This window comes from Rhinolophus sinicus, linkage group LG04 (assembly GCF_036562045.2).
Source record: "Rhinolophus sinicus isolate RSC01 linkage group LG04, ASM3656204v1, whole genome shotgun sequence".
Taxonomy (NCBI): domain Eukaryota; kingdom Metazoa; phylum Chordata; class Mammalia; order Chiroptera; family Rhinolophidae; genus Rhinolophus; species Rhinolophus sinicus.
In genome coordinates this window covers 112856708-112928796 of record NC_133754.1, presented here as the reverse complement: position 1 = coordinate 112928796, position 72089 = coordinate 112856708, and the positions used below count along the sequence as shown (strand labels likewise).

Below are 72089 nucleotides of genomic sequence, written 5' to 3'. Positions count from 1 at the left end.
GTGAGACCTTCTAAGGAGGGTTCAGCTGCCACTCTGAGGGAAGAACTTCTGGTGACACGACAGCCCCACCACATTTTTGCTTGACTTTCTCCTCTACCAACTCAAGTCTCCAGGATCCATGCTGTCTTCCCCTATACTTCTTATGGGGTGGTTTGCAATAATACAAACCAATACCTATGCAGGTGGTGGCCTGGGATACTTTGAGAAAGGAAGAGGCTTTCTAATTTTGCCAAGTGCTTTACGATCCCAAGAGCATCCATGTGAGGATGAAATGGATCCCTTGGAGCAAAGGCTTTCGCTGCTAGGGGTTTGGAGGAGGGAATTCATGCATTCGAAAGGGAGTCAGGCTACAAAGGAATTCCTCCAAATCCGTGATTCGATGGCATTATTTTCTATTTCTTTTAAGTATGCAGATCATAGGCAGTGTTACCATTTCTTACTCTATGCAAAGAAGTCGAAGATTAAGATTATTTGGTGACAGTATTTCAGGGAAAGGCAGTTTACTCTTATACCTTCCCCACAGGGAGGCATGGATGGTTCTGAGCGAGGTGAATCTCTGCGGGACTGTTCTTAGTGGAGAACTGATTACTCCAAGCTTCTAGCGGCTTCCAGTCAACTCATTTGTTTACGTATTGCCCTTGTCTGATACAGCGAGCGCTGTACTGGCTGGCAGGGTTAATGGTTGTGATAGAGGACAGTTAGAGGCCTGAGTCCTTCCTTTATGTCACTGGCTTTGAAAGAAGCTGGTTCCTTTTACAAGGTTGTGCACTGGCAAAATTTGGAGTTGTGAAAACAACTCAAATTTTCAATACTGTGTTTAGTCCGTGTTTAGCTCTACTGTGCTATCCTGTGAATACAAACCAAACTAAATCAAATAACTTGACCCAACCCAACTAACCAACCAACCAGATGAAAACCATTTTATTAAACACATGGAGTGGGGAATGAGGGAAATGGACGGGAAACATGCAGAGAAATGGTTTTAGTGACTCTTCCTTTTACGTGAGTAGTTTTTAAACTTCAGGGCATTTTCATTTCTGTTTAAATTCAAGAAGAGAGTACTTAAGCTGAAAATTTTGTTTGGGGTTGTTTTGAGGGCCAAAGAAACCAACCAACTGTTAATAAAGCAGATAATTATCAGTTAGTAATCACTGATTAGGAGTCATCTCCATAAGGGGTTCCATTCCTTAATATTAGGTAAACTGATGTCACAAAACCCTATGGGCTGTGTTTTCGATTAAAAAGAGAAGGTCAGCGTGCATGTAATGTTCTAAAGTACACATATTGTTTCGTTAAATTTTTTGTAGTTCTGTGTGCGTGTGAGTGTGTATTGATACTGGTTTGTGTTATGTATTTTTTACTGTGAGTCATGGTGAAAAAAAGTGGGAAGCATCTGCCCTACCCTGTAATGACTCTGGAGAGATGTTCTAATTTCCCATATTTCTGAGAATTTCTTTGATGTGTGAGTGATGTGGACCACACTGCTCACTGGGGGATGTGCTGCAACTGGCAAGAGCTTATGAAATTGATTTCCTCACCAGACTCGCAGTCCTGCAGCCCAGTCTTAATTTGTTTAAATAAAGATGGAGTAGGCAGGTGAAAGACATTGATGCCTATAATAAGATTAAATTAGTGGGAGCTGGCAAGAAGGCATGCTCTTTTTGAAAGTGATAATGGAGAAATGAGAGAATATCAAATTAGTAAATTTGGAGGAGGGCCCTGATTGGAAAGAAGGATCCAGATGCAGGAAATTTGGGATATGTGGGAAGGCTGCCGTGGTAATATAATAAGGATATTACTGATTAGTGGAGGAAGGCCCCTCTGGGAAGATGTCCTATTTCATTAGGAAAGCACCTTGTTAATGCATCTTGCTAAGGGTTGAATTGGAAAAAAGAACCACAGAACAAAACCAAAACACGTTTTATTTTCTCTCTTGTCCTAGAGCTCTACAGGTGAGCCTTCTGAGAAGGACGCACTGCAGCCAGGCCGGAACCTGGTGGCTGCTGGCTATGCACTCTATGGCAGTGCCACCATGTTGGTCCTGGCCATGGAGAACGGTGTCAACTGCTTCATGCTGGATCCGGTGAGAAACCCTGTGGGAGGTTAGGTGCTTATCTGATGGCTGTGAGTGAGTGGGGTGGGTGCGTGTGTGTGTGTGTGTGTGTGTGTGCAGGGGTATGTAGAGTGGGAAATGAGGCCTGTGGAAGGACAGAGATGATGGGGTGGGGAAGGGGGTGAGCGTGAAATGGAGGACAGTGTGTACGTTGAGAATATTATTGAGGTGAGAAATAATATCTGTCCAGAGAATAAGAGGAGGTCTTTGTTCCAAGATGAAATCTTTAGAACAGACGTTACTCAACTGACTCAAGTGCTCGTCGAGGCCAGGCAAGCCATATAAATCAGTGAAGTGTTCTGGGGAAGGCAGGTCCGGGGCGATGGTGGGAGCTGTGGTGAACTGGAGAGATCCAGCAGTTGGTACTATTCAGGAACGGGGGCCCAGTCTTGCCAAGGCTTCCAATATTTAAGAAGCACTGGCTTTTTAAAAAACGTAATGTTTCTATATTTGTAAAACACCTTGCTAGCCACCTAAAACACATTTACGGACCGGATGGGGCCTGTAGATGGTCTGTTTACCACCCATTACTAGCTTATTTTCCTGAGGTGAATGGGAGTCCCAATTGAAGAACTGCATTGTTTCTTCAACAATAGCTACCAAATTTGTTTGATGTGCACATGCTTGCAGCTTTGACAAGGCTTTGATGAACTCAAACACGTGAAAATAAAGAAGGACATGAAGAGAGTTCCTTAGTCCTCTTTAGAGAGAAAAGCTACCTTAGGGACAGGAGCCCAAGGTGCCGTGAAAAATATTCATTAGCAGTTTTAATTTGTGGATAATTTCTTCTACGTGTCTATTAATTGGAATGATGTATTTATTCAGTGAGATGACAGTTTCAACAGAGCAGACAAATTAGGGCAAAGAGTCTCTTTAAATATTCGGTGCAACTAAACCCACCATTGAATACAGACTCCATACAATAATCTTCAATAGGTTGCCATGTTCATTATGTGTTTGGTCCATAGTAAACCATAACGAAAAGAACTGGGTTTATGAATACCTTTTAGTTTTAGAAACGTCCTTGTATGACATTAAGGAAACACGTTATTTATTTGATGCTTTTTGCTGACAAGGTGAACACAAGGACTAGCGGCCACTGGAACCCTGTGAGGCCCTGGGCATGTGCGTGGCAGGTCCTACCAGTCGAAATGCAGGTTACTTTTGTGCCCCACACTCTTGCGCAACTGGACTTTGCCTCCTTGGAAGTACCCGCACTTAATAAATAAACAACTGTGAGGAACAGCACTTGTTTAAGCCTCCAAAAGAGGTGACCTCAGGGAAAGCAGTGGCAGAATCAGAGCACAGTTCTCTCAGAGCCCAGGGGACAGTTTCTGAAATCACTGGTGAATGCTGATTTATCATCTCGCCAGACACTTCCTGCTTCCCGAGACATTCTTCTGGTGATTTCTCTGTTACCTTTGCACTGATGGGCGTGTAGAAAAAAATTGAATCTCTTCTTGTTTCCAGGTTGCAGACTGGTGTCTCTGGGAGTAAGTTTCTGTGTATGTGACAGTCTTTTGCCCTCCTCCCACCTAATGGCCACTCAGTATTTGGAAGAACAATGAAGTCTCGCTGTAATATTCCCCTGCTGGCCGCCCTCCTGAATCTGACTAACCCTCTGCTGGCTGATGTCTGCAGGAGTGAGTCTTGGACCAGCTTAGCATTTTTTTTCCTTTCATTTTTGTCTTGCTTCAAGGACAGGCTGACAGTTTCTGCTAAAACACCCCAACAGCTATATTTGCATTTCTGGCAGGCTTTACCTTTCAAAAAGTTTCTCAGTCTCCTGTCTCCATGTATAGGAGACTTCCCTCCTCCACACCCTGGATGCTCTGGCCAGGTACCTGGGTGGGGTGTCTGCAAAGCATGGCTTCATGAGGTCTGCAGCATGTGCTGTGTGATGGCTTCATTTTCCAGACTTTTTTCGTAAAGATATTTATTTATTTGTTTGTTTATTTATTTATTTTTCTGACTACAAAAGAATCTTTCTACATATTCATGGTCAAAATGTTTGGGAAAAGCAAAAAAGCACAAAAGAAAAAAAAAGGAGAATCACTCACAAGGACACCTTTCAGTAAACTGTTAATTCCAGTCTCTTTTTCTCTCCCTTCCTTAATCCCTCCCCCCTCCTTCTCTCCCTCTCTAGATCCAATAGGCTCCACATGGGCAGCAACTAATCTTTGCTATGGGAATAAATGGCTGGGGGGAGATGTATTGAAGGGGCTCCCTTCTTCTTAACTCTTGCCTCCATGGAGCAACTCGCCTCCCCAGATGGGCAGAGCCTCAGTCACCCTCGTATCAGAGACACTCAGGAATCCTACACTTTTCCTCCAAATTTCAGTCTCATTTGAAGAAGCTAAGCCCTCAAGGCATCAGCTTAGCGTTGGGACTTAGTGGAAGGACGAGTTCTAAGAAACATTTTGCTCAGTGAGCAAGGCACCTGACATTATACATGCTGTGAATCAAAACTCAGGGTTTTATATACAAAAGGGAAATGTCATCGAGGTAGAAATGGAACTCTGAGAACAGCCCTGAGCACGCTGGGGGAACTCAGGTGTGCACCTGTCCTAATAGCCCACCTCTTGTCTGCACCAACTTTTTCTTTCTTTCTTTTTGTAATGGCGTACACATCTTGTGTTGCTTTGGACACAATTCTTATTCTCCCTCAGGGTTTGCTACTGTTTTACATATTTCTGCCTTCTGATTCTTAATGCTTTCTTTCTTCGTTTACTGAAACTATGTGAAAGCAAAGTGAAAGGTCTCCTCTATCCCCTGACAATGTCCGCCCCCTGGTTCCTTTTCATGAGTCTCAGCACTGACTCTTCCCTCGCCCTGGCCTGTTCACAGTTCTTGGAGAGGTGGGCTGGACGTACTGGTGTCCTAGGGCCAGGAGAAGCTCCGGCGCTGGTGACCATTTCACAATGTATACAAAAATCGAATCATCATGTTGTACACCTGAAACTAATATAGTCACGTGTGAATTATACCTCAGTAACAAAAACCATACAACACACAACCAAGCACGGGCATACCCACAGTACCCCAGCCGGTCGCACTCTCAAACCAGCCCAGAGGAGACGGCTCATGACCTCTCCCCCTTTCCTTCCTGTTTCACAGGCCATTGGCGAGTTCATTTTGGTAGACAAGGATGTGAAGATCAAAAAGAGAGGGAACATATACAGTCTCAATGAAGGTTATGCCAAAGAGTTCGACCCTGCTGTGACTGAGTACATCCAGAGGAAGAAGTTCCCCCCAGTAAGTGAGGGCTCTGGGGGAGGGCCCCTGAACTATGCACAAATGTGTTGGTTCATGATTTACCCTGGAGGGAAAAGCTGGAAGGGATGAAAGCGGTCCCTGTCAGTCTTTGCCAGTTTCTCTTGGCAGAATTAAATCAGGATAATAAGGCCAGCCGCTGAATGAGTTCATGGCGATAAAACATTTTTTACTTCTGGGGTCCCTGATCCCAGATGGTACAAAATGTGGTTCTGTCACCCAGGCATCTGCTCCATGGTGTCTGATGGATTTCTAGCAGTCGTCTCAAGACTGAGAGTATCCATCTTGGTATCTGTCTAAAGAGGTTACAATTACTGAATACAAAGAGAAGAAATGGCTGTCTGCAGAGCTGGTTCTATGTGGGAATATCCAGTTTTGTCATACTCTTGTCAAACGCCATTGAAGGCTGCTGTGTCCTGGGGAAGAAGCCTACATGTTGTTAGCACGACATTCAGGGCCCTCAGAGCTGGCCCAGGCTCTCTGTGCCACTTTCTCACCTCTCCTCCACCTTACTTTAGATCCCCGTCCTGTCCCCCTGTACTCCGGCTGCACCAGGCTTCTCCCCAGGCCCCAGACAGAGAGCATTTACGTCTCTACGTTGCCACACCTGCCTTTGCTTATGCACTCCCTCTCCCTCAAGATGAAACCCCACCCTTGCCCAGCTCCTTAGCTTGGTAAAATCCTTCTCAACCGGCAAGGTCCTGCTAAGCGGTACCATTTATGTGACGCCTGCCCCAACCCCATAACCAGAATCAACTGCACCCTTCTCAGAGTTTCTGTGGGAAATTTGACTTATGTAAGATGTGTGAGAGGCTGTCTCCATTATTCCGTTTTCTGCTCCTTGGGAAAAGAGCTTTCATCACATTTCCTAGCACAGCCCCAACCACACCCCTTCTATAAGTGCTCACTCAACAATTGCTGTATCGAATTAGTGTAGAGGACACACAGAGAACTCCCTTTCTTTCCCGCAACTCTAATTATTGCTGGTCTTAACCTTGCAGGATAACTCAGCCCCGTACGGATCCAGGTACGTGGGATCCATGGTTGCCGATGTGCACCGCACCCTTGTCTATGGAGGGATCTTTCTGTACCCAGCGAACAAGAAGAGCCCCAAAGGAAAGGTAAACAAGTCCTCTAAAGAGTGGTTGAGAAGCAGTACATTTCATTTGCAGCCCAGGGATTTGACTTAGGAAGAAAGAAAGGTTATGAGCGCTGTTAGACTCTGCAGTAGGGTGCTGCGGCATACTCCTATCTAGAGTAAAGGCTGTCCTGGTTATCAGCTCAAAATGGTCTTTCGAGAGCCCTTCCATTGCTAATGATAAGTAATGGTTTAATGGTCAGGAGGGGACTAAAAGAGCTCAGTGCGTCCAGTGGGTACATGGTTTGGCTTGGGCAAAATGAATTCCATTCATAAAGAGAAATGAAACAGTCCAGTCCCATTACCAAGGCAGCAAATCAAATATGTATTGTAAACAGAGATTATCTTTGATTACTTTCAAAAGGCATAAAATAGAAATAACTAAAGAGTCGACATTTGCTACTTGGAAAATCATATCCTTCTAGGGGAAAAAAAGACTCTCTGGGGAAACCTAGAGCTTTCAGGTGAGCTATTCCCACTGACCACCCACAGCATTCGTGCAAGCCGTGGGGTGGCTATGCTGGCTGATGCTGGCTAAGGGGCATTCCACTTTTCTTCTACACAAAGGGACAGTGTGTTTCCTTCCCAGGTATTGTCCTTTTGTTTTTCCCAATAGACAGACTGTCTTTCTTTTTCAGTGTGACAGGAAGAATAGGAACAATAATTCCCTGAAGTTAGTTAGAAATATGTATATTCAGATATGTTCAGATCTCTGTTTACGGCATATGGCGTCCATTTTACTGAAGGCATTCCTATTTACTTAAAAGATCACTCTTGCCATAGCCACCTCAGACATCCCAACCTATGTGATTGGCCTGCTTTATAGCACTTTTCTCTAATGACTCCCCCCAAAAAAAAAAATTGTTCCTTAACACAAATACTGAGTTTCCTTCTTTTTTTAAGTTTTGCAGATCTGGCCATGACACCTGTATAGAAATAGAGTCAGGAAACACCTGCAAAAAGCTGTCTGCTCAGTAGGCAGACTGCATGAAAATATATACAATAAAAAAGTTAATATTTAAAAGTAAATGCCAAGGCGTATAATATACTAAATCCCAACCCTCAAGCCTTAGGAGAATTATAAAAGGAATGTGTATAGAGTTGCAAACAATATTATACTGTTTGGAGGAGCCAGTCTGCTTTCCAGATGTCTGCAGCCAGACACAACCATGGATTTTTAAAATGCTTTTAGAATAGGCAAAGCTCCATCCAAAACACATACAGAATCAATCATTAGGTCCAGTTTCCGTGCTATAAAGAGAAGGGAACCATCACTTCTGCCAAAATGTCATTCAGTCCTGAGTCCAGGTGGTCTGTCTCACATTTTCATCAAGCAATCTATCCCTGCCTCTGGCTTGATAAATGGCTTAATTTAACCAAATGACTAAATTAACCATTTGGCCTTATATGCAACCTTGGTGTGTGTGTGTGTTGGGTGGGGGTTTACAACGTTATAGAAGGAAAGGGAGAGTATCAGTTACCTTGAAAACTTCCACCAGCTCTGCACTGTTTTGCTATGGAGTTAATCCTTTTTCTCTGTAATACCTTCTGCTGGGAGGACATTGTTCTCTACTCTTGTTTTCTAGCTGAGACTACTCTACGAATGTAACCCAATGGCTTACATCATGGAGAAGGCTGGAGGATTGGCTACCACTGGGAAGGAAGCTATATTGGATATCATTCCCACTGACATCCATCAGAGAGCGCCAGTCATCTTAGGGTCCCCTGAAGATGTGACTGAGTTCTTGGAGATATGCAAGAAGCATGGTGGCAAGTGAAGAGCCGACCTTGCCCACACCAAAAAGAATTGCCTTTTATTTGGACCTTTTATCTCACATGGCGCTACCCCATTCTGACTGTGCATTATACATTCCTAGACTGCAGAAATAAAAAGCATGGATATTTTTCACCATCAAATGCTGTGTAATGCCTGGTGCTGCCTAACCAAAATGCTATTTATATAATGCCACTGATGCTCAAGATATATTTTGAGTGGATAGAGGCAAAATAAACATATTCTTCCTTTTTCTAAAAAAACAACACAAAAACAAAACACACAAAAATAATAATCTTCGATGCTTTGTGTCAAATACTACTGTGTTTCCCCAAAAATAAGACCTAGCCAGACAATCAGCTCTAATGTGTCTTTTGGAGCAAAAATTAATATAAGACCAGTATTATATTATATTATACCCATTATTATATTATATTATATAGGACTGGGTCTTATATTATAATAAAATAAGACCAGGTCTTTTATTAATTTTCGCTCCGAAAGACACATTAGAGCTAATTGTTTGGCTAGGTCTTATTTTTGGGGAAACACGGTAGTAATAGTACTAATAACAGTTAATGCATATAACATTAGATAACTCACTTCATCTTCATAGCAACCTTATGAATTAGGTGCAATGAACAACCCATTTCACAGATGATGAAATCGATGACAGAGAGATGATGTAATCCCCCTAAGGTCTCCAGCTAATGAGTTACAGAGCTCAGATAAGAACCCAGGCAACCTGGTCACTAAACTGAGTTAGCATATTATCATTTCTCCTATGTGTTGTCTGTTGAGGTCTGGGCAGAACTAACCTGAGCAAGGCTGTTTATACCTCCAGCAAGGCTGGAGATAAGTTCATGGTGGAGCCGTCTATGACCTCTTGGCCTCCTGTACACGGGTATAATCATCTGAGTCACAAATGAAGGTTTACATTATTAATGGTGACTTTTTAAATAAAAACATAACACTTTACTGAACTAACAAAGCCTAGTAATTTCTATGGTCTAATTACCATAAGGAAAAATATTCATCATAAAAACAAAATTTGAGAAAATAGATTATTATTGCAAGTGAGTGTATTTCTTACTAGGCTCTCTGTATAAACAGTTTCTCCCTAGGTTAACCCTGGCTCTTTCTGGACTAGAATATCCAAGATCATGGCAAATTAGTTATATCAGGTGTTAAGAAACATCTGTGGCCTTTCTTGAGCTCTAGATATAAAAAAATATATATTTATTCTTACTTCTGAACTTGAAACAGGGTTTTGTGTAGATCCTGCTCCTTTTCCTCCAAACGTTGCTTGGTAATTCCATGGTTTTCCAACGAGGAAACTTAGTTTGATCTTAAACATTATATCTGCTTTTGTCCACTGATTGGACTCAAAGCCAGTATTTCTCCCACTCCAATTGTGGCTGGACCTCTCAGTAAAGTCCCCAGACTTGCAAAGCACCATTTGATTTTTAATCATCTTGTAAGTTAGTTCTTATAACTTCTGGTTCTCAAAGCATTGAGGGAGATGTGACAGTCTGGAAGCTGGATGGGAAATGATACTCCCCCTCCTTGCAGCCATGATGAAACCAAGCAAAACCACAAACAGATCCCTTTCCTCTGCTTTTGTTTGTGTATTCTGTGTGGTGTTTTTTGATTGAACCATGAGTTTCTTTAACTGAAAGTTTTCAATTGATACTTGTTTCTGTTCTAGTGTGGATGCAGCCAATCTTTCTCTGAGAAAGAAAGATAGGGACAAACCCAGAAAAACAGCAGCACAGCAATTCTTTGATGGTTCTTGGAACCTCAAAGCTGGATTTGACCATGGAGATCCTTTGATGCTCTTCACCAATGAAAGTGAAAGGATGGCGTTCACTGAGCATTGTGTTCAGAATTGGCAGGAACTCAGGTCTGTTGGTTGCCAAGTGCCACATCACACTGTCCCTAATATGGGAGGCCCCCTCTTACTTCTAAGTAAGCATATAAAGGAAAATAACTACCTCTAACCACTCAAATATTTGGTTGGTAAGGATTTTCTATCAAGCTACAGCATCAGCAGGATTTCTAAAGCAGCCCTCATACCTCCCTATTCCCACCTACAGGTATTGCTCTTAAAGGTTCCATAGCCATACCCTTCACCCTCCACATTAAAACAATATTTGGCCATTAACCTAAATTCTAATATTTTAAAGCAAAATTCTACATAATGGAGTACTTGCTGCTTTGTGTCTTTTGCCAAAAGCTAAGAAAGCATCCTTCAAGTTTGACTCCAGGGCACCCATCTTCCCTGGCTTTGCCACCACGGCTATGCCACTGGCATTTGCTGGAACACTCTATTACCAGTATGGAGGTAGAAGCTCTACATGAGTATCACTGGTTCCCCAAATACCCAGAGTGACTTTGGCCTGATCTCCAACTTTAAGCCTCAGAATAAAAAATTACAAGGCATACCAATGGGCAAAAAATATATTTTGAAAAGACAGAGCAAGCATCAGAACCAGACATAGCAGAGATATTGGAATTATCAAACCAGGAATTTAAACAATTCTCCAAGAATATTTAAATATCTTTAGCATGTATGCACCTAACGAAAGAGTCAAACTACATGAGTCAAAACTGATAGAATTGCAAGGAGAAATAGATGAATCTGCTATGATAGTTGGAGACATCAACAATCCTGTCTGAGAAATGGACAGATACAACAGACAGAAAATCAGTAAGGACATAGTTGAACTTAACAATACCATCAATCAATAAGATATAATTGGCATCTTTAGACTACTTCATCCAACAACAGCAGAATACACATTTTTCTAAGGCTCACGTGGAACATTCACCAAGGTAGACATCATCTGGGCACATAAAACACACCCTAACAAATTTAAAACAATAGAAATCATACAATGTCTGCTCTCAGATAACTGGAAATAAGCTAGAAATCAATAACAGAAAGCTAACTGAAAAGTAACAAAACACATGGAGATTCAACAACACACTTCCAAATAACATATGGATGAAAGAAGATATTTCAAGAGAAATTTAAAAATACTTTAAGTTAATTGAAAATAAAAACACAACTTATGAAAATTTGTGGGATCCAGTGAAAGCAGTCCTTAAAAGGAAATGTATAGCTTTGAATGCATATGTTAGAAAAGAAGGACAATCTAACATCAATCATCGAGATTTCCACTGTAGTAAACTAGAAAAAGACGAGCAAATTAAATCCGAAGTAATCAGAAGGAAAGAAATAAGAATTAGAACTCAATGAAACTGAAAACAAGAAATCAATAGAGAAAAATCAATGAAACCTAAGCTAGTACTTTAAAAAGATCAATGACATTATAAGCTTCTAGTCAGGATAACTAAATAAGAAGGGAGAGGACACAAGTTGCTAATATCAGAAATGAAAAGGGTGACATCACTACAGGTACCATGGACATTAAAAGGATAATAAAGGAATACTATGAATAACTCTATGCCCATAAATTTGATAACCTAGATGAAATAGATAAAATGAAAGACAGAATCTGCCAAAACTAATGCAAGAAGAAATAAGCAATATGAATAGGCCTGTATCTATTAAAGAAATTGAATCAATAATGAGTAACCTTCCAAAATAGAAATCACAAGGCCAAGATGGATTTTGGTGAATTCTACCAAACAATTAAGCAAAACATAATATCAATTCTCTAAAATCTCTTTCAGAGGATAGAAGCTGAGGAAATATTTCCTAGCTCATTCAATGAGATGAGTATTACCCTAATACCAAACCCAGACAAAGACATTCCAAGAAAAGAAAACTGCAAACCAATATCTCATGAACATAGATGCAAAAACCCTCAACAAAATATTAGCAAATCAAATCATCTAAAGTATAAAAAGAATTTTATACCACGGACAAGTGAAATTTATTCAGGTATGCAAATCTGTTTCAGCATTTGAAAATCAATTAATGTAATCCATCACATCAACAGACTAAAAAAAAAAATCAATGATCATATCAATAGATGTACAAAAAGCATTTGACAAAATCTATTCATAATACAAATTCTCAGTAAACTAGGAATAGAGCGAGATTTTCTCAACTTGGTAAGAACTATCTACAAAAGACATACAAATGATATCATACTTAATGGTGAGAAACTGAAAGCTTTCCCACTAAGATCAAGTACAAGATAAGGATGTTCCCTCTCACCACCCTTTACAATGTCGTACTAGAAGTCCTTGCTAATGCAACAAGACAAGAAAAGGAAATAAAAAGTATACTGACTGGTAAGGAAGAAATAAAATTGTCTTTGTTCATAGATGACATGATCATCTATGTAGTAAATCCAAAAGAATCAACAAAAGAAACTTCTGGGACTAATAAGAGACTACAGCAAGGTTGCAGGATTCAATGCAAAAGTTAATTGCTTTCCTATATGCCAACAATGAACAAGAGGAATTTGAAATTAAAAACATAATGCCATTTACATTACCTCCCAACAAAATGAAACACTTAGGTATAAATCTAACAAAATATGTACAAGATCTATATAAGGTAAACTACAAAATCTGATGAATAAAATAAAAAAAAAGAACTAAATCAAGTTCATGTTCATGGATAGGAAGACTATTGTCAATACTGTCAAAATGTCAGTTCTTCCTAACTTGATCTGTAGTCCCAGTCAAAATCAATTATTTTATGGATATCGACAAACTGATTCTAAAGTTTATATGGGGAAGCAATAGACCCAGAATAGCCAACACAATATTGAAGGAGAAAAAAGTTGGAGAACCGATGCTACCCAACTGCAAAACTTACTATAAACTACAATAATTAAGACAGTGTGATATTGGCAAAAGAACAGACAAATAGATCAATGGAACATAATAGAGACCCCATAAATAGTCTTTGACAAATATAGTCAACTGACATAAAATAGGCAACTGATCTTTGACAAAGAAGAAAAGGCAATACAGTGGGAAAAGGTAGTCTCTTGAAAAATGGTGCTGGAACAAGTGGACATCCACAGGCAAAAAAAAAAAAAAAAGAAAGAATTTGACACAGACCTTTATACCCGTCACAAAAATTAACACAATATGGACAATACACACAATGTAAAATATAAAACTTCTAGAAGATAACATAGAGAAAACCTAGATGACCTTACGTATTGTGATGTCTTTTAAGATACAACAACAAAGACACAATCCATGAAAGAAAGAATTTATAACCTGGATTTCATTACAATTAAAAACCTTTGCTCTGGGAAAGAGAGTATCAATAGAAAGAGAAGACAAGCCATAGACTAGGAGAAAATATTTGCAAAGACGCATCTGACAAAGGACTGTTATCCAAAATATACAAAGAGCTCTTAAAAACTCAACAATAAGAAAACAAACAACCCAATTTAAAAAACGGGCCAAAGACCTTCACAGCTGCCTTACCAAAGAAGACAGACAGATGGCAAATAAGCATATGAAAAGATGCTCCAGGTCATGTCATCAGGGAAATGCAAATTAAAACAACAATGAGATGCCAGTATATACCTACTAGAATGGTAAAAATCCAAAACACTGACACCACCAAATGCTGGTGAGGATTTGGAGCAATAGGAACTCTCATTCATTGCTGGTGGGAATGCAAAATGGTACAGCCACTTTGGAATACAGTTTGCAGTTTCTAACAAAACTAAATACACTCTTACCATATGACCTGGCAACTGCATTTGTTGGTATTTACCCAAAGGAGTTGAAAACTTACATCTACACAAAAACCTGCAGAAAGATGTTAATAGAAGTTTTATTCATAAGTGCCAAAACTTGGAAGCAACCAAGATGTCCTTCGGTAGGTGAATGGATAAATAAATTGTGGTCTACCCAGACAATGGGATATTATTCAGTGCTAAAAGAAATAAGCTATCAAGTCATGTAAAGACCTGGAGGAAACTTAAATGCATATCACTATGTGAAAGAAGACAGTCTGAAAAGGCTACATACTGTATGATTCCAATTATGTGACATCCAGAAAAGGCAAAACTATGAAGACATTAAAATAATCAGTGGTTGCCAGGGGTTAAAGGGGAGAGATGGATAAATAGGCAGAGCACAGAGGATTTTTAGGGTCGTGAAAACTCTGTGTATTATAATGATAGACATATGAGGTCTGACAATTAAGTTTGCGAACATGTTGCAATGATGTTGCTAACTTTTTTTTATATCAGAGGGATTATTCATTATGAATTTTTACCAACTAGACAAACAGTTTACCAAATTTACTATTTGGAAGTGCTGAAAAGGCTTCATGAAAAAGTTAGACGATCTGAACTTTTTGCCAACAATTCATGGCTCTTGCATCACAAAAATGCACCAGCTCACATGGCACTGTCTGTGAGGGAGTTTTTAGCCAGTAAACAAAAAACTGTATTGGAATACCCTCCCTACTCACCTGATCTGGCCCCCAATGACTTCTTTCTTTATCTGAAGATAAAGGAAATATTGAAAGGAAGACATTTTGATGATATTCAGGACATCAAGGGTAATACGATGACAGCTCTGATGGCCATTCCAATTCCAAGATTGCTTTGAAGGGTGGACTAGGCGCTGGTGTCGGTGCATAGCTTCCTAAGGGGAGTACTTTGAAAGAGACAGTAGTGATATTTAGCAGTGAGATATGTAGCAGTTTTTCTAGGATGAGTTCTCAAACTTAATCATCCAACCTCGTATGTCATTACACATTTGTCCAAACCAATAGAATGTACAACACCAAGCGTGAACTCTAGTGTAAACTATGGACTTGGGATGATGATGATGATGTTTTAATGTAGGTTCATCTTTGGTAATACACACACACACACACACACACACACACACACACACACACACCCCATTCTGGTGAGTGGTGTTGATAACAGGGGAGGGTATGCATGTGTGGGTGCAGGGAAAATGAGACATCTCTACATCTCCTCTCAATTTTGTTGTAAACCTAATCTGCTTTAAAAAAAAAATAAAGTAGTTTAAAAAATTAAAAAGAAAAAAACAGTAAAATGAGAATATAAGCAAAAGGTACAATGGGTATTACAAAATTAAAATATAGGTCGAACATATGCCAGTCCCATTTTAACTTTGTTTTTGCATTTGAAAAATGTATGTAGCACTTTCCTATCTACTTTTCACACACTGAAAACTGGACTTGGTGTAACTATACTACAGAAAGTAGAAATTGTACTCTTTATTTTCCATCTTTGTTTTCTGTTACCTACAAAGTTGATGCTTAAGCATCAAGCTGATTTCACTGGTACATGAGAAAAAGTGGGCACAATCTGCAAAAAATCAGATTCCCTATGTGAAGCCGGTTTAATATGGCATTTAATATTCACGGCTCAGGTATGTAGTAAGTCCTGTAGAGACAAATGTAAAATTTTTAAAAACATTTTGCTATAATTGTATAATTTTTTGCATTTTTACCTGATGGCATTGTTTCTTATAGTAAAACCTTTTCTGATTGAAAACTTTTTAAAAAGTACATATGTGGGGATTGCATGAGAGAATATATGTGTAGCATCTTAGCAGAGTTTTGCTAACAGAGAATGGTTTCTCTGTGGATACTCTAGAGTCATGTAATAGATCTTTGTCTTTGGGTAAAGGACCCTGATGCATGAGTGGGTTTGCCTCCCTTGTCGGGAGGGTCTGCTTGTCCTCATGGACTAAGACTCGGGTCTGTGAGCATCTTTCCCTAAGCATAGCAAGGCCATAGATAGCTTTGGGGTCACCAGTGTGTCAGTGGCACTGACATGTGAGTTGGATGCATTTCTCCCTTCCTCTGGGCTTTCACCACAGCTGCTCTCCTAGCTTCCACCCTGTTGTGTGCCCTGAAAGAACTTTGGCATTTGCTGAAAGGTCGTCAGCTGCAATTTTAGATCACTGGGTAACTTGAACTTCTAACATTTAAATGTAGCTGCAAGGGGTATGATTGCTGCACCCAGTTGTCAGCATGGGCTAGATGGTGGCAGAAATCGCAGACCCTTCCTTGGGTCCCTTTATGGGAGAGTAGTTAACTGCTTAAAAATGACAGTAACCAATATTTCTTCCTCTCAATCCCCAAATTATCCAGTCTTTTGCTCATTTTTTTACATGCTCAGCTTGCTGGGTACCAGTGTTTCTCCCAGTCGTTGTTTTAAAGCACTGTTTTGTTTGTTTCACTTCCAATCTGTTGGGAACAGATACGTTTATAGAACATAATAAAAAGAATTACTGGAAAGGCCAATAAACATACGAAAAGATGCTAAACACGACTAATTATTAGGGAAATGTCAATCAAAGCCACAATGAGATAGCATTTCACACTCACCAGAATGGCTATTATAAACAAACAAACAAACAAAAACAGAAAATAACAACAGCTGGCAAGGATGTAGAGACATGGAACCCTTGTGCACTGCCGGAGGAAACGTAAAATGGTGCAGCCACTGTGGGAAAAGTATAGTGGTTCCTCAAGAAATTAAATATAGAATTACCATATGATGTAGCAATTCTACTTATGGGTATGTACTCTAAAAAAATTGAAAGCAGGGAACAGATATTGTCCAACCACGTTCATGGCAGCATTACTCATAATAACCAAAGGTAGATGCAACCAAAGTATTCATTGAAACATGAACGGATAAACAACATGTGATATATCCATAAAATGGAATATTATGCAGCCTTAGAAAGGAAGGAAAGTATCACACATGATACAACATGGAAGGACCTTGAAGATATTATGCTATGTGAAATAAGCCAGTCACAAAAGGACAAATATTGCATGATTCCACTTATATAAACTACCTAGAGCAGTCAAATTCATAGACAGAAAGGAGAATGGTGATTACCAGGGGCTAGGGATTGAATAGTGATGGAGAGTTACTGTTTAATGGGTCCAGGGTTTTATTCTGGAAAGAAGAAAAAGTTCTGGAGATGAATGGTGGTGATGGTTGCACAATAAAGTGAATTGTACACTTAAATATGGTTAAAATGGTAACAAAACATTACTGGAAAAATGAAATTAAAAAATAGTTATAAAATATAGGCCCCAATTGTTTAGTGCTGGGTTGTAATTTCATTTAAATTTAAATTACATTTTATTTTTTAAAAATTACATTTAATTGTTAAATTTAAATTACATTTTAATAAATATAATCAGAACAAACATAAGAAATTGCTATAGAAATCTCTAAATACTTTCAATTTTTCTACTTACCTTGTCATGGACCATTGTCCATGATCCACTTGTTTTTGTATTACAGTAAAATGACTTTCAAAACATGGAGAGTTCTATGAATTTTAACACATAGATCCAAGTTGCCATCACCAAAATCAGGATATAGAACAGTTCCATCAGGCAAAATATCCGTTTTCTCTCCCCTCCCCACACTCCTAGTACCTGGCAACCACGGAGTTCTTCTCTATCTCTATAGTTTTGTCTTTCTGAGAATAGTTACAGCATATGGTCTTTTGAGACTGGCTTCTTTCACTCAGCACAGTGCCTTTGGGGTTCATCTCAAAGAGATGCTACTGCATGTAACAATTGCTTCTTCCTTTTTCATTGCTGAATAGTATTCCATTTTATGGATCTACTACTGTTTATCCATTCACCCTCTAAGAGCATTTGTGTGTTTACAGTTTCTGACAATTATAAACAGAGCTGCTATATACTCCTGAATGTGTTTTTGTGTGAATGTACATATTCATTTCTCTAGGGAAGATGTGACAGTCCACTCTGAGTGGCATTGCTTTGCACCATCATGTGGGAAACCCTTAATCTGAGGACAAATGTTACATTTCAAAGGAAACCAGGAAACTAGTCCACCAGGCCACTCTCTTCATCTTGCAGTCATTTACTGGCCCCGCACTCCTAAGAGTCAGCCAAGGCTCCTTCTAGAATTATGTCCAAAGAATCATGGTTGATCTCCCACATGAAAAACAAAACTTACTTAATTTGTTAAGGCAACATGACTCATCAGGCCCAAAGAAAGTTCCATTCTACAGTCCTCACAATCCTCAGAAGCTCTAGGAAAGAAACAGAGTTTTCTGGTTAGATACTAGTGATGTCAAAGTTAAAATGTTCTGACACAGCAGCTTCTCTTCTCAGGCTGTATCTTACTGAAGCCCTTGCACAAAGATGAGGCATCTTGTTGCAGCATTGTTTGAAGAGCACATGTTTCCACAATAATCTAACTGTCCACGCGCTGGAAGGCAGTACTTTCTGTGTATTGGCATGGATGTATTTCCAAGATGTTTTGCTATAGCAGACACTTTAAATGGGTTGAACCAACCCTTGCAGCAAAGGATCACCATATAACTCAAATCTGGCCAATTCCATGTAAGTGAAAAATCTATCGGGGTAAGGGTGTGTTCTGGGGAAAATTTTCTTTCCTAATAAGAGAGAACTGATGTAGTTGGAGCTGCCCTTTCTCTCCTGTGTGGGTCTTCAGTGTGGGCTAGATATTCAGAGCTGTGGTGGACATTTTGTGCCCAGGAAATGACAAGCAAGAGGGCAAAAGCCAGCAGACTAAGGATTGTAGAGAAGAGACGGAGGTCCCTAGTGGAAACTTTGAACAGCTAAATGAATGGCAGCAGCCACCTCGAAGTGAACTCATGGGAAAATATGAGAAAAATAAATCCCTACATATTTAAAGCACTCTGAATTTTCTATTACTTGCTGTTAAACACTTTCTGATTGAAATAACTGTCAAAGGAAAGAATCAAATTGCGGAGCAATGTGCATATTCTACTGTTTCGTGAAATACAATTATACATATATGTATACATCATAGTTATATACATGTCAAAATATAGGAAGGGTAATAATAGTTAACAAGTATAAAGCACCTATTATGTGCCAGGCACATCTTATCACTTTAATCCTCACAACCACTCTATAAGGCACATGTTTTACGGTTCTTCTCATTTACAAGTGAGGAAACAGAGGCTTTATATAACTAGCAAGTAACTAGCTGGGGAGTCAGAGCCAGGTCTGTCTCCCCCTAGAGAAAGTTTTTACATCACCCTATCCAGACCCCCATCAGCTCTAAGGGCAGTTATTTCTAGGGAGTGGGTTGGAGGATGGGCTGGTAGTGAGGACTTCCACTTTATACTTCCGTAGTGTTTCCTCTTCAACAAGCAAGCATTATTTTTTTTGTTATAAAAGTGCAAATCTAGATAAATCGATAAAATAACCCTGGTGCTAGTAGTCACTGTGCTAGAAATAGAATTTTTTTCTTCCAGATTTGGATATCTATTATGGATATACATTCAGTCCTACATGCTTTTTGGAAATAGAGAGCATCCTTTTCAAGCTTATATGAAACAACCCTGGCTAAGAGTTCCCAGGATTACTATTAGTTTATTATGCCACCGATACCCCAGATAAGAGATCTGCCAATCTGTCTTCTATAAACCACAGGGGAATCAGGTTCTTCAGTAGATAGATGTGAAGAATCCTTTTCAGTCCTTGAATAAGAGAGTTTTATGGATCATGTTTTAGTGGCTGGATTTCTTGTCTACCACGGGTTACTAAATGGTTTCTTCTTGGGATCTTTAAAGAAAGGAGCTCACAGAGAGAAAGTAGGTCTGTGTCTGTGGGCTGCCCGGTTCTATTTACAGCTTGCTTATGGTGCCTTGGCAGCCTTCAGAATCAGCCACGCCAGACAGATTTCCTTGAGGTCTCGCCCAGTTATCTCAATCACGTGGGCTGGGGCACTTTTCCTTCAAGGTTCTAGGCCAGCTCTGATACCTCGGAGCAACAGCTCTTAGAGATAAGCAAGGCTTTCTGCAGAGAGAAAAGGACTTTGAAAATTACCTGCCACAATGACTGACAGAAGCCCCTTCGAAACCGACATGCTCACCCTGACCCGCTATGTTATGGAAAAGGGACGTCAAGCCAAAGGGACAGGGGAGCTCACGCAGCTGCTGAACTCCATGCTGACTGCCATCAAAGCCATCTCTTCCGCGGTGCGCAAGGCCGGCCTGGCCAACCTGTGAGTCCCGGGGAGCAGGTGCAGGCACACAGACCAGTCCCAACGCGCAGGGGTCAGGTCCAGGTGGGGTGTAGGCAGAGCTGCAGGATCTCAGGCAGGAAATCGGGTCAAAAGCTATTTTCCTATGTGCCCCAGAGGGAAGTTGTCTTTAAAGTATCTGTCACGTGTGCTTTGGTAAAAGGGACTTTGACTTGAATAAGAAAGGAACAAAATGCTTGGAGACATGCTACGGTGAAAAAATATACATAATTTTTCCTGTTGCCATGTATGTAATGATAACAAGCTCAGTGGCTTGTTCCATTAAAACATATATTGAATTATTGCGATTTGTATCTGCATTGTCACTGGCACAAAGAAACAGCCAGGAGGCTTGGGCGGTCCCTTTATTTTCTTTGCAGATAAGAGCATTTTATTGTCATGACCTTTGCCAACAGTTAGGAGCTAGACATCATTTACAAAATAACTTCCCAGGAACTCGGCCCACATCTCTTTCTCACCATCGAAAGGAGTCTTGTTTTTAAAACGATTTTTAAATTTCTTCTCTGTGACTCTTTCTTTATCTTCTTCTCCACTTGGTGGGCAGGGAGCTGAGAGGTGCTGGTCCTGGAAGGAAGAAATGCCCAGTGTTCAATACTTTGTTCTCTTTGGTGCTTTATCCAAGCACAGAATGAAGCCAAGTTCAGGCTGTAGCAGCTGGTCAACCCAGACAAGTGTCCAGTTTAAGTCTGTGATAAAACAAAGCAGTCTTTCTTTAGGCTTCCCTTTTCATTGTAGTAATTCCAATAGAAGTCCTCTCAGAAGTTGAAGGGAACTATTATAATTATTATTCCAAACTGAAGAAATTACAAAGTCTTATCACTTAAAATTTTTGCTATTAGCAATTTAGTGCTTTTAACACACACACACACACACACACACACACACGATTGCATTCTATAACAAGATGTAATGATCACAAGATAATTACAGGATTATTTATATGTAAAGTTTTGTCCCAGTAATGGGGTCCGGATTCAAATACCTCATGATCGGCTTTTTCCCTCTCTGTGTATTGCTGTCACTGTATTATTACCTCATGTGGCAATAATGGCCAAACTCGCCTTGTTTGTGGGCTCTGCTATGCTTAGGGCCCTTCCCTGCTGTCTGCCTGACATTCACCAGCTCCTGCTCTGGGCCGACACTGGGCTCGGCAGCGGCTGCTGTGGTTGGGTGTTATCAGTCGGCTGCAGAACTGACTCTGTGGCTGCCGAGTGTCCAAATGAAGTGGAGTCAGGAGTTTGATAATTAAGGTGCTCAGATCTGATTTGGCTTTTCCTTCCACGTGATCATGAACAATGATCTATTCTTGCTAGGACATCAGTTTCCCCATTTGCAAGACGGAGAGGATGCAAATAGCCTCTAACTTGTAGGGTTATTGTAAGGGTTAGTGAGTCCACGTGATGGTGATTTCGGCAGTGCCAGCCCTATGGTAAATGCTCAGTATGAATGCTCCTTATTACCGTGGCTCCATGCCCAGACCTGGGGAAATTTGCCGGCTGGCTGGTCGATGCCACAGACTGACCAGTAGGTGGCAGGCGCAGCCCGTGGAAACACAACGTCAGGATTCCACATTTACTGGGAGGCTGAATTTTCCTTGGTCTGGCAGAGGGCCCACATTCTGCCAGTTCAGACGACATCCTTCCCCTGGTCCTTCTGTAACACACACTCAAAGTGGCAGCGGGAGAAGTCTATTGGCTAGAAATTCCTTCTTTATAACAAGATGCTGAAATTATTTTAAGAGAAATCTTGAATTGCTTCTCGGAGAGCTAAAAGGTTGCACTGTCCCAGAGCAAATCTGCTCAGGAGAAAGGGACTTCGACATATTTCTGCCACTTCCCATACATTTCTAGGCACAGATTCAATTAATGCAACTTAAAAGTGATTAGGAATTCTCATGTTTTCCTTCTTTTTTTCTCTGCTCCTTGTTGTAGGAAGAAGGGAATGCTAGAATGCCTCCTCTGAAAGCCTCTCTGAAGCTTTTACTGCCAAAATGGCAGAAAATCCACTCAAAAATGGTCAGGAAAGCTTCCGTGCGAGGAGGTATCGCCTTATGCGTTATAAAGCACCCCTTCACCCATGCTTTAACTTGGAGCATTTGTCAGGCAATCAGGCCTTATTGTGAATGAGCTTCAGTTCTTTCTGGAAGGAAGTGTGTGGGTGGAGGTGGACACAGCAGGATGCCTGGCACCTGGAGGAAGGGTGAGAGGGCCTGGTGAGGGGTGAGTAAGGGTGAGTTGGTGGGGTTTTGGGGGGGGAGATTGTAAAGCACAGGACAGAGAGCCTGTTTCTCAGCTCTGCTCACCAAAGGCCTTGGGCACCCTGACCATTCTCTAGCAGCAGCGGCTGAAAGAATCCACATTAAACAAGAGGTTGGGTTTGCGATCCCTTTAAACTCCAACGCAAAAGAATCCAGTTTTATTGTTGCTATTGTTTGTTTGCTTTTATTTTTTATTTTTTAATTTTTTTAAAGAATTTATTGGGGAAGGGGAATAGGACTTTATTGGCGAACAGTGTGTACTTCCAGGATTTTTTTCAAGTCAAGTTGTTGTCCTTTCAATCGTAGTTGTGGAGGGCGCAGTTCAGCTCCAGGTCCAGTTGCTGTTGTTAGTTGCAGGGGGCACAGCCCACCATCCCTTGTGGGAGTCGAACTGGCATCCTTGTGGTTGAGAGGATGCATTCCAATCAACTGAGCCATCTGGGAGCTCAGCGGCAGCTCAGCTCAAGGTGCCATGTTCAATCTTAGTTGCAGGGGGCAGAGCCCACCATCCCTTGCGGGAATTGAGGAGTCGAACCGGCAACCTTGTGGTTGAGAGCCCACTGGACCATGTGGGAATCAAACCTGCAGCCTTCGGAGTTAGGAGCACGGAGCTCCAACTGCCTGAGTCACCGGGCCGGCCCTGTTTGCTTTTATTTTGAACCAGAAGCTACATGCTTTGAGGCCAGGCTGCCAATATTGTTTTTCAAGGCAACTGGCTCAGCATATCACATCACAGCAGACATCAATTGACATAGGGAGGGATTGTGGGAGAGGCTGTCAGTCAGGGAAGAGGGTGGGACGTGACTTGTCCCCCTGAGGGTAAATCCGTGGTTCTCGACCCTGGCTACCTATTAGAACACTTGAGGATTCCTTCAACAAATAAATGACGTTAAAAAGGGAGAGGAAAAGAAATTACTTCCCTGCCATCCTTTCTTCTTTATTAAGTGAACACTATTGAATGTCTCCTATGTCCCCAGACCCTATGTCCCCAGATACAGTAGCTGTACTTCTTGCCTCAGTGAGCAGACAGTCCAGCAGGAAAGACATTCCTATGAACAGATCGTGAGCCACTGTGGATCGGATGGCAGTGGTGTGCCTGGTGTGTGGTGGATACAAGAAGGGGGTCCAGGGAAGCTTCTAGAGCAGGTCAGGAGGGTCAGTAGGAAAAAGCTGATGGCAGATCGGGACCATTTCTGCGGGGTAAGTGCCACAAGTGAAGGTGAAAAGGAGGAACAGCTTGCTGGGTGCTGGTGGCCACAGGACAGTTGTGGCTGTTGGAATGCAAAAGGCTTGGGTGCAGTGATAGCCACATTGTTCTTAGAGGTAAGAGTGTGGGGGAGCGGGGCAGCAAACCCAGGTGTGTGCCCTGCAGGTCTGGAGGCTGAGACTGGCTGAGTGAGGATGAGGGGGACAAAAGGCATTGCCAGTGTGGGAACAGGGCTTCCCAGTGGGGCCTGATGGGTTCCCCTTCCACTGTGGGGACTTGGGAACTCTGAGTGGACCAGAGTGATCTGACTCAAATTTTAGAAGGATCCTTCCTGTGAGGGTGGAAGCTATGTAGGAGACCTTTGCATATGAATACTTTAAAACACAAAGACTCTAGATAGAATTTTATAGTAGTGCTCTTTCTAACATTGCTTGAAAAGGTAGTGAAGAACCAAATTAAATTAGTGAAGTCTGTTCCCAAATTTCCTTCTTATTCAAGTAACACCACGCTACAGCAGGGCAATTTTCAATTCAGCCCGGCAGGCCACTGTTGGAGGATAAATAACAAATATTGAAATTCCAGGGCTATAAAGTCATGGTCCTTTGGTTTTTGGAGTCATTAATTATGGTACATGTGACTTTATGACTCTCTCTCTTTACCTCCCAGTGCTGAGGGCAGGTTTGCAATTTTGTAAAACTGAATTTTGGTTAGTGCATTGGGAGAACAAGGGAATAGGACAATATCCCCAAGATGTAAAGGAAGCAAGGTTGAGAATCACCGCTGTGGGACGTGACATACTTGGTTTGTGTTTACAATTTGGAGACACCGGAGCCATGAAGGGAAAAGAGGATACACTGGTGGTGTTTTAGTGTCTGGTCATTCAGCGTTTTTTTGTTTTTGTTTTTGTTTTGCTTTGTTTTTGGTCTTCTTAGGTATGGAATCGCGGGAAGCGTGAACGTGACGGGGGATGAAGTGAAGAAACTGGACGTGTTATCCAATTCCCTGGTAATCAACATGCTCCAGTCCTCCTACAGCACCTGCGTCCTGGTCTCCGAAGAGAATAAAGAGGCGATTATCACCGCCAAGGACCAGAGGGTGCGTGCGGGAGCCGGGAAGCAGTTCCGCTTATCACCACTAGACGGTGCTACTGAGTTGGGAAGATGGTTGCCTCATTTTTTCTTTTGTTTCCGGGATTTTCCTCTGTTGATTCATTTTCGGTTTCCCGAAACAATTGCATACTTCTTTAGTCGGAAATCTCATGCTGCCTAGTAAAAAAGACTCCAAAGCAGGGCAGTCATTCATTTAGGAAATAAATCACAGTGATTTACCGAAACGTCTCAGTGGGTGGGGTTCATGAGTTTTCACTGAATGTTTCCATAACAAGTGCTGGCATTTGGGGGAACTTGAACATCATCAAGTTCAGTAAAAAGTAGAGTTCGCTGGGAGAGCCGTACTATACGACCTTTTATTCTTCCCCTCCTCACATCTGCTCAACCCCACCCCCACCTCGGCATCCACACACTTCTTCATGCTGGTTATAGTTTCAGCAGAGGTTTCTTCATGCCTGACACACTGTCAGACTAATACAGAAAAGAAGTGAAAATGGTGCGTTCTCTTGCCTTAATACAATGGTAAACTTGGTTAGTGCAGGGTATGTCTGGGAGGGCCCATATTCACTATGGTTTTGTGAATAGTTTACTAGAGAGAGTTTTGCTGGTGGCCAAAAAATCCATCCCACGTTCAGCTGTGATACAGTAATATGAAATAAATGCTGGGACTACTGGCCTCTGATTTATACATTGGGTGTTGGGGACAAAGTGTCATTTCTTTATGATTCTCCGGTAGGGCAGAGAAGGTAAAGTAAAACCAAATTTATTAAGCAACTACTATATGTCAGGGACTGTGAAAAACACTTTTCTTGTCTTACGTAATGTAAGCTAAATCACACCTAATATTTTCAACTTTCAATTTCTACTGCTATGACCCTCAATTATCACTTCAATCCAATTTAACATTGTCTTTCCTGGTTGGCCTGAGCGACACCAGTCTTCACGCTAATTCATGAGTACTCCACGCCTACTCCTATATCACCTCCTTGAATACTTTCCAACATATGCTAGATGCTCAGCAAATATCTGTTGAATAAATACATGAATGAATGAACGAACTAAGTTGGATTATCCACAGGGAGAATGGGAAATTTCCAAGTTTATGAATTATCCCACTTTTTGTGCCCTCCCCCCCCCCCATCCCCACTCCTGTTGAGCAAGGGGGAAAAAAGGAAATAAAGTTCAACTTAAGCTAGGGCATTGCTCATTAGAAAGTCAGGGAAAAGTAATTTTAGTGGCAGGAGAAGTGACTCCCATTTTACTTCATGTTTTATTACCATGTTTAATTAGCCAGGAGACTCCAGTCCCCATCGTGAAGACTCTCAGAGGGCCTTGCACAAAGGAGGCTTGTAAAAAGTATCTGGTGACTTCTCATGGAATGTTGGCTGGAGCTGCCTGTGACAGCAGTGTGGGTGGGTGCCAGGGACATGGTATGGCAAGACCCCACCTGCTCTGTCTTCTGGTTTTCACATCAGACAGGTAGGTTGGATGCAGCAAAATGCAGAAGAGTACTTTTATTCTCCTGAGATATCTATCTATACATACCAGCTAGCTTAGTAAGACAGACCCAGAGGCTCTGGGACATTGCTCTGAGATTTTTTGAATTTTTTTGGCAAAAATGCTCCACAATGAAAAATAGCTGTCTGGGGAAAGGCTTAGAAAGAATTATCAATAACTGACCTTACTTTGGATGTCAGTGGAGTGAGTCCAGGTTTATCTTCAGTTTCTCTACTTCTTCCCTGCAAGGTGCCCATTTCAGATCAGGTTTCCTCTCACACCTTCAGCAGCTCCAAGTCCCCGTGGGCCCAAGTTGGAGGGGAGGAAGGAACCAGAAGAGGCAGAAGGAGAGCTATTTGGAGGTCGTGGGACCTCCATTGCCTTGTGTGGGTGTCAACTAATCTGTTATGGGCAGGTAGGCTCTGAGCTACACAATTCATATATGCTGATATACTCTGCCATTAGTAAGTAATTGCATTTTTGAAAAGGATATCCCTTTGTTCTAAATCATTTTTTGGTGTCATGTCATCTGTTCCATATCACCACTTACATAGACTGTGTTGATCAGAAGGTGATCTGATTGGTGGTTCTTCCTTCCCTCTGTATGTTCAGGGGAAATATGTGGTCTGCTTTGACCCACTGGATGGATCTTCCAACATTGACTGCCTGGCCTCCATTGGAACCATATTTGCCATCTACAGAAAGGTGAGTAGACAGTCTGATCTTTAATGCCTCTTTCCTCTGGTGGTTTCTGGAAGGTTCCTGGGCTGGAAGCCACACGTCTGGAGTTCTAACCTCTGTCCTCCCACTAAGCAGACAGGCCACTGTAGGCAATCATGAACCTTACTCTGCCATGGGCTCCTCATTGGAGGAAACAAAATGGTAATTTTCCCTTTGCCTTCTTCACGGCATTCATGAGAAAATAAAGTGAAAGGACAGTTGAGGCCTTGTTTTGAAAACCTGGATGCGACACAAATGTCAGACAAGGTATTAGGTTCCAGGCAGCATCTGAAAGCCCCTCTGTTTCTTCTTTGTGTATCTCAAATCTAACTGCATGTCTTATCTATCACTGCTGTAACAATTTACCACACATTTAGAGCTTAAAACATCACCCTTTGATGATCTTCCAGTTCTGTAGGTCAGAAGTCTGGCAGGTGTGGCTGGTTTATCTGCTCAGGGTCCCCTAAGGCCAAAATCTGGGTGTCAGCCAGCAGGGCCTGCTATTGAGAGGCTGTGGTGTGTGTGTGTTAAGGATTTAATGAGCTTCTGGGCTCATTTAGGTTGTTGGCATAATTCAGTTCCATTCTGTCATGGGATGGACGTCCTTGTGTTTTGGCTGGCCAATGCTGGGGGTCATTCTCAGCTTCTGGAGGCTTCCTGCATTCCCTGGCTTGTGATTCCTACATCTTCGAAGCCAGCAAAGGCAGGCCAAGTCTTTCTCACACTTATCTGTCTGGGTCCCCCACTATGCCTCATCTCCCTGCCTCCAGCCACAGAAAGTTCTTGGCTTTTAAGGTCTTGTCTGATTAGAGTTGGGCCCACTGGGATAATCCAAGATAGCCTCCCCCTTTTAAATTGGTAACTGTAACAAAGTCCCTCTTGTCATGTAATGTAACATAGTCACAGATTCCAGGGATTAAGATGTGTTTGGGGCCATTCTACCTGCCCCATATACTTAACAACAGACAGGATTTTATGGGTTGGTTTTTGACCATCCAGAATCTTCATGCCAAACCACATAATCCACACTCTACTTCAGTCCTTGCTCAAATCAGGAGGGCTGGGTCTTTGCCCTTGGGGCTTTCAAGCAGGAGGCCAAGGGCACTTGAAGTTCTCAAGGATCGCTCTGTTGGGTAACCTGCCCTCTGATTAGTTTTCGAAGCCCATCTCTCGGGCTCCACAGTGCACATTCTTTTTACTAAATTACTTATGATCAAACAAATGCAGACTTCAGTTATTTGCTATACTACCAATTTAGAACAAATTATATAATGTTTGTATAATTAACTTTCCATGTGTGTCTTTCTTAGCTCTCCTAGATTACAAACTCGGGAGAGGATTGGGTATGCCTCATGTCACCTAATGTTCTGTCTCTAGATATTGATAATCCAATAAATATTTCTGCTTGGCTGATAGTTATCCAAAAAAGGGGGGCAAGAATTTGATTTGTGGGGCAAAAGCTTAGCAGAAAACTAACCTTAGCAGGATATGTGTATTAGCTTAAACTTTTTTTCTGAGAAGAAAAACAAAGAATCGATGAGTCATCTATTTCTTCTGTCTTGGAGAACAAAATGGAAGCTAACCCAGCTTGGGCTAGAGGAAACTTCCAAGGATGTTTTCTAGTTGGTGGGTTTTGTTTTGTTTTGTTTTGTTTTGGGTTTTTTTGGTTTTTGTGTGTGTGTGTTTTGTTTTTTCCTTTTGAAAAGAGAAAAGGAGACTCTTGTTAAGGGAGCAGGAGAGAATGACAAGATATTTTCTCTGATATCTGAGAAAGCTAAAGACTAAGATGATTTTTCAGTTTATGCAAAAATGAGTTAGATGAGTAAAAGAGCTTTGTTTCCCCATTTGAGGTATAGCTTAGAGATAAAAATAAAGAGATAGCTGGTGTGATACTTATGAAAGTCTGGAAAAAGACACCCAGTTGTATCTTTGAGGTGGTTAGTATTGGTGTTCTCATCATGGCTGTTGCTCTTGACTCAGCCACTGCTCTACCCACCTGGAAGAACAATGCTCTTAGGTCAGTCCTCATCTCAGCCCCAAAGCAGGTACACATAATATTGTCACTTTTTTTAAAAAAAACTGGTGAACAAATGGAAGCACAGAGAAGGTAAATAACTAGACTAAAATCATCAGTCAGGCCTACGGCCATACCACACTGAATGCACCCGATCTCGTCTCATCTCAGAAGCTAACCAGGGTCGGGACTGGTTAGTACTTGGATGGGAGATCATAAAATCATCAGTCAGGACATGGCAGGATAGGGATTCAAATGGGCCTTCTAACTTCACCTTCATGGCTCTTAATAGCTTCTCCCCTCTCTCCCAGTTTTACTGAAATATAATTGGCATATAACATTGTATATACTAGTTTTAGGTGTACAACATGATTTGATATATGTATATATTGTGAAATGATCAACACAATAAGTTTAGTTAACATCCATCACCTCACATAAGTACAATTTTTTTCTTGTGATGAGAATTTTTAAGATATACTCTCATAGCAACTTTCAAATATATAGTACAGTATAATTAACTACAGTTACCATGCTGTACATTATATCCCCAGGACTTATTTATCTTATGTATCTTATAACTTTTGACCATGGGTGAACCATTTAACCATGGGTGAACCATTTCCCCCTCATTGCCCCACTACTTGCCTCTGGCAACCACCAATCTGTTCTCTGCTTCTGTGAGTTCAGTTTTTGTTTTGTTTTGTTTTTTCAGTTTCACATATAAGTGAGATCATATAGTACTTGTCTTTCTCTGTCTGACTTATTTAACTTAGGATAATGCCTTCAAGGTTTTTAACATAGAGAATGCCATCCATGTTGTTGCAAGTGGCAGGATTTTCTTCATTTTTTATGGTTGAATAATATTTGATTGTGTATGTACACCACATTTTTTTTATCCATTTATCCGTTGATGGACACTTAGGTTGTTTCTATGTCTTGGCTATTGTGAACAACGCTGCAATGAATATGGGAGTGCAGCAATCTGTTCAACATAGTGTTTTCATTTCCTTCAGATACAATTCCAGAAGTGGAATTGCTAGATCATATGATAATTCTATTTTTAATTTTTTGAAGAATCTCTATACTGTTTCCATAATGACTGTACCAATTTACATTCCCATCAACAGTGCACAAGGGTTCTCTTTTCTCCACATCCTCACCAGCACTTGTTATCTCTTGTCTTTTTGGTGATATCCATTCTGACAGGTGTGAGGTGATATTTCATTGTGGTTTTGATTTACATTTCCCTGATAATTGGTGATTTTGAATAACTTTTTACGTAGCTGTTGGCCTTTTGTGTATCTTCTTTGGAAAAATGTCTTCTCCGCATTCAGTTTTTCTCCCCATTTTAAAAATCAGATTGTTTGTTTGTTATTGAGTTATATGAGTTCTTTATATATTTTGAATATTAATTCCTTATCCTATGTATAATTTGAAAATATTTTCTCCCATTCTGTAGGTTGCCTTTTCATTTTGTTGGTGGTTTTAATAGCTTTTTAAGGCCAATTTGTGTAAAGACAAAGAGGAATAATGGGGAAGGCTGTGATGCGAGGGGACAAGGGGCATATGGGAGGCTGCTGCATCTTCCTCTCAATTATTCTGTTAACCTAGAACTCCTCTAAAAAATACAGGGTATTTAAAACAAAAAGGAGAAATATTATTATACATAATATGGGATAGTCACACTTGAATTTAGGTGATTTTGAACACAGAGATTTTTGTCTTAAAGTTAAGTAAAGCACAGTTTTTGAAGGCTAATCCAAATAACCATAGTTTCTCTCTGATAATATTTCTAAAGAAGGGGAGCAAATTTGAGAAACTAATAAACCACTTTTAGAATGGAAATTATGAACAAGGAAAAAAAACAGAAAAAAAATCTCTAATGGAATGGAGATAAGTAATTTCTGTCATAAAAAATTCAAAGTAATGGTCATAAGGATGCTCAACAAACTTGGGAGTAGAACAGAGGAACTCATAGAAAGTCTCAATAAAGAGTTAGAAAATATAATAAAGAACCACTCAGAGATGAAGAATACAATAACTGAAATAAAAAACACACTAGAAGGAATCAACAGCAGATTAGTTAATACAGAGGAACAGGTAAGTGACAGGGAAGATAGAATAGTGGCAATCACTTAATCACAACAGCAAAAAGAAAAAAGAATTAAGAAAAAGAAAAAGGATAATATAAGGGACCTGTAGGACAACATTAAGTGCACTGACATTCATGCTATGGGGATTCCAGAAGGAGAAGAGAAAGAAAGGGGCAGAAGGTATATTTGAAGAAATCATGGCCAAAAATTTTCCTAATCTGGGGAAGGAACAAAGACATCCAGGTCCAGGAAGCACAGAGAGTTCCAGACAAGATGAACCCAAAGAGGCCCATATCAAGATATATTGTAATTAAAATGGAAAAAAATGATAAAGAGACAATCTGGAAATCAGCAAGCTGAAAGCAACAAGTCACAAACAAAGGAAATCCCATAAGGCTATCATCTGATTTTTTCAGCAGCAACTCAACAGGCCAGAGGGGAGTGGCTGGAAATATTTAAAGTGCTGAAAGAAAGGAACTTACAACCTAGAATACTATACCCAGCAAGGTTATCATTCAGAATTGGAGGAGAGATAATTTCCCAGACAAGCAAAAATTAAAGTTCACCACCACCAAACTGGCTTTACAAGAAACGCTAAAAGGTCTTCTTTATGCAGAAAAGGAAAGGCCATAACCAGGAATAAAAGAATACAAGTAAGAAAGAATTGCACTGGTAGAGGCAAATGTATAATAAACACAGTGAATTAACCACTTATAAAGCTAATATGAAAGTTAAAAGACAAAAGTAGCAAAATTAGCTATAGCTACAATAAATAGTCAGGGACATATAAAACAAAAATATATAAATATATGATGTCAAAACAAAGCGTGGAGGGAGGAGTAAAAATGTAGTGCTTTTAGAATGCATTTGAACTTAAACACCTATCAGCTTAAAATTAACTACTATAGATATAGATGGATATATATATATGAATCTCATGGTAACCACAAACCAGAATCCTACAAAAACATACACAAAAAATAAAAAGAAAAGAACCCAAACAAAACACTAAAGAAAATCAGGAAACCAAAATGAAAGAGGTCAAGAGAAGAAGAAAGGAACAGACAGCTACAAAAAACAATTAACAAGATAGCAATAAGCACATACCTATCAGTAATTACTTTAAATGTAAATGGACTAAGTACTCCAATCAAAAGACAAGAGGTGACTGAATGAATGAGAAAACAAGACCCACCAACATGCTACCTATCTCATAGATGATAGGGTTAAATGTAAAACTTTGCAACTTTTACAATAAAGCATGAGAGAACATATCCAGGAACTGGGTCTTGGTGCAGAGTTTTTAGACATGACACCAGAAGCACAATCTGTAAAATTGAAAAAGAAAAGATAACTGATAATGGGACTTTATCAAAATTGAAAACTTTTGCTCTGTAAGAAGATGAGCATACAAGTATAGAATGCTCATTTTTTGCTTCTGTTAAGAAGATGAGCATACAAGTATAGAATGAGATAAGTATTTGCAAACCACATGTCTGACAAAAAAATACCTAGAATTCTCAAAACTCAACAGTAGAAAACTCCAAACAATCCAATTAGGACATAGGATATGAAGAGACATGTTACTGAACAGGTAAATATAAGTTTCTTAGTAAATAAGCTATGAAAAGATATTCAACATCACTCCCCATTAGGGAAATGCAAAATAAGACCACAGTGGGATATCACTACCATCTATAAAACATCTAAAAGAAAAAAACAGTGACACGAAATGCTGTAAGGATGCAGAGAAACTAAGTCTTTCAAGCATTGTTCGTGGAAATGTAAAATGACACAGCCACTCTGGAAAAGTTTGACAGTTTCTTTAAACAAAACAAAACATAACAATGAAACAGTCACATACTGTAGGACTTATCAATTCCATTCCTGGGCATTTATCCAGAGAAATGAAGGCTTATGTCCACACATAAAACCTGTACATGATTGTTCATAGCAGCTTTGTTGGTAATAGCCCCAAACTGGAATTAACCAAAATGTCCTACAATAGTTGAATGGTTAAACAAACAGTTATACATTCATATCATGGAGTACTACTGAGCAATAAAACGGAGCAAACTATTGATATGTGCAACAACTTTGATGGATCTCAAAGGCATTATGCTGAGAAAAAAAAAAAAAACTTCAAAAGATCACAAATGGTATGATTCCATTTATGTAATAGTCTTGAAACGACATATTTATAGAGATGGGGAAGAGATCAGTGGTTGCCAGGGATCTGGGATAGTGGGGAGGAGGCAGGTATGACTATAAAGGGGGAGCACTCGCGAGATATCTGTGGTGATGGAAGAGTTCTGTATCTTGATGTGGTGGTGGGTACATAAATCTACACATGATAAAATGACATAGAGCTACACACACACTTAATACCAATGTCAGTTTCCTGGTTTTGATATTTTACTATACAGTAAGATATAGCACATGTAACATTGAGGAAAACTGGAGGAAAGGTACATGAGATCTCTCTGTACTACCTGTGCAACTTCCTGTGAATCTATAAATATATTTTTTTAAAGTTAAAAATATTTGGGAAATACCTAAATTTTAAACAATAGAGGCTGATTAAATCTGTGTAACTTCCTGTGAATCTATAAGTATATATTTTTTTAAGTTAAAAATATTTAGGAAAAACCTAAGCTTTAAACAATAGTGACTGATTAAATCTGGGGGGCCCACGCAATAGACTATCCAGCATTCTTATGAAAAAGTATGTACACACACACACACACACACACACACATATATATGTGTATATATATATGATTTCATATATATGTGTGTGTATTCATATATATGTGTATACATATGTGTGTGTACTAACTTATATGTATGTGTATGCATGTCTATCGATTGCATGCAGCAACTATGGGTCAGATTGCACTAGATAATAAAAAAACAGACATGAACAATCCAGTTGGCACCTGCCACCATGGAGCTGCCATTCTATTTAGGAAATCAAACATTAAACACACTAATGAAGGTGTGTTGGGAGCTTCAGAGGAGAAGCATTGTGTACCTGGAAGCCCAAACCATGAGGTCAGGGAAGGCCCCACAGCAAAGCTGATGTTTCACCTGAGACTTGAAGGGTGACTATGAGTTCCTCAGGCAAAGTGTGAGAGGAGAAAGGAGAAGGCCATTCTGGCTAGAAAGAAGAGCATAGGCGGAGTTCTGGAGCCCACAGGCAGGGTGGAATGTTCGAGAGAAAAAAACCTCAGTGTTGCTGCAAGATAGGGTTTGGGGGTTGGGCAGAGAATGGTGTTGGACAAGGCTAGTCCATCCAGCCGGGGTTAAATCATGGAAGACCTGATAAAATGAGTTAAGAATATTGGACATCAAGGCAGTGGGAAATCAATGAAGTGTTTTAAACAGAGAAATGACATGGATCTGAGTGGGGCAAGGATAGAGTGGGAGGACCTGGCAGGAGGTGATGGCCACTCGGACCAAGGGATGGTGGTAAGAATAAATGGGAGGGCTTGGACCTGTGAAGAGTGGGTTGTAGAACTGACTAGACTTAGTGACTGAGTGAAGGTTGTGGGTGAGGGCGAGGAGAGTGGTTAGGGAAAGGGAGGGGAGGGTGATTCCCAGATCGCTACTGGTCAGATGACATACCATTTGCTAATCTGGGGAGCAATGGGAGAAGAGTGGAAATTTTGGGAGGTGAGACAGGGAAGATGAATTCCACCTTTGATGTGTTGTACTTGAGGCATCTGTGGGATACCTGAGTAAGGATATCTGGTGAGCAGATGGCTCCAAGAGTTGGCTTTCAGAGGAGATGAAGATGGAGGTCTGGGAGTCATTGGCACTGTGCAGGGCTTAGAACTCTTGTGGGTGAGATTGCCGAGGAATGTATAGACTGAGAAGAGAGTTTTATCAGTCAGGACTCTGGTATAAATGCCAGGAATGGATCAGGAAACTCCAAGACAGGAATATGGCCAGCCTCAGACACAGATTTCTGGAGCAGAAACTCTGATTGAGCCTCTTTGGGTCAGGAATGTATTCCAGATCCGTTTAAACTTGTGGGGAGGGTTGCGGGACTCATAACACAAACATAGCAGCTGAGATTCCAGTTCTCCACTTTGGATAGGGTGGCAGTTAAGAAGGTCCATTTTGCACTGGGTAGATACCTGAGGGTTGGGGAGGAACCAGGAGGAGCACCAACATTTGAGAAGAGGGGCTGGCAAAAGCAAATGAGAGGGTACATCTAGAAAGAAAGAAAGCCAGACAAGAGGGAGGTGGACAGAAAGAAGTTCTGGAGAGACACGTCTCAAGAAGGAGGCAGTAGCCAATGGATCCAACACCGCCTAGAGGTCAGCTAAGGGGAAGACTGGAAAATGTGGGACAGATTTAGTAGATAGAGTCATATCTGGCAGGCTGCTGTGGGGTCAGGAAAAGGATAGCCAATGTAGGCAGGCTTTCTAGACTCCAGGATAGAGATGAAGACAGAGACAGGAGAGTAACTGCAGGGACGTCTTGGGATCTAGAAAGTGTTTCTTGTTGTTTTTTAAGGACAGAAATTCTATGAGTAATTAAAGGCCAGTGGAATCAGTGGGAGAGGAGGGGTTCTCTTCAAGCCATGGTGTAAGTTCCTGAGGACCAAGGAGAGGGTGCGACGCCGAGCAGAGGCCACAGGATCATGGCTCAGAGAATGGAAAGTCTCTAGTCAGAGAACTCTGATTTTGTACACAGAAAATGTGATCTGTCTGATAGCCCAAAAAAAATGTTTCAGAAGCTTCCATGGGGAAGACCAAAGATTTAATTAAAAAAACTGAATACTACCTTCGCCTTCCAGTTCGCTGAAGGTTCTTAAGAGATCATGCATTAGAGCAGTGTTTCCAAAACTTTCATGTGCATCAGAATTATCTGGATGGGTGATTCTGAAGGTCCAGCATTTCTGATTCTGGGGGTCTAGGTCATGGCCCAAGAATCTGTGTATCCAACCACATCTCAGGTGATGCTGATGCTGGTCCACTCTGAGCACTCTGGTCCATTCTGAGCACGGTTCTCAGAATCCGTATGTAGCCTGGGAATCTGAAAAGAAAGCCAAATTATTGATCACATGTGCATATCGAATGAACACATAATTAGTTGTAAAAAAAATGTGTTAGAATGAATGTGAGATTGTAAAAGTAAGGAAAAATATTAAAGAAAATGTGTCATTTATTTATTTCCCTAGGGAAATACTAAAATAATAAAAATATTAAAGGGAAAGTGCCATTTTTAAAGAACACCTTAAAGAAAGGTAAGATTTGGTTTTAAAATAAATTTGTTAGGATGCTACTGGCAGGGGACAAACTGGCCCCATATTCTGTGTATTGTTGAGAAGGACACTGGCTTAGTGACAGGAGATGTGGGTCCAGCCCCAGGTTTATCACTCTCTGGTTTTAAGATGTGTGACCTTTCTGACCTCCATCCCTCTCTTTCAAATAATACAAATTATTATTTTATCCTTAGAAGTTATTCTTCAGGAGGGTTAAGAAGCCCAAACCTTGGCAAAGGGATCTCTTCAGAGACAATAACACACCATGTTTCTCTCCTCTCTTCCTCAGACCTCAGAGGGTGAGCCTTCCGAAAAGGATGCACTGCAGCCAGGCCGCAATATTGTGGCTGCGGGCTATGCGCTCTACGGCAGTGCGACTCTGGTGGCTCTTTCCACCGGGCAAGGAGTGGACCTCTTCATGCTTGATCCAGTAGGTACCCAATATTGGCAGTACCAGCACTTGGGACTCTATGGGCCTCTGTGCTTTAATTCCAGTCCCCTGGGATAACTTCCTGGTCATTCTTAATACTTGCTTCTTGGGCCAGAGTCTAGTTTGGGGAGACAACACTATCATAAAAAACATTAAGGACCTTTGTCCAAGTGAGGGCATTTGGGGGTCCTACAGTTTCAGTCAGGCCCCATCCTAAAAGAGTTTATTGTCCAAAAGTGTGTTCAACCTCTTTTGTTTATGGGAATACAATGGTTTAAAAATCCCAATGCTGCCAGTTTCCAGACAGAAACTTGAATTCTTTAGAGCAATACCACTTAATAGAACTTTCTGTGGCGATGGATATATTCTGTAACCTGTGCTGTCTAATATGGTAACCACTAGCCTCATATGACTAATTGAACACTTGCAATGAGGCTAATGTGACTGAGGAGCCGGGTTTAATTTTTTTATTTCATTTTAAATAACTTAAATAGCCACATGTGACTACTGGCTACCCTATGGGATAGCATGAGTTTGGAGGACTTCCCCTAATCTACACGTTCTTCCCAGTAGGAAGAGTGACTGATAGAAAACTCCTTTATCAGGTTCTGCTTTAATCTCCATACTTCTCACAATGAGAAAATGCTCAGTAGTAGAAGAAAAAGCATAGCCTCTGAGTGGATAAAAAATGATAGCACAATGCTGACTGAAGGAAGAAATAATTGGATAAAAGATGTAAGAGTTCAAAAAATAAGGATGAACCTTTTGGCAAGTGTACATTAAAAATGTTCAGGAGAAATTTTGGAAAATATTTGTAACTTATAGAATGTCTCTTGTATTACTAAATACTGGTCGCTTTGCCTATCACTTGTAAACCACTTTGCCAAATATAGTCAGGTCTTCTGAAAACTCTAATGATTTTGACCAAAATCCATTTCAAAGTTTCCAGTATTCAGTAAGTCAAAAGCAATTGTTCAGTATTTCAATTTAATTTGAATTTACAAATGTTTATTGAGCATCTAGTGTGTCCCAAGATACCGTTGTAGCCTGTGGAAGGAGATACAGCACTGATGAAGCAGACAAACATTATAGCCCTGGTGGAGTTACATGTTGGAACGTGTATGTGAAAGGAAGGGGGGGGAGGGTGAAGGAGGGGTCACAAAATTTCAAAACAGGGTTAAACTAAACTTTATAGTATGGAAACACAGTATCTTTTCAAATATAAACATTTCACATATAAACCCATCAGATCAAAACCCATTGATGTTTCCATATGCTGATACCCTAATTTCTCCTTTTCAAGAAGCAGGCGAAACTGGAGAAATTCTGTAGTTCACAAACATGACTCTCAGACGATAAAATTCCCCTTCTAAAATTGTTCTAGAATAATAGCTAACAGTTATATAGCACTTACTAAGTGGTGGGTATGTATCTGTTCCAAGCAATTTACATCTATGAATGTAACCTCCCAGCAGCCCTGAGGGGGTCCTGCAGGTAGTGACTGGTGGCTATAGAGGAACTGGGCACAATTTTATTCATAATTCTGAGGATTTCTTTAGTTTTTGTCAATTATTCCTTATGCTGAGTGAATACAGTTTCTGACTGAAGGGATTTCCTCTTTATTCCATCTAAGAGCCAGAGGGGTACCAAGCACTTCTCTAATGGCTTCCAAGATTGAAACCTTAAGACAAAAAGAATAACTGGACCCACACATTAGTGGTTGAAATGCATCCCCCACCTTTATGACAAGTCCCATCTGCGTAACTTCTTCTCATTGTTGATGGCCCAAATCTTCCTGAAAACATTAGGAATTATCTGGGTACGAGAACTTGGTGGACAAATACAGCTAGATTACTTATAAATGAGGCACCTAGCTGACAGTGAAAGTTACAAAGGAAACTTTCCCTCTTCCCTTTGAATTATTTTATCTCCTGTTATATTACTGCTTGAGCTTCCTGTGGGGCTCAACATTGTCGCTGTTATTTATACAACTCATAAAAACATCACTGGGCTGGCTGCAGAAGGACTTGGCAATGCCCTGGGCACTTCCAGCGGCCCCCATCTTCTAATGTTCTCTGATTACCGGAGAGTGTGCTGTTGGCTTCTGTTTCCTGGTATCTTTCTTCTTCTTACTGGTGTTTCTCTTCATCTTTCTAGGCTCTTGGTGAATTTGTTCTGGTGGAAAAAGAGGTCAAAATTAAAAAGAAAGGAAAAATTTACAGCCTCAATGAGGGCTATGCCAAGTATTTTGATGCTGCCACCACGAATTATGTGCAGAGAAAGAAATTTCCTGAGGTGAGTGAAGAAAGCCTAAGGCGGCAGCAGGGAGAATGCTGTCTCAGTGGGTTCCTGTTTTGTGGTGGCTCTTAGGGCCTGGCTAAAAGAGGTTGGTGCCCCTGTTGATGGCTTGGTCAGTATGAGAATGGTAGGCTCTGCCTTTCTTCAAAAACAATCGTTATCTTTTCTAGCTAAATTTTACCTACTAAAGGTAATACTCCCCAGTTTAGTTTTCTAAGAGAAATTGTTCATAATCAAAGCAGAGACCATATTTTCAAAATTTAGAGGTTCAGGTCAGAACCTCTTTCAAGTCATTTGTTTTCTGCACTACCACCTCTACAGATTCTGGTCACTCAGTTGTATTTGCTTTCAGATGGAATCATTGTATTTGAAGGTCCCATTTATATGCTCTAATATTGAGGCCTTGTGTTTGCCCCAAGTTTTAGGAAGGTCTTTGGCTCCCAACGTGATCACCAAGCTGTGGACTTCATACTGCTATTAACACAGCCCCAACAGTCCATTGAGTGGGTTCACCATATTCACCATCGGGCAGGTATGGGAGCATAGTCAAATAATTTCCAGATCAAGTGTAAAGTCTGGCCTAAATTGGGAGTAGAGCAAAGCTTATTTACAAGTGGGACCTTCTCTCACTAAATTCTGGGGGATGTGGTGAGGGAGGCCCCTTTTCATGTGGTGGAGCAGCGCTGGTGTGGTGTGCCAACCTGGCTCCTCATGAGCTCCAGGGAAAAGGGCTTGGGATTCCATGGGGCCAGGTGGCACTCACTCAACAGGATGTGAGACCTGACTTTGCTGCCTCAGATAAAGCTTTAGAGGGTTTTCTTCTCTTTTTCTTTTGTTTGTTTTATTAAGTGAAATTCTCAGAAGTGCAGTTTCCTGTATCTCTGCTTTACAAGATAGTATTTTGCCATAGTGCACAAACCCGTCAGATATTTTGAGGGCAAAAGCAACAGGATATGAATGAGATTGATAAACTCAAAATTATTTACAAGTTCCCAGTCTTGGAGATAGTTTCATAATGGTTTCAATTTTAAGCTAAAAGTGCCCCCTTTAGAACTCATAAAGGAAGATATTTATTTTACCACTGAAAAATAAAACTCTTATGCAAAAAAATCCCATAAATCTCTTTGAAGAAGTTGTAAACTGAGAAAACAAGTAATAACCTCATATATGATATATGACCAACAACATGAATAGTCTGACTACACAAGGATTCTTGTAAACCTTGTGAAACCAAGGATTCATAACACAAGGATGAGCCAGCCCCCAAATAGAAAACCGTCCATTTTGGAAGACATGTAAATGTCCAGACAGCAACTGGGAAGGTGCTAATAAAAATTCAAATTAAAATGCAGTATCATTTTTACATATAAGATTGGTGAGGATTTAAAAGATGAATAATCAATAGTGCAGGAAAATAAGCACTCTCATAAATTGTTAATGAAAACATAAACATCACAGTCTTTCTGGAGGGCGATCTGACAATCTGATTTTAAGTATAAAATATCCATACATTTTGATTCAGTAGTTTATCCTAAACTCCCAGGAGTTTATCCTTAGGAACTAATAATTCAAACGAAAAGAGATGAATGCAGAAGGATGTGTTATTGCAGCATTATTTACAAAAACAACAAAAGGAATAACTGCAGTATCCATTCATAAGGCTGGGTTAATATATTATGGGCATTCACAATATCCTAGTGAATATTGTGCTATACGTGTATTCATCTATTACAAAGGTAAGCTCTTCTTTATATATTGATAGTGAAACATATTCACAAAATATTCAGTGAAAGAAATGGGCTACAAAACTAAATATAATCATATATATGAATAAAATGTCTTCAAAGAATATGACATTTTGTTAACTGGTTTCTCTGTATGTGTGAATGTGTGCAATGCTCATGTGTTAATAAAAATAGACCATTCCAATTCTCTTTATAGAAATTATTATAAAACCATGTCATTTGAAGAGTCCAAAGAATAACCAACCAAAATAATTTAAGGGGAAAAGGTATATCAGGAAGTTAATGGATAATAATAGCATATTCTTTTTTTGGGATTTTATGATGTTTAATATAATATTAGTCAGCTTTGTAAAATTTGTAATATGTTATGATTTCTTTTTCCATTTTAAACAAATGCTGTTCTGCACCTTGAAAAAAAGAAAGTAAAATAGATTATTCTGTTTTGAAAAAGATGTCTCATTTCTCTCCTAAAGCTTTGCTTTCTGGAAGCCCCGCTCAGGTGTGAGCAGGCTCCTCCCACTCCCAACGCTTCCTGAGGCCTTTGCCTGTTGTTTTGCTGCAGGATCTTTGTGTTCTGGCGGCCATTCTCCCACACACCACATCCCAGGGGATGGGGAGTGGTTCCTCCCTCCCTCCCTCCCTCCCTCCCTCCCTCCCTCCCTCCCTCCCTCCCTCCCTTCCTTCCTTCCTTCCTTCCTGTATCACTAGTTAACCACTCTTTCTCCTACGCTTTGCAACTAAGTTCTCTTGAAAGAATAGTTTTTATACACTGTCCACTTCTTCCTTTTGAAAAAAATATTTTAAAAATATATTGGTTTGTTTTTAGTTATAAAGTAAGACAATACAGAAGACTATATGCATTTTAATAACTTTTTAAAATGTGAGAAGAAAACGGTTGCCATTAAATCTGCACTAACATTACAACAACCACTGTCCACATAAGGCTATTGAGTGCTTGAATTGTGTCTAGTCTAAATTGAGATGTGCTATAAGATACACACTGGATTTTAAAAGCTTAGTGTAAGCAGGGAATGTAAAATAACTCTTGAATAATATTTTCTATTGATTACACATTGAAATAATAACATTCTGATATATTATTTTAAATGAAAAATTATTTCTGAAACTCTTTACAATTTTGCCAGTGGATAAACAATGCTTGCAGTAAGTGCAAAAGTCGTCATTGTTCAAGGAGGTCTGGTCTCAGAAAGCTAAAAAAGGCTCTGAACCATGGTACGCCAAGAAGGAGTCTCAAGGAGATGCCAAGCAATTGTTTGAATTGTAGGAGAGGAAACTTCTTCTTCCCTTCTAGGTTTTTTTGCCGATTTAATAGTTAAATCGACGTAAGACAGATTAACAGGAGAAAACCAATTTAATTTCATACTTATGGAAACACAATTAAAAATATGAGACTCAAAGAAATAACCAAAGCAGGTAGCTTTTATAACTTTTAGACAAAGAAACAATAACTGTGTGAAGAAGTTAGGTCTAGGGGGTAGTAAATTAGTGAGGAAGTAACAAGGTTTGTTGATACAGCCTTCTAGGCCCTCAATTCTCTATCTCTGGTGATAAGGGTGTCTCCCTTCTGGTACAGGAAGGTTCTTTTCACATGGAAGATTTATTTCCTGTTTTCAGGGGAACAAAGGAAGGTCAGAGTATCCTTCTTGCACTGACTGTTTCTCAAGTTACTTTAATTCAAAATAATCAATATGCCAAAGTGGCATATTCTGCTCTCCTTCACTGTATTCTTCCTTTCCTTTCCTTTCCTTTCCTTTCCTTTCCTTTCCTTTCCTTTCCTTTCCTTTCCTTTCCTTTCCTTTCCTTTCCTTTCCTTTCCTTTCCCTTCCTCTCTCTCTCTCTCTCTCTCTCTCTCTCTCTGATAGCTTCTCTCTTAAGATTGTTATAGAATATTGTGTCTTACTATAAGTAGTCTTACATTTGATGAGTCCAATCACTAGTCGAAGTATGGGGACACTTAATGAATGAAATTCTCAATTATATAATTCAATTTTTAATTCCTCAGCTAGTGGGTGGAGGATGAAGAACCTGGAATGCAGAAGCTACACCAACTGGATGTGTGACCCCGAGCTGGGGCTGGCTAATTACTGAACTCACTGCATCTGTCTCTTCCTTCTCTGCTTTCTAGGACAGCAGTGCGCCCTATGGGGCCAGGTACGTGGGCTCCATGGTGGCTGACGTGCACCGCACCCTGGTCTATGGAGGAATTTTCCTGTACCCAGCAAACCAGAAAAATCCTAAGGGCAAGGTAATTCCTCTTTGTCCACTGTATCCAGTCAGGGAGCCAGTTGGAGTTTCCTTTCTCTTCACACATGCTTTTTGGCTACTGCCCTGTCCTTGGCATGTCTTTCTGTGAGTGGGCAGGTAGAAAAGAAATGAGGTGTATTTCCCATTAGTGAACTTTGAGGCTGTAGTAGAAGGTTTGGAGAAGAAGCATAAAGTTGTTGATATTGGCGATTTTTCTGGCTTTATGCCCATCGTTCACCGTGAGTCAGCTGTGTTTATCTCCCATTTTCCACATGCTGTGTCTGGCTTTTAGCTTTAGCATCAACTCTTTGGATCATAGACTCCTTTGAGAAGCTAGAAACTTATGGACCCACGTCTCAGAAAAAAATACGCATGCAAGCATGCATGTTACATACATTTTTAGGGGATTCACAGATGACCTGAAGTCCACCCAAGATCCTCCTGTGTGTGCTTGTCTCTGTAGACCCATGTAGATTTTAACTGCAGAAAAAATCGATCACGTGGCCTGCAGGCTAAGACACCATGAAGACCTGGGCATTGTGTTTCCAGATAGGTTTACTACAATAGCATCTGAAGGTCAGAGCAAATGTTGGCTCCAACACAAGCTTTATGTGAGAATGCTGTACTCTTTTTTTCTTTTTTGAAGTATCTAAATCAACAGGGTATAAACAAATGTTAATTGGTTACAACTTGAGACTTTATTGTTTGACACCCCAAAGCCCCTGCTCTCAAGTCCCGAGGGCAAGGGAAAAGGGGGAAAGGAGCCAAGTTCTCCAAGTTGTCAGTTAGACTCTCACGTCAGTCTGTCCAGGACAGTGTGGCCTCTAGTGTCCCTCCCATGGACAATCAGGGACCCAAGCTTGAGTCCTCACAGATAGAGCCTCCTAACCAGGCCTGCAGATTCAATTTGCTTCATTACTGAACCAACGAGAAAAGGGTACCAAGATCTCATTCTCCCAAACAAAGAGGCAGGTCTCTCATAAGGGTCGCAAGTCAGCTAGTAACTGACCAGAGGTGCCCGCAAAAGTAAATGTGGTGAGCATCATCTGACGAAACCCAGCCTTGTGGAGGGTCTAGATCTCAGGCAGCCCCCTCTGCTGAGGTGGGTGACCTACTCTCACTAACGAGACAGACAGAAGTTCAGGAGTTGGAATTTAGGGGTGTGGCTCAGGATTTCCGGCCACTTGCAAAGCTTGTCTGCTTCTCCACAGCTCCGGCTCCTGTATGAGTGCAATCCTGTGGCTTTCATCATTGAGCAGGCGGGAGGCTTGGCGACCACAGGTACCCAGCCCGTGCTGGATGTGAAGCCTGAGACCATTCACCAGCGAGTCCCCCTGATTCTGGGGTCCCCAGATGATGTACAGGAATATCTCACCTGTGTGCAGAAACACCAGGCAGACAAGTAGTGAATTTGACCCTGCAAACCCTCTTCTCTTTGTCTTGTGCCTTGTACCGAGGACCCTGGATGAGTGATAAGCAGCCACAGTGGTGATGAGTAATAAACTGCCAATCTACTGAATTACAAACAGAACGGTAGAAGTCAACTGCTCAGCACAGGTCTAGAGGGCAGATGTGAGTCTGTGGTCAGTGTAAATGGTAAAAATAAAAACCCACATGTGAAAAGAACAACTTTCATTTGTTTTCTGTCATCAACAGTGGCAGACAGGGTTGTAATTCGAAGTCTGTCAGTTCAAGTAATCGGCAGCTGTCTACTTGTGGGCAAAAAGTACAGCGAGCAATTAAGAATTTGTCATGGTTGGCTTAAAATTTGACCCTAGTGTCTTATCCCGCAGTGATTCATTTCCTTTCTCATAAAAAAATACATATGTTGGATATACATATTATACATTTGAATGTATATTTATGTATTTTTAAATGGCTGACTTAATTTCTTAGAAGAGTTTTTGTCTTATTTTGGTTAAGGTTTGAGTTAGAAATCTCATGGCTATTAAATTCTAAAATTTTGAATTGTCTTTTTTGGGAGCAATAACTTGAATGACCAGTAACTGAATGGAAAAATGTAGTCACCTATTGACAGATCTATAAACTAAATGGAGTTAATATTTAAAAATTAGCACCACTTTTCTCAACCCCTTAATTTTGCATTTTTATTTTGGGAAGAAATGCTTTAATTAATCCTAGGACTTAACTGGTTAAATGACTCTTCATTTGTCCAAATTGTGTCAACATTGGGATGGGGTGGCAAACGCGTCAGAAAACTCAGCTTGTTTTAACAAGAATTGCTATATGTGTTTATGAACCTGGAGGCTAAATACCATTACTGAAATATTGACAAATCAAATCCAGAAGTATTTAAAACAAAAATGCATCAGGATGAAGTCAGGCTTAACTCAAAAAATCAAGAATGATTCACATTAGAAAATCCATTAAAGTAATGCATTAAGTGAAGGCAAAAGGCAGTGGTGTAGAGGTGGGGGTGTTGGAGAAGGCATGGGAGGAAGCAAAGGTCTCCTTTCACACTTTAGCTTTGGGCAGGCTGCTTCAGACAACCCAAAGGCAGATTTCTACTTCACTCTAATTCAGGACTCAGCGTTGTTCTTCAGTCCTCTATGGCTTGGCAGCAGTAACAAAGGCGGCAATATTTTAATACATAAATCAAAAACGTTTCATCCTTCCAAAAAGGAACAAAGAATTTTTTTTTCTCGGAAAAATTCTGATTCTAACCAATGGGCTATTAATGCTTTCTTAGACACTCCATCTGAAACTTTTATCTCAAAGATTCAAACTGAGATCTTCACATCAAAATCTTTTATGAATACCTTGATTTGCTGAGTTGACAGGACACAGTTTAAAGCCTACACAGCCAGGAAGAGAAGGTTTTCTTGGAAGCAAAGCTGAGAGATAGCACCTTCAGTCATGGTGTATGTTGCTTTGATAAACGGTGGTGGCCACTCAGGGGAAGATTCATTCACCATTCATATGCATTCTTCTTCAAGCTGAGACTCTGGGTCCCTGCACATTAAATCCGAGAACAAGGAACTAGGGAAGAGTATGGGACTCTCATTCCATTCTCAGAGGCTATCAAAGATGCTAGCACATTAGTGCAATGATGCCTGGGTGACTGGTGCTTCCATAGGCAGGATCCAGAAAGACCATTGGTTGGGTTCTGTGGCCTAAATGAGCTGAGAACCCTTTTCCTCTCAGTTTCTCATGGTCTCCTGATTGCCTTCCCAATTTAGATGTTTATGTCTGTCCCAGGAAGAAACCCCATTGTTCTTTCCATTTTCAAACATTCCCCCAAAATACAATGTACAGGTCTGGCCCCACCTGGGGAAGGTGGGGTCATTCGCTGGTTTCCATTATACTTAGGGCAGATGGGCATTAGCAGCTGGGAGGCAGACCACTAACACATCAAAAGGAGAAAATCATTTAAATAGATTCTTTTAAAAAATAAGAAGAAAGCATGCTGTTTCAAATCAGTTGGGAAAGATTGACTGGTGTTCAAATAGTTAGCTAGTCATTTGGGAGAAAAAATAAAACTAGATCCCCAAAACATATTACAGATGAATTCCAGAATTAAACATAAAAAATAAAAATATAAAGGTATTAAAAAAAATAAAGGAGACTATATTTATGATATTAAATCGGACCAAAAGACACAAATCAAAAGGTATAATAGACAGATGTGATTACATTACATCAAAATAAAACTAACACCTCAAAGTTAAAAGACAACTGGTAGTTAAGGAGAAGATATCTGTAACATATAACAAAAAAAATGACTATCAAGAATCATATATATTAAGAGGAAAAAGATAAACTATCCATGGAGAAATAAACTAAGGATAGAAAACTGCTTTTGCAGAAGAGAAAATATAATCAATAAACATGTGAAAAGATGATTGGTATCCCTGATGATCCATTACTTTTTGTGTATGGTGTAAGACAGTAGTAGAGTTTCATTTTTTGCATGTGGGGGTCCTGTCTCCTTTTTTCCTTAAAGTCAACTGACTGTAAATGTTAATCACTTCTACACAGGAACTTAACAGCAACCTCTAGACTTGTGTTTGACCATAAAACTGGGTACCATAGACTAGTGTGGATGAAAAAAAGGGCCACATGTTAAACCTTGACAAGCTCGGGAGACTGAAAATAACCACATAGGATGGCGTGAACATAAAAATTCCTAATTAAGGTGGGCCATGGCAGGAAGTTACATCCTTGGCCTGTGGCTTCCTTGACAAAGGTCAATCTTTACCTTAAATGAGCCTGTCTGTCATTTTTTTGCATCTAAGATAACATACCTTGGAATGTCATAGTAATCCCTTTTTCCAGACCCCTCGGAGAGCACAACCCACCATATAAGAGGAGGAAACTACAAAATCCCTCACTGTCTGTCATCTTTTTGCATCTAAGATAACATCTTTATCTTGTTCCCCACATACCATGTCTATGTCCTGTAAAATGCTATTAACTATCCTGTACCCACCACTGTAAAAGAAGTGCGTGTCTCTCCGTTTTACTTTTTATCCAATCCCAGAAATTTCCCCGCTTTGCTTTCTCTCACCCCTTAATCTACAACCAATGGATTTCATGTAACCTTTTTTCTTTGATTCTAATGTATAAAATAAGTTGCAAAACAGCCATTTTCTAGAGCATTTTCTCAATCCATTGAGACTTTGCTTCCAGGCAATTGTTGTCAGGTTGGCTCAAATAAACTCTTGTAAGTTTTCTCTTAGGCTAGATATTTTTCTGTCGACACTAGTCAAGTTGACCCTTAAAATTAACCACCTCAGCTCCTAACTCCAAAAGCTGCTGGTTTGATTCCCTCATGGGCCAGTGGGCTCTCAACCACAAGGTTGCCAGTTCAACTCCTCGAGTCACGCAAGGGATGGTGGGCAGCGCCTCCTGCAACCAAGATTGAACAGGGCACCTGAGCTCCCGCTGAGCTCCTGGATGGCTCAGTTGGTTGTGATACAGATTAGCTAGCATGTCCTTAGGTAGACAGGGAGGTCCCTGGTGGAATAAACAAAGACCATAATATCCTAAAACTTCAGGTTTTGAAATCACTCCTTTGCTCCAGGACATAATGTAGCAAGGCCTTGAGGTTAATCATAAAATTCATTTTGACCTGACAAACGGAGCAGATCTGATAGCTAAAGCTGGGTTACTTTGCTAATTCCTTTAGGATGGGGCAAGCAGAGCAAACCTAGCAGACGAATTTCATTAGAAGGCGCCAGTTCCCTTCTTCAAACAAGTTCCCTTCTTTAAACAGCTCCCCTTCCCCAAGCAGGCAAGGGAAGGTATAAAAGAAAGAGCTTTTGCCTCAGTCATGGGGGCACCCCCCATTCGGGAACCCCTCCTGCTCAGGAGCTGCAACCTCTTCTCCTGCCTCAATAAACTATCTCTTTTAAAACTCTTTACCTCTCCCTGGTCCGTGTTTCCATTCTTCGGCTTCAGGAGACACGATCCCGGCCCACACTCAGAAACCGCCGGCAGATCCAACATCACCTACATCATTTGAGGAGTCACAGGAAAATATCCCCACATCACCACCATGACCCACTTTTAGTTAGGAATTTTTATGTTCATGCCATCCTATGTGGTTATTTTCAGTCTCCCGCTTTTCCGTCCTCAGCTTCTTGGAAGTTTATGTTTGAGACAAGACTTTTTTTTAACTGAAATTTGTTTTCAGCTTTATTTAATCCATGCTGATTGGTTTATTTTAAAAATACTTTTATGATAGATGCAGTTTGGAACTTTCACAAATTTAAATGAATATAAATGTCTTTGAAAGTTACTAACAGAAACTGCTAATGTGTGTTTAATCATTTAGACATCATTTAGTTTGGAACTTTTCTGTAGTTTAAATACAATTGTTTTTGAAAGTTACAAAACTTCTAATATGTGTTTAATCGTTTAGACATCTGAGAGGTCTTCACATCTTCATTCATATCCACATCTCGGCAATTTCTTAAGGTGTTGGGTTGTCCTTCATGAATTCCATGGAGAGCAGTCTGAGCTAGCCTGTCATGGTGAAGCAAGATGACAGTCACAAAGAAATCCTTTCTAGTGGATTTTCAGAGACAAAATGTGGCAGTTTGCGTTTTCCAAAGATGGCCACAACCATATCCACCATGTCACATGCTCTTCTGCTAAGTGACCTTGCCTCTCCCCATCACGAGATGGACTCTCAGCTCCCTGCCCTGGAATCTGGGCTCTGTGGTGCACTTCTCCAAATACAATACAGAGCAGCAGAGATTTCACTGGGGCCTAAGGCAAGGTCATAAGCAACCTTGCAGTGCCTCGTTTGGCTTTCTGGCACACTCGCTAGGGACATTGCTCTCCGATCCAGCCTGTATGCCATGGAGCCCAAGCCACGAAGGATCCCATGTATATGTTCTGGTCAGCAGCTCACATTGAACATCCAGCCCGCTCCAGCATCTGGAACAGCCATGTGACCATAAGCCCAGTTGGATATGAACCACTCAGACTTACAGATGATTCCAGCATGCACGAGAAACTTCCAGGGGAAAACCACAGAGATAAGCCCATTAGGAAATGGGAAAGATGTTTTTCTCAAGCTGCTACATTTCCCGGTGTGTTTTTTTACAATAACAGAAAACCAGAACAGTCTTTTTACTGCACTCCCCTGTGGTTCCCCTGTGTCCTAAAATCTCACGTGTGGACCCAGCCTCATCTCCCACACTCAACTCACTCACTTCCCACTTTCTCTAAATGCAGTTTCTCTTTTCTCAGGGATTCTGCCCGTGAGTCTCTGCTCAGACACCCACCTTTTATCACCGTCTTATTGACTGGTACCTCTGGGTTCATGTAAGATCCCTCTTCCTCCTGGTGCTCTCAGCTATCTCCCTGTCCCTAGCAGCACCAGCTCCTTCTTGAGGTTGGGAATGTCTCTTCCACACGGTGATGACCAGGGAACAGTGGGGGCTACATCAGTTCTGGTTGTTTCAATATAGTTCCCAACCGGCATAAAGGATTCAGTTGGAGAGCCTCCCAAATCTTCCTGTGACCACAGTTGTTAGTACTCTCACAGAACCCACAGAATTTCACTCCCAATACATTTGTAATTTTAGGTCAAAAGTTGGAACTTTAAGGACATACAAGTGAAGGCCACATTGAAGGTCCCAGCATGGCACATGGTCCAGTACAGATGGACTTGATCGGAGGCTGCTGGAGCCTGTGTGACAATCTCAGTTGTCCTCCACTCGTGACCTCATAAGGAATTATGAGCTCTATTAACTAAATACTTCCACCTACTCTGTGTATTTCCTTCAGTGGGAACAGGAGAATTTTAAACACACAAAGAGCAAATGGAACTATATAAAGTCTGACAATTAAGTTTGCAAATTTGCCACAGTGCTGTACATTGGCTTACATTGCTTACATTGCTTACATTGGCAGCACTGTACAAACAGTTTTGTAAGGTTCCATAACCTCGGTATATCAGTGTCTCATAACTATGCTCATGTCAACGTGTGGCAGTGTCTTGCTGAGTGGCGTTCATTACTGTTGTGTGTTTTTGTGCTGTCGTGAGAATGTCTGAGCTTGAGTTAAAGCAACGAACAAACATTAAATTTCTTGTTAAACTTGGCAAGGGTGGAAGTGAAATCAGGGATATGTTAGTCCAAGTTTATGGGGACAATGCCATGAAGAAAATGGCAGTGTACAAATGGACTGAACGTTTTTCTGAGGGGAGAGAATGTGTCACTGATGAAGAGAGGTCAGGGCAGCCAGTAATGAGCAGAACTGATGAAAACATTGCAGACATTTGTCGAATTGTGCCTCAAAATCGGAGGCTGACTGTGAGAGACATAGCAGGCCAAGTACACATCGATAGAGGAACAGTGATGAAAATCTTAACTGAAAATCTTGGCATGAGAAAGGTGTGTGCAAAAATGGTCCTGAAGGAGCTCACCAATGAACAAGAGCAAAGGAGAGTCGAAGTTTGCCAAGACCTTTTGGAGAGGCAAGACGATGTGTTGGGCCGTGTTATCACTGGTGATGAAACACGTGTGTACTAATACCACCCTGAAACAAAGCATCAAAGTACACAATGGAAGTCAGCCAATTCTCCACGACCAAAAAATTTCCGTCAGTCCAAATTAAGAGTCAAAACAATGCTGCTAACCTTTTTTGATATCAGAGGGATCATTCATTATGAATTTGTACCAACTGGAGAGTTAACCAAGTTTACTATTTGGAAGTGCTGAAAAGGATGCATGAAAAAGTTCACCAACTATCCATGGCTCTTGCATCACAACAATGCACCAGCTCACACGCCACTGTCTGTGAGTTTTCAGCCAGTAAACAAATAACAGTATTAGAACACCCTCCCTACTCACCTGATCTGGTCCCCAGTGACTTCTTTCTTTACCCGAAGATAAAGTAAATACTTAAAGGAAGACATTTTTATGACATTCGGGACATCAAAGGTAATACGACAGCTCTGATGGCCATTCCAGAAAGAGTTCCAAAATTGCTTTGAAGGGTGGACTAGGCACTGGCATTGGTGCATAGCTTCCCAAGGGGAGTACTTTGAAGGTGACCATAGTGATATTCAACAATGAGGTATGTAGCACTTTTTTTAGGCTGGGTTCTCGAACTTAATTGTTGGACCTTTTATGCTTCTTTAGCCTGCAGAATATAGGGAGTTTTAAAAAAATAAATTCAGAGATTGGGTAGCTAGGTGTAAATTCGGCCTCAACTATCACTTTTCATGCTCTCACATATCTCCAACCTCTGAGACTACAGCACAATTTTTGAAGCCCTGTCTCAAATCCAGGAGCTCTTCTTTCATCCCCTGTGGACCCAAAGACAAGCATTGCAATCCACTGTGCCCTGTCCTTCCCCCACTGCAGAGTAGCCATGTGATCTTCACCAGCAGTTGGAGAAGATGCACTGGAAAGTGGCTCTGTGACACTTGTCCTATAACTCAGCTGGGTCTTAACCAAATTTTGTCAAATGACCATAATCTCTCAGGCTCTTTTCTAGTCAGCAAATCCTATGCATGCATGATCACTTATTTAATATGTGATTCTTTTTCTTATTAAAATAATTTATCTTTGTCCTTATGGATATTTGTCAAATGTTTTCCATTCAAGGGTGGGGTCATGCACAGGCAATGGGCAGCTGAACTAAGATCTGCATATTTATAACTAGAAGACCCAGAAGGCCACCCAGGCATAGAGGACTACTGCCACACTCAGTTATGTTTTTAGAGCCCAATTACATGTTTGACTCTACAAAAAGTTAATGCTTTAAAAACAAAAAGAAGCCTCACCTCTACTTTGAAATTAAGTTTTATTTTTAAAAGGTAAAACTTTATGCATTCTTTTAAAACATAATAAAAAAGTTCTTAGGCAATCCAATCACACAATAATTAAAGAATTGGTAGCATTTTACCAGTGTAAAATGTCACATAATTCAAATCATCACTTTGATCTTTAATGATTCAAGTGTTTTATCTGACACAATAAGATGTGGTAAGTTTTCAAATCGAATTCCTCCTCTGGATATTCTGTTCTTAATCACATCTCTCTTGATCACCATCATCTCACACAACAGGATAGCTGGCGGCGGTGGCAATTCCACAGTTGTTCTTCCGGTCTTTGGCCATCTTTATGTAGCCATCCATGCCCCATTCTGTACCCCAGCTGAAAGAAAAGATGGTTTTCCATTTTATACAAAGAATCAAACACATTTGTCTTTATTAACAATCAATCTGATACATAAGCAGTGCTCTGGAGGCCCAAAGATTCAGAAAGATGCAGAAGAGGCAGTTGTTTTCGTCACTTCCAAACCTTCACATAACTTCTATCCATATACCTTTCACAGAACTGCAAAATTAGAAACTGGAAAAAAGAACTCTTGGGGCCAGATGTGTTTTAGAATTCAGAAAATTTTCAAATTTAGAAATGAAATGGTACCAAAACTATATCAATGCCCTAGTAAGCTTGAGGCAGTATCTTTTTTAATTATTATTATTAAATTTATTGGGGTGACAATGGTTAACAAAATTACACAGGTTTCAAGTGTACATCTCTATAATACATCATCTACATATCACATTGTGTGCTCACCACCCAGAGTCAGTTCTCCATCCATCACCATATATTTGACCCCCTTTATATGGGGTCATATATATTAAACCCCTGTTTAATGTTGCAATTAAACATTCATATGTCCATGTTCACCCTAAGTGGGATAAAGACTTCTGGGTTTCCAGAAGGTGCTCAAGGTTTTGAGGACCTGGATCCAAATAGGATTCCCTTTCCAATATTAAATGTAACTATTTTTGGCATTTTATACCTGTTCTTGACAATCCAATATTTATTGTTATCCAGTTCTCCTCCTTCAAAGCTGTAGCCAACCACTAGTACTCCATGATCCAGGTCTTCACTGCTGCATTTTGGTTCATAATAAATGCCTGCGAAAGTCAAGTTCAGTCCTGGGGTGAGGCCCTCCAAGTGACACAAGACAGTAACTCAGCTTAGCAACCACAGTAAGGGAGGCATCTCAAAATTCAGTTAGATGACAGACATCCAGATAAGACTTAAAAACAAGATTTTTTTAAAAAACAATCTAGGCTAGGGATTTCGGCCCTCCTGTAATACTAACAACAATACAAATCGCCACTATCACTTTTATAAATAACTTATCAAGAGGCATAAACAACCATTTGTTGAAACCTTGTCATTCTATGTTTAGTATGCCAGTCTAAGGAAACAGCACAGAACACAAAATTACTTGAAGCAAGTGTCCTTTCCAGTTTTAATTGCAGTAGTAAAAATATTTGAAAATTTTAAAGGTCTAACAATTTTTTAAAAAGTAAAATAAGTAAAGCTATAACAATCAAATTATAAAGCCATTTAATATAGTTATGAAGTGCTTAAATAATGTCAAATGGAAACATCAGGCACAAATATTACATGTATGGAATATACAGCTAGTTAAATCCACACATCCAGAAATTCTACATTGAATTCTCCATTCCAAAGAAAAAATTTTGCTGTATGTCAGGGTGGTTTTCTAATTTTTCTGCCTAAATTTGTACAAAGAAAAATGCTTACCTTTTTTATAAAACTGGAAGGAGCTATAGCTTGCATCTATACCAACAGATATGGGTCCCACACTTGCCACTGCCTTCATAAGGGACCTCTCCCGCTTATGGATGTCCACGAAACCAGTGTCATTCGCAGCAGAAAACTCAGGCTTGTATTTGCAGGATTCATCCTTTCAAAGGTAAAAGCGAGAAACTTTATTATGACCCACCTCCTGGGGAACATGAGTTCAAGATAGTTTCTAGCTTAATGATTTCCAGGTCAAGTTTGTTTAAAGCATTCCAGGAGATGCAATGTTATTGGTTCCTTTGAAACTATCTGGTGTCTATTCAATGAGATACACTCAGTCTACCCGTATCTATCCATAGACCTTTTCCCCTCTTTAGAAATACTACCCATAGAATGGCATATATATCTTCATGTAACACAGAGGTAGGAGCAGATATATGGTAACCATCTAAACAGAGAACTGCAGTTCTGACAGTTTGCACGTATAGATTCTACAATCTAAAATGTGAATTATAAATACGTTATCTGTTTTCTCTAAAGTGTTCAACACTCAAAAGCAGAGCTGGTATTATAACAGGATATGAAGCACCTTTTACCTTTGCATGATATGGGTAGGATTCCTCTGAGTCCAGGCCTCTGTTTTCCTTGACATACTGGAAGGCATTATCCATTAGGCCACCATCGCAGCCCTCATTGCCTTGAGACCGAGAGCAGTCCACCAGGTTCTGCTCACTCAGAGAAACAAGTTTGCCAGTTTTCCGGAACATCTGTCCTTCAAGGGCACCAGTTGCACTAAAAGCCCAACAAGAACCACACTGACCCTGAAAACACAATTTTAAAGTGCTCTGTCTACAAAATAAACAGCAAGATGTTGACAACATCTGATATATCTGAAAGCTCTTTTAAAAAATAGCAAACTGCATATTGTTCCCCAGTCCATCATATCAAGGACACTAACTCCTTTATGGTTTTGCTCTTGGAGAGAGATCTGCTGCAAACTATCGTACCTGATCCTTCACAGGAGTTACATAGCCCTTCTCTCTCCAATCCACAGAAGGGGGGATCTCAGCCAAGGGAGGTTCTTGGAATACTTTCCCCTTCCTGTGCTTCTGGTGTTGAAGGCCATTCATCACCTGCCTGAATTCTTCATTGGTCTTCAAGGAAAAGGAAATAAATGTTGTAAAGGAAGAGATTATTTTGGTAAATCAGTGAGGAGCAGAAGCACGAAACGGTAAGCCTTCTATGCTTACCATGTCACCAAAGGCATTCATTGCCATGGTGAAGGTCTGTTTCCCTTGGCTGTATTCCTGATTGTGCAGTTCAATCATTTTCATATTCTTCTCCCACACTGCTCTCCTCCATCCTTCTTCATTCTAGAGGCAAACATATACCGTATTGTCTTTATTTCTATTCAGAATCAACTCACCTTCACCAAGTGGATTTGCAGAGAGAGAGGAACAGAAACCATGGCCGGGGATGGCTTTATGCTTCTGGGAGTTGTTCTCCAGCACCCACAAAATAGGGATGAATGCCCTATTGTTCTAAGCAGTAGGTACCATGAAGATATTGCCTTGTTAAGAGCTGGCTTCAAGAAGCTACTCTCTGCTGTAAACTCCCAACAGCTTGGACCATTCTCTGCAGGGTCCCTCTGGACAGTTTCAGTCGTTATCAACCTCATTATATAGTTTCCCATGTGTTTCCGTCCACTGCTTCCATTGTCCATCTAAACTGTGATCAGCTTTTGGAGCAGCTGAGGCTATTCCCAGGCAAAGGAGACTCAGGATGATTGAAGGATTCATGTTTCAAAAACCTAGGAAGAGCAAAGGAATGAGTCTCTGATTAGACCAGTCCACCACGATGGAGTAAAAACATTTAATTTATTCTCCCAAGTAATTACACAAGGACTGTGGAGGAAGGCTAAGGCTGTGGGTGGAGAAAACGGCCCTGAGACCCCATTCCAGAGCCCAGACAGGGCCAGGCTCTCCAGATGTGAGAACGAGCTCAGGGCCGGCAGAACCCGGCAGGGGGCGTGCCATCTGTTCCCAACTCTCCAGCACAAGCCAGCCGCTTGCAGAGGATGTTGTCGCGGACAGGGAGCGGCGGCCCCCACAACACAGCGGACATCGACATCGAGTTCTGGGACCCCCTGAACCCTCGATCCCCAACGTGGCAGCCGCCCTGGTTCCCGAAATAGTCCCGCCTCTCCAGGCCGAGGCCGTGGGGGGGACGCTCACCTGCGGCGGGAGCAGCTGCGCAAGGGCTGTCAGTCCGTGCGGTTCCAGGAGTCTCAGGCCGGAGTATGGTCCCCAGACCGACGATACAAGGACCTAGTATTCAACCAAGTCGGCCCGGCCCCCACCGACTGCCCGCGCCGAGATTAGCTGAGCCGGCCTGTGGGCGGGGCCTCCGGGTGCTGAGACTCGGGGCGCGTGACCAGGCTGGGTCCCAACTTGTCCAAGAGCGAGTTGGACCCTGCGGGAGGCAAGCTGGGGGCCCCGGGACAGCGCCGAGAAGGTTCCCGTGCCTGCCTGGGGCCCGGATCAACGAATTACCTCTAATTCATATCTTTGGTGGGTGGCTCACGAAAAGAAGCTTACAGGGACCCCAAGTGGATTTTCAGTGTGAGCCTGTCTGCACTTTAGTCTAGAATTTTTGGTTAAACTGTCACGAGGGCTGAGAACACGATAATCTAGTCTAATTGTTCGTGTTTATTCCACAGTAAATGTGGAACGAAGTGGAAGAATTCAGAGCCCACAGGCAGATGTGTCCTCATTGTTTCGGGATGGGTGCATCTGGGTTTTGAAGGATCTGGAGTGGAATGGCAATGCCCAAAGCATGCCCTAATGGAGGGAAGGAAAGGGGACGACTGGTGGGTCTCCACAGGAGGCGTGGCATTTTGTAACGCCCCTGTCCTGTCTTCCACACTCGGGGATTCAGGGATTTTTCTTCCCTCTCAAGCCTGTCTCAAAACCAACAGAAATAAGTTATTTACAGAAAAAATGTTGAAATGGAATTGGCTGAAAGTAGAAACTGCTTTTACCTCCTCCCTCTCTGCTTCACGGATTATTGTCTTCGTCAATATCCAATGTGCTTTTCTTGAGATTTAATTTAAGAAATTTATTTTAATGACTTTTGCTTCACTGATTTTTACAGTTGATGTCAGGATTTAAGTGACAGTTTGTGAAAACGCTTTAAATGGAGGAAAAATATATTTATATATTAAATATTAGTGTACATAATTAAGAATTTAAGGAACACAAACTAGAAAAATGTATGTTGGTCCTTTTTATTACAAAAAATATTCATTGCTGAAAATACCTTCTAGAAAAAATATCATTACCTCATTTCTCCTACCACTTCACCTTTTTCCATGCATATTTTGAAGTCTTTTGATAAAAATGTGTCATGTTTCATGTGGACTTGTAAACTAATTTCTATTTAGGATTAAACTGATAAACCTTCTAGAAGTGCTATCAGATGCATAGTTGTTATTTTTTCCTGTGGTGACATATACATAATACAAAGATGTGTATTTTAATGATTTTTAAGTGTACAATTAGAGGCATCAAGTCCATTCACATTGTTGCATACCATCACCACCACCCATCTTCAGAACTTTTTCATCTTCCCACACTAAAACTCTGTGTCTGCTACACAATAACAATGCATTCCTCCCTTCCCCCAGCCCCTGGCAACCACTATTCTATCTTCTCTATCTATGAATTTAACTACGTTAGCTGCCTCACATTAAGTAGAATCATGCAACGTTTGTCCTTTTGCGCCTGGTTATTTCACTTAAGATACTATCTTCAAGGTTCATCCATGGTATAACGTGTGAGAATTTCCTGTTTTAAAAAGGTGAATAATACTCCATTTTGTGAATGTACCACATTTTGTTCCTTCAGTCATCCCTAGATAGACATATGGGTTATTTACACATTTGCCTGTTTTGAATAATGTTGCTATCCACATAGTTGTACACATGTTTGAATTCCTGTTTTCAGTTCTTAGGGTATATAACCAGAAATGGATTTGCTGGCTATGATAACTTTATGTTTAATTTTTTTCTGTTTCCCATGGTGGCTGGACCGTTTTACATTTCTATCAGCATTGCACAGGGAGGGTTCCAATATAACATGATTAGCAAACATTTTCTCGAATTCTGTGAGCTGCTTGTCATTAAGTCTATAGCGTCCTTTGATACACAAAGTTTTTAATTTTGATAAAGTTCACTTTATCTATTTTTTCTTTGGTTACCTGTTCTTTTGGTGTCATAACCAAAATGTTATTATTAAGTTCAATATCATGAGGCTATTCCTTTGTGTTTTCACCTAAAAATTTATTATATATGGTATAAGGTAAGGGTCCAACTTCATTCTTTTGCATGTGGACATTCCATTTTTCCTGCATCGTTTGTTGAAACGATCATCCTTTCCCTATTGAATAGTTCTGGCAAACCCATACAATTTTAACAAAATCAATCCATTAAAAAATTAATTTTAAAGTCTTTGAGGAAATCAAAGCTCTTCTTTCTCAAACACGACTAGAGACTGAAGCTCTTAGGTGGTTACAAATGTATGTTGTATTGTAAATGACTGGAGGTTTAAAATTTTTTTAAAAATATACCAACACAGTCAATCATTGAAAAACACCTCAGTACATATTCTAATATACGGTTTTTCAGTTGCCCTTGGGTCACAGCTCCACAAGATTGCACAGGGTGGAAAACCTGCTACGGCATGACTGCCTGGACTTTAGGCAATAGCCTCACAGGAGGCTGTGTGGCAGGTGCTGCTCCAAACAATGGCATTGAGACAGGTTAGTTAGCATGTTGTTAGGCAGACAAGAAAGTCCCTGGTGGAATAAACAAAGACAGCCATGTCCTGAAACTTCAGGTTCTGAGATAACTCCTTCACTCCAGGACAAAATATAACAGTGCCTTGAGGTTAATAAATTATCTCATAAATCCCTTTTGGCCTGGCAAACAGAGCAGATTTGATAGATAGGAATGGGTTATTTTGCTAATCCCTTCAGGATGGACTAACAGAACAAACCTGGTAGACGAATTCCATTAAAAGGCACCAGCTCCCCTTCCCCAAACAGGCAAGGGAAGGTATAAAAAAAGTAAGAGATTTTGCCTCAATCACTGGGCACCCCATTCGGGACCCCCTCCCACTCGCTCAGGAGCTCTGACTCTTTGCTTTTAATAAACTATCCTCTTTTTAAAACTCCTCACCTCTCCTTGGTCCGTGTTTCCATTCTTCGGTCTCTCGAGACACAATCCCAGCCCTCACTCACAACAAAAATCTCCTACGTCAGCATCCCCTTTGTTTCTTGAAATGTGGTATGATACACTGGAGAGAAAGCATGGACTCCTTTTCTACCAAATGTGCCCCAAATCTGGAATGAGACCAAGACATATCTAAGTGCCAGAGAAATATGGGAGAAGGCCATTTAAGCAAGAAACTGTAACATCTATTTATACAAAATCTGTTAAATAATGAATTACAGAAAGATGGCATAGCTAACCATTTTGTTCTTATTCCTAATCTCCTGTCTCCATTTCTTTGCCAGACAATCTAGGTAAGTGCTAATTCTTAAAATGGTTACATTTTATGCAAGTGACCAATCCTCAGCTCTGCCTTTTGCTAAAATGCAGTTGGCAGATTTCCCAATTCCTATTTAAAATACAGCATCTGTGAAAGCATATTCTTGTGTGCATCTGTCTGGATTTCTTCTGCTCACTAGTAAAACAGGATGTAATTCTTTACCCCATCTCGAAGTTTCAAGCCATAGGGGAATGAACAAATTTAGCGTGGTGGTATTCAAGACCCCGAGGCCATTTACCTCTCCCTAATATGACAACCCCCTCTAATTTGTTTAAATTCAGTGAGCTAGGAATTACTCTTTTAAAAAGCTACTCATTTGTAAAGTAGTTTATTACTGTAAGGAGCCCCTTGTAATTTTAATGCCTCTGGTATTTTGGCAGCTATAATAGAATTAAATAATTTGATTCTCAATTAGACCTTTGTTCACATGTTAACTGCTCTTGTTGCTCAGCTCCTCTTGTTCTCACAGTATAATTTTGTGTTGCTGATGTGTTGTTTCTTTGTCAAGCAGGAGGAAATAACTTCAGGGTCTTGAGGAAAATTTATGAGTTTGTTTTGCAGAAGGAGGGAACTTCTCCAAGGTAGCTGTGACCAGCTGCAGGCACCCATGGGTCTGATGTGGAAAACCGTCATCTATGACTAAAGAAACAGACTTCTCTCTCAGTTCTCTGAAACTCCCTTCTCCTCTGCTTGGTCTGCAACTTCAGAGATGTTCTTTGGACATAAGTCTGCTGTCTTCCCAGGCTGCTGGTTTCCTGAATAAAGCAAGCTTTCCTTTCCACTGACACTTGACTTGTCTCTGGAGTATTGGCTTTCCAGTGGAGAGCAGGGTTTTTTTGGTTTTTTTTTTTGGAACCATTACCATTTACAATTTCATGGAAAAGAGCCTTGATGTTTGTATGAAGCCACTTATGAAATAACTTACTTTTGTAAGATTCTATAACCATGATTTTCCTTTAGGGCTGAACAGTCAGCTAATTCATTAAGTAAATCAATCAACAAGAACTAATAAAGCTCTGGTCTTGTGCTCATTGTCCTCTGCTTGGTGTTTTTTCAGCGTTTCTTTAGAAACAATTTACAAGTCCCTTTCTCAGGCTTAACCTTTTTATTAAAAAATCTTGAGCTGCACCCTCCACAACTAAGATTGAAAGGACAACAACTTGACCTGGAAAAGCCCTGGAAGTACACACTGTTCCCCAGTAAAAGTCCCGTTCCGCTTCCCCAATAAAATCTTTAAAAAAAAAAAAAAAATCTAAGGTTACTGCAGTAATCTTGATTTTACAGCAATGGGCACAGAACATGATGGATGTATGTCAATAAAATCATGGCAAGTATCTTGGAACAGTAGGTAACCAGAGAGCTGACCTGTGGCACTTCTCCCTACACTCCTCATCCCCATCCCCATCCCCAGGTCGTTAATTCATAAACTCTCCTTTGGAGGCCAGAGGATCTCTTCTGGAAATCTGACCTGTGCGTTCTGCCATCCTCTTGACTTCTTCCCCTGGAGAGGGAGAACACCATCTGGGCGCAGGATGCTGTTTCTAATAAAATCATTTAAGGGAAGTGTTGCTTCCTTGGGTCAGAACTGTGTTCTATACTGAGCTCGTACCCGCTATTTCATCAGGCCATGTTAGCAGTGACGCTGAAGAGAGATCAGATTCCTTATTCAGAGGGCGGGTTAGTTCTCCAAAGTGGAAGCTGGGTTCTTCAGTGGATCCTATGGATTTGAGGATAAGGTTTAGATATGCCCAAGACGGCAGCTCCAGGTCTGCTTTGAGGACAATTAACCAAGGTAGGGAGGCAGCAACCCCTGGGGATTATGGGGACATAGAGGACATAAGAAAAAAAATTCTTAAACCACCACATTGGAGTCAGTAAAATTCCAAAGTTTAATCTGAGAGGATTTCCTTGGTTTTGGTTTTTGAGGTGATCATGTAGGAAATAGGGACTCAAAATTTTTAAAGGGATGTTTTATGTGTGTCTTTAGAATTCATACATGAATGGATCTCATATGTTTTAATACCTGAGATTGTCACTGAGGCACTGTCATTGGAGCTAGGCTTACAAATGGGACCTTTAATTATCCTAGATATCCCGTTATTTAGCTAGCTTTCATATCTGAGAAATGATCAAGCAAGGAAACACCCAGGAGGCACAGGACAAAAACACCCTGCTGGAAGCTGGTGGGGTGGGAAGATGCGGAGGCTCAGGCCAGAGGAGGCAGCTGCACGCCTTCTGCGTGGCTCACCTGTCTTTCCCTCTTTGCAGCATGACACCAGGTAAGCTGGCATAAGCAGGGAAATGAGAGCCTGGCCTGGGTGACCTTCGGTATTTTATCTCACAACAGCCTCAGTGCTCACATTTCACATCTCCTGGTGCCCTCTGGCACCCAGAGTCCAATTTGCAATGTAAGTGATGGGGACTGGTGGTGAGGGATGAGGGCAAAGTCCCCAAAGCTCAGCCTCCTTTTCTAAGCCCTGCTGGTCTAAAGTACGTTTAAGTTTCTTCTTCACTGGAGGGAGGAACCTGGTACCACTCTTGACTTTGTACACCGCACGGCTGTGACCATCTCGCCTGTAAAAAGGGCATAAATAGCACCCATCTCCTAGGGCAGCGGTTCTCAAAGTGGCTCCCCTGACCAGCAGCATCAGCAATTCTCGGGAACTTGTTAGAACCCCATCCCAAACCCACTGAACCAGAAGCTCAGGGGACAGAGGTCAGCGATGTGTTTCACCAGCCCTCCATGTGACTCTGATGCACGCTCAAGTCTGAGAACCACAGTCACAGGTTGTTGTGACGAGTTCATTAGGAGGATGTGTAACGTGCTGGGAAGAGAGCATGCACATAAGCGTTATTTAGCTAGTATCATCACCATCATCACCACAGGAATCCTTCTAATTATGCTTTAATTTCCAGTTGTGCCGGGTACCCACATATGGAGATAACTTTTCTGTGGAACAAAACCCCTGGAACATATATGTGCAAGCTGGCGCTCTTAACAACACGAAAGCCTTCTCTGTCTTGACCATCTGCCATAATCGTACAGTGACTGATATATACGGCATTGTTTTTATTGAGATATACGTCACATAACATAAATCCATCATTTTAAGTAAATATTTCAGTGTTTTTTAGTATATTCAGTATTTTATGTAACTATCATTACGCTCTAATTTCAGAACATTTCCATCACCCTCAAAAAAAGCCTCATACTCATTAGTCTCAGTTAGTCCAGATTTTGTCCTGCCCCCACTCCCATAATCCACTTTCTGTCTCTGTGGATTTGTCTATTCTGGACATCTCATACAAATGGAACCATAAAATATATGACTTTTTCTCTCTGGCTTCTGTCACTTAGCATAATGTCCTCAAGGTTCATTCATATAATGAAGCATGTATCAATACTTCATTCTTCTTTTTCTCTTTATATCTGAGTAATATTTCAGTAAGTGAATCACTATATTTTTATTCATCAATTGATGGACATTTGTTTTGTTTTCATTTTTTGGCTATTATGAATAATGCTGCTATGAACATTTGTGTACAAGTTTTTGAGTTAACAAATGTTTTCATTCTGGGGTATAAACATAAGAGTTAGTGTGTAGCACTATGTGGGGAAATACCAGACCGTTTTCTATAGTGTTTACACCATTTTACTTTCCCATCAGCACATTATGAGGGTCCTGATTTCTACACATCCTCTCTAATACATCTTATTGTCCATTTTAAAGTTGTATCCATGATAGTAGGTAGAAGTGATTCATTGTGGATTTGATTTGCATCTACCTAATGAATAATGTTGAATATTTTTCATATGCTTATTGGCTATGTGTATTTATCCTTTGGAGAAGTATCTATTCAAATCATTTGCCTATTTGTGAATTGGATTATTTTTCCTTTTATTGTTAAGTTGTAAGAATTCTTTCTACATTCTGGATGTTTTATATTTATGAAATTTATGGTTTGTAATTTTCTTCCCCACTCTGTCGGTTGGATTTTCACTCTATTGATAGTGTTCATTTAAAAAATTGTGGTAAAATACATATAACATAAAATTTACCGTTTTAAGTATTTGAAGTGTACAGATCAGTAGCATTAAATACATTTGCATTTTGTGGACCCCTCACCAGCATCCAACTCCAGAATTCTTCTCATCTTGCAAAACTAAACTTCGTACCCCTTAAATAAAAACTATCCACTCCTCCCTTCCCCCAGCCACTGGCAACCATCATGATACTTTCTGTGAATATACTAAAAACCACTGAATTGTATGTTTTAAATTAATATGGTGTATTCTCTGATACATGAATTATATCGCAATTTAAAGAAAAGAGAGAGGGCCTTCTATGATGTCTCATAGTGTCGCTGTCGTCTAGTGGGGTTGATCAGCAATTGTCTGACTCTTTACCAGGACAGACCTTCAGGGAAATTGAGGAGAAAGAAAAACAGTCGTGGAGAAATGGTAAAAATGAGCATGGAGCAAAGATTTGTTTTAACCAAGTGTCTCATCGGGTCATTTCCAAGAGTACCAGCAAAATAGAATCATATGGTATAATACTGTTGCATTTACCCCTGCTGAACACCCCAGGGATTTTAACAGCACAAAATCTTTCCATCAGTGCAATGGAGGGTTGCCGCTCAGGATGGATAGTTTGATCATTGTGCCCAATTGATGAAAGCGGAGAAAATGAGGACTTGTCTGAACTTTCATTTCTATTTTGTCTTTTTGGTTTTCCTTTCGGATTGCAGAAGCAGTGAAAATCATTTATGGTTTTTTTTCTTCCTGTTTATGATTTTGATTGAGGTAGAAGAGAACATTGGTAAACAATCATGTTTTGCCAGAAACAGTAAACTTTGATTACCAAAATTATAGAATATCCCAAAGCTTCCATTTTAAAATGTTTCATGTTACTGCCTTGTCTGCATTTAAAAAGTCAATGCAAAGATGAAAAATCAATAACAATAATTTTCATACCCCTTGACTTCATGATTTTACCATCCAGTTGCACTGGTTTTGAAATGTGGATAATTCCAATCTCATGTTTGGTGGGATAAACTTCGGGCAGATAACATACCCTCTTCAAGCCTTGGTTTCACTCACTGTAAATGTGGATAATACCACTACCCTCATAAAGCTGTGTTAAAAATTGAGGTAACACCAGTGTTGATAGAACCAGCCATCTTCAGAATTTCTCCCTTGTAAATGGACATGTCCTTGAGAAGTTATATTCAATCCAAAGACAACTAACATCACAATTACTACTATTGCCATTTAGATATCTTCTATTGATCATTTTTATTTAATTTACCATTCATCTAGAATTCTATTGTAAGGCATTAGAAAAGGCTTTAATTTGACTCAGGAAAAAGTAATCTCAATAACCATAAAACTATGGTAGCCAGTATCCTTCCCTTTCAGGATGGTCCTCTGCCATATTTTTTTCATTGTTTTACCTTTTGTCCTAGGAAGCTCACCCCCTCAGAGATTCTCTTGGACCTATGAATGGATTTGAAATCCTCTTAGAAGGGTGAAGGAATTGTAAAATATCCTTCCAATTCCTTTTGAGAAAAAAGTGGTAGGTGAGAGACAAAGGGTCTTGAGGAATTTAGGCCTAATTCACACAGCTCTGGCCTAGAGTGCCAGGCCTGAGTCCAGAGTGACATGAGTGACTTGCCCCTCCCACCCGCCCTTTAGTCAGATCTGTGGGGCTGGGGTTGGCTCCATTTCTTCTTTTGCAAATAACCTCCACTCTGTTCCTCTGGGGATACTGTGTAAGGTGTTGGAGTGAAAAAGACAAGGGGCTTGGGATAATGACAGCACAATGGCCTGATTCAGGAAATGATGTTTTGCCATTTATTCGTTCCACAAATCCTTATGAGTCCCTTTTATGGCAGGCCCTGTACTGAGGAATCATTACAGAACTAACACCGATACAGTCTCTTGGGGACCTTACGTGCAATGGAGCAATAGGCATGAGTCAAATACTCCCTTTGGATGACGTGTACACCTGTGCTTCCTTTCTTCCCCATTGACCTAACAATGTGGGAGTTTCTCAATTTGTGGGTTTCCAAGTGATGAGGTTTCCATGTAGCCATCCCATCCACCTGGTAAGGGAGCCTGAGAAAGTATCAGCCTCTTCTCCAGATTTTATCAGGAAAAAGAGAAGTCCGGAATGACATTAAATAAAAGACGTCTGACCAAGTTCCTAGTGCCCTTTAGCATGAACCAAGTATGTCTCATTGATTCGTGTATTTCTGAACTAATAATAAGCCCATCATCTGCTACCTGGCTCTGCTCTAGCTCTCCTGACTGTGACCTGGTGTCTGATCTCACTCTTTAAGGAGTCATCTCACTGCACCAATGACCCTCAGGTTGCCCCCACAGTGAGTCCCTTGGTAGGTTCTCGTTTTAATAGAAAAATCAAGGGCTGATATTCTGATCAGAGAGTTCAGGTAGCAGCAGAATTGAGCAGCCTTTGAAGTTTAAGAGGAATGTCTTCACAACTTTAGAGTTCTTATCTGGGGGCAAAATGTTCATTTTAACAGAATGGGTACAGAATCCATCCCCTATCCACCACTAAAATATTAGCAAAATATCTAGGATCATGAATGGCATCAAGTAATACAAACTCTTCTATTTTAGATCCAATACTAACTATACTATAAACGTCTTTCCTTTTCAGTACTTACAGCATCCCATTTCCCCACCGTACCATAATTTCTCTAACAATCCCCTTTTCACCTACTGACGGACATTTAGATTGTCTTTTTTTTCATTTGCAACACTGCAGTAAACATCTTTGCACGTGTGTCTTTATAGATGTGTATAAATATTATTATAAAATTAATTCTGGGAAATGGAACTACTTTCTGAAAAAAAGTTATTCCAATGTATACTCCCACCTATGGTGAATGAGAATGTCCATTTCCTCACAACTCATAATTCAGCTCATTTTATTGTCAAAATGTGACCTAATTTGCATATTTTGGGGGGTTGTCCTCATTTCAAATTATTTATTATAAAATAAAAGTGTTATAAAATAAAATTATTGTTATGTTCACCATCATGTTTATCATTGTCATGATCATTACCATAAATAAGTGATGTGAACAGTATTTACCATGTATTAAGAAGCCATGTACCAAGTACTTTACGTACAGAGATGATTTAATTTAATTCATTCCTCACAGGAACCATATGAGGTAGGAATTACTCATTTGTTGTACAATTGAAAAACAAGATGTGAGTTACTTGTGTGCCCTTAGGCAAGTTATCTGAAGTCTGTGCTTCCCAACCCAATAGAAAAATGAAAAATAACATCTTCCTTATGTACTACATGGGGAGGTATCACAAATTAAAGTACCATATATCTGCAAAATATTTTAGGATACCTGTGAACTGTTGAGTGACAACATTAGACGTGGTACGTTTATAGCTTAAATGTGCTGGGACGGTGGCAGAATAGAAAGAAGACTTAAAAAGACACAAGGTCTGGCTGCTGGCATGCAGCTTGACCACCCGCAAGCTGTGTGATTTTGAGTAAGTCACAATCACTCTCTAGGCCCTATTTCCTCATTTCTAAAAGACCAAATATAAAAGGAAGGAGTTGGATTAGCTAGAGCTCAACTTTTCAGGGTTAAAACACCTAGAATTATTAGTTTGCTTAAATCCACAATTAGGATTTGAAATATTTTCTTTTTCATTGTCAGCATTATTGAGATATTAGTCACATACAAAAAAATTCACCAACTTTAAGTGTACAGGTCAATGAGTTTTGACAAATGCATCCATCCACTGGTGTTACCACCACTATCACACTTACAACACAGAACATTTGCATCACTCCACGAAGTTCCCTCCTTCCTCTTTGTAGTCCATCCCCTCCCCCAAGCCTGACCCCTGGCAATCATTGATCTGCTTCCTGTGGCTCTAGCTGTGCCTTTATCCTGGACTGTCACAGAGAACCCAGGGATGGTGGTTCACCAGGCTCACTTTGGCTTCTAAAAGCTTCCAGAAGATGCATGCCTATGAGGAAGGAGCTTGTGGAAAATTACTTCTGGGAACTGGACACATTGAAAGTATTTTGCGGTGAGTCATGTCAGCCAGTTGACAGGAGCACTTGAAGCCTGATGTTTCAAGATTTTAGGAATGGACATCATCCAATAAACAGCACCCTCAAAAAACTGATGTCTCCATGGCAGGAGGACCTCCCACACAGGTGTCATATTGAGGAGGTCTCCTCCAGCCCTAAGTTACTCTCTCTCTCTGTCTCTCTCTCTCTCTCTCTCTCTCTCTCTCTCTCTCTCTCTCTCTCAATGAGATATTATCTTGTTTAAGGAAAGTCATAGAGACAGAATGTAGTAGAATAGAGGTTACCTGGGGTTTTGGGGGAAAAAGAGTGGAGAGTTATTGCTTAATGGGTACAGAGTTTCTCTTTGGGATCATGAAAAAGCTTTGGTGATGGTTGCACAACACTGTGAAAATAGTTAATGCTACTGAATTGTACAGTTGTAAAAGATTTAAATAGCAATTCTTTTTTTATTATTAGTTTCAGGTATACAAAACAATGCAATAGACATTTCAACCCTCACAAAGTGATAACCCCCCTCCTCCAATCTATTGCCCCTCTGACACGTATACAGCTGTTTCAATTCCATTGACTCTATTCCCTAAACTCTACTCCACATCCCGTGACTACATATACATTAAATTGTAGTTGACATACAATATTATTCAACTTCAGCTTCAGGTGTACAGTGCAGTGATCAGGCATCTACACCATCCATGAAGTGGTCTCCCTAATAAGACATGTGCCCATCTGACACCCTACAAAACCTCTACATTATTGATTATATTCCCCAAACTCTCTGTCATTTCCCTGTGGCAATATTGTAGTTACAATTTATGCTGTCTAATCCCTTCCCCTTCTTCCTCATCCACATCCCCCTCCCTTCTAGCAACCATCAACTTTTCCTCTACACCTCTGAGACTATTTCTGTTTACTTTGCTCATTTATTCAGATCTCTAGATTCCACATATAAGTGAGATCATATGGTATTTGCAATTCTTATGTTATATTTATTTTACCACAGTTAAAAAAAAGATAAAATACAGAACAGTGTAGAGTCAAATTCTCAACTGTGCACAGCAGTCTCCAACTTCTTAAGGAGCGCTTGCCTAAAAAGTTGAATTCTCTCCACTACTTCGGTAGAAGGATAAATTAGTAAAACTTCAGTAGCGCTGAAAGTTTTGTTTGTAGAAAATTTGTGAAAAACACAGCCTGAGTGTTGCTTTGGTTTTTATTCTCTCCTCCAGGTGGGAGGCAAAAGAGCCCAAACAGTCCCAAAGGTGAACTGTGGGTGGGCCAAAAATGTTAAAAGTTTGTGTTGCTCTTTCCTATAAAAAAAATTAAATCAAGTTCCAGGGTTGGAACAAAGCTTTAGATAAACCAGGAGTAAAAAGCAGGAGAGGGGGATCCAGTTCAGGTGGGTGCTGTTTCAACACCCCCCTCCCTGTGCCCCACCCCAATTCCTAGGCATTACCTGGCAGCTGTAATGTTAACCCCGTAATTGATAAATTTGCCTGGGGATTTAAGTAAATTTACAATGTGGAGGCAAAAGGAGAATTTTTTAAATGAGTGTGTTTTGTGTTTTATGGCTATTGCATCTGGATGTATGATAAAAACTAATGTAAAATATTCTATGCTTATAATTTCATAAATGATTTCCTGATTAGTATAGCTAAAAATCCCCAAAAAACAAAAATCCCCAAATGTTACACAACTTGCTTGCTTTTTGCTGCCGGTGAGTCAATTGAAACGTAAAGTTGTTGGGTATTAAAAACAAGGTAAGTGTCATAAGTGATGATTTTTGCTATAATTTTTGCCTATTGGAGCCTCTGAAAAGAGGAAGACAACATGAAAAGAGAGGTAACCCCTACATGGAGATACACTTTGTTTTAAAAAGCAATTTTTTGTTACTAATGAACTCTTGTAAAAACAGACGTCTGACAGAGGCTAATTTTCTGGCCTCTGCATATTTTTGAATGAGTCAACTCGGACCATAACAATAACGAGATTAACAGGGTTTAGGAAAGCCTTGCTGGTCACTTGGACTTAGGACACTGCTGCCATGCAGGGTTTTTGTTTTGCTATAACAACAAAAGCTGCAGATTTTTCCTGGAACCCTCATTCACAGATCCTAATTGCCTGCTCTGATTCTAAACTGAAAGCAGGATACGATCTGTAGTGGGTTATTTCAGCCTCAAGTGCAAACAGTGCTGGAAGAAAAGCAGACATAACTCGGACTGTGGTATCATTGCAGATTCAGGACACCCGTGGGCGGAGCTACAGTCTCTGACACATCATACACTGTATCCCCGAAAATAAGACCTAGCCGGACAATCAGCTCTAATACGTCTGTTGGAGCAAAAATTAATATAAGACCCTGTATTGTATTGTATTGTATTGTATTGTATTGTATTGTATTGTATTGTATTGTATTGTATTGTATTGTATTGTATTGTATTGTATTGTATTGTATTGTATTGTATTGTATTGTATTGTATTGTATTGTATTGTATTGTATTGTATTTTGTATATCTTATACCTGGCCTCATGTTATAGTAAAATAAGACTGGGTCTTACATTAATTTCATCTCCAAAAGATGCATTAGAGCTATTGTCTGGCTAGGTCTTACTTTCGGGGAAACACGGTAGAAGCTGGCCGGACTGCTGAGTCACACACAGATGTCTGCAGGAAAGCGGCTGTGCTCTAATGGGACCGTCTGAACTCAGGCTGCTGATCACTTTTATATTTCTGGCACAAAAACTAATTGCATTCCTAACTTTTGAGTTCTGCACCAAACCACAAGTTCTGGGAGGACACATGACAGGAACTGTGAACTCTGCACCCACTCTTGGCTGAACGGACTCTTGACCTACCCCCTGGGGATGTCTCACTGCTGTTGATGATTATACGCTTTTTGGCTTCCCGGATTAGTTGCAGTTTGCAATCGTAGACTGATAAACAGACCCAACTCTCCTCATCTTTCTCCTGGTACCTACACTTTAGAAAAGCTACCCCTCAAAAGGAATTAATATTTTCTAGGTGCTCACTGGATACATCATCAGGATGGAAGGTGGTTATGAAAACCATTTTGAAATATTTAAAAATTCAAGGTTTTCTCCTGACGGAATCCTGAACATGATGTGTCTTTCCAGTTAAGTTGTATAAAAATAGTTTTCTGTGAAAATACTTTTATTCCCCTTGCATACAACCCTTCCTGATGAAGTACCTGGATGAGAGCAGGGAATTAAAAAAAAAAAAAAAAAAAGTAGAGTTATGATTGCTGGAAAGGACAATCGTGATTTTGTAACAATGGGAGAAAAAAACAAAACCTCAGTATCTGGAAGGCATTGGGGTGGGGCATTAATAATTTTTGTTTTGCACAACTGTTCCTGGAACTGTTCCCCTTTTCTAGAGAAGAAAGCTTCCTGTGCTGCCTTTCAAGCTGCTGGGAATGTTCTGATTCAGACTGATCACAGCGCTGGCTATGAGACAGCATGGGTGGCCCCAGCTCTTATGCTTTTCAAGCAAAACACACTCTTGAGGTGGGTGAACTGCTGTCACAGCCAAACAAAACTGAAACTGTCTTCTTGCAGTCCCTCTAAAACCAAGTACTCCACTAAATTTTTCCAACTGAACCAGAAGTCCTAGGGCAGGAGGCCCCACTGGGACTGTTAGCCTGGGGCCTACTGTGTGCCCTGCTTGGGGTACACTAACAGAGTCCCTGGAGGACTATAATTCTTTTGTATGTCTTCTCAATGTCCTCATAATGATGACACTGCCTTAGCTGGAAGGTGTACAGGTTATATTCAACTTACTGGCCAGGTTTATTCTGTGCCTGAATTAATGCCTCAGGTCACAGAAAAAAAGATTCATACAAAAACTTGAGGAGGAAGCCACCTGGCTTTCTAAGATAGAAATTTATACTTAATGGGATTTGTTTTAAATCTCAAAGAACATAACTGAGATCATTAATGTAGTTCCATGGGTCGTATCGTGCTGCCTGGGGTCTTACTAATAATTATTTTGCTAGAAAGACAGTTTGTCCAAAGGCCAACAGGACGGGCTATGCTGAAAAGAGCTAACATAGCAGGACTGAGACATCATCCTTAG

General features: G+C 40.5%; 3 protein-coding genes across 4 annotated transcripts in view; 2 read left to right on the top strand and 1 right to left on the bottom strand.

The window, feature by feature from the left end:
• FBP1 (fructose-bisphosphatase 1) overlaps positions 1 to 8441 on the top strand; it is a 25395-nt gene extending 16954 nt beyond the window's left edge. Inside the window, exons 4-7 of the mRNA XM_019712009.2 lie at positions 1943 to 2083; positions 5231 to 5368; positions 6388 to 6507; positions 8111 to 8441. Of these exons, the coding sequence (XP_019567568.1) occupies positions 1943 to 2083; positions 5231 to 5368; positions 6388 to 6507; positions 8111 to 8302 (591 nt within the window). The 3' untranslated portion in view covers positions 8303 to 8441. The remainder of the gene's footprint in view (positions 1 to 1942; positions 2084 to 5230; positions 5369 to 6387; positions 6508 to 8110) is intronic.
• Positions 8442 to 20020: 11579 nt separating this feature from the next.
• Positions 20021 to 44869, top strand: FBP2 (fructose-bisphosphatase 2). The gene is made up of 7 exons (XM_019711965.2): positions 20021 to 20294; positions 24730 to 24892; positions 27016 to 27108; positions 36798 to 36938; positions 39096 to 39233; positions 43128 to 43247; positions 44458 to 44869. The coding sequence occupies exons 1-7, from the start codon at positions 20125 to 20127 to the stop codon at positions 44650 to 44652; spliced, it is 1020 nt and encodes a 339-aa protein (XP_019567524.1). The 5' UTR covers positions 20021 to 20124; the 3' UTR covers positions 44653 to 44869.
• Positions 44870 to 52514: 7645 nt separating this feature from the next.
• LOC109434737 (procathepsin L) lies at positions 52515 to 56690 on the bottom strand. Of its 2 annotated transcripts, XM_019711960.2 has the most exons (8): positions 56535 to 56690; positions 55974 to 56110; positions 55551 to 55673; positions 55308 to 55454; positions 54897 to 55121; positions 54301 to 54463; positions 53540 to 53657; positions 52515 to 52884 (listed from the first exon to the last, which is right to left on the bottom strand). In XM_019711960.2, exons 2-8 carry the CDS (start codon positions 56097 to 56099, stop codon positions 52785 to 52787), a joined length of 1002 nt encoding a protein of 333 aa, XP_019567519.2. In that variant the 5' UTR covers positions 56100 to 56110; positions 56535 to 56690; the 3' UTR covers positions 52515 to 52784. The 2 variants fall into 2 exon arrangements, with proteins under 2 accessions (XP_019567519.2, XP_074186340.1); XM_074330239.1 differs by lacking the exon at positions 56535 to 56690 and having other exon boundaries at positions 55857 to 55976.
• Positions 56691 to 72089: the final 15399 nt, after the last annotated feature.

Excerpts from the sequence above, each read along its gene's own strand:
- FBP2 (XM_019711965.2), top strand. The coding sequence starts at position 20,125 with ATGACTGACAGAAGCCCCTTCGAAACCGACATGCTCACCCTGACCCGC. Across the intron at positions 24,893-27,015 it reads TCACCGCCAAGGACCAGAGG|GGGAAATATGTGGTCTGCTT; the intron begins GTGCGTGCGGGA and ends CTGTATGTTCAG. Across the intron at positions 43,248-44,457 it reads AGAAAAATCCTAAGGGCAAG|CTCCGGCTCCTGTATGAGTG; the intron begins GTAATTCCTCTT and ends GCTTCTCCACAG.
- LOC109434737 (XM_019711960.2), bottom strand. The coding sequence starts at position 56,099 with ATGAATCCTTCAATCATCCTGAGTCTCCTTTGCCTGGGAATAGCCTCA. Across the intron at positions 54,464-54,896 it reads CCTACCCATATCATGCAAAG|GATGAATCCTGCAAATACAA; the intron begins GTAAAAGGTGCT and ends TACCTTTGAAAG. Across the intron at positions 53,658-54,300 it reads CTTCCAGTTTTATAAAAAAG|GCATTTATTATGAACCAAAA; the intron begins GTAAGCATTTTT and ends TGACTTTCGCAG.